The sequence below is a fragment of the Salmo salar genome, chromosome 05 (assembly GCF_965601325.2).
Source record: "Salmo salar chromosome 05, fSalSal1, whole genome shotgun sequence".
Lineage (NCBI taxonomy): Eukaryota > Metazoa > Chordata > Actinopteri > Salmoniformes > Salmonidae > Salmo > Salmo salar.
The window spans coordinates 33,233,500-33,305,588 of NC_138295.1; the positions used below are offsets into that span (position 1 = coordinate 33,233,500).

Genomic DNA, 72,089 nt, shown 5'->3' on the forward strand with positions numbered 1-72,089 from the left:
ATATTAACCTGCTCATTTTTCTTAGATAACTATTCATTTATCAGACATCTCTGGGTTGAAGATGATTCCACACCCAAAGCCCTGCCCCATGATGCACACCTCTCCCCAACCAGCATCTCTCCTCAGGCCTTAGGGATGGGACTGCTCCATGTGGTGCACCCGGGTCTAATGTGTTGAATGCTGATAACTATGATATCAGGCATCATGGCGCTCGCATGGTTATTCTGCATGGGCAATCAATCTCTTGAGGTGTTTTTCTCTGCCATGATCATGTGTTATGGTGATGACTGCTTGTGAAGCCTGAAAAGTACACGTTTATTATTTTATTTTTGACATTAAAAGCGTTTTTTTGTTAGTTTTTTTGAGTGGCGACCCATGGGGTTTCATTTTAAACCAAAATGTGTTTTTCCAAGGATTAATCCCCATTCAATTAAAATAAGTAAATGCAGTCTATTAGAATAGCCGATCGCCTCGGGGATCTCTACTGTAATTGCTTCCTATTTGTTTTCACAAATAGCAACTGTGTTGGCTAGATCAAAACTGAGCGATAGAGACCGGAACCTTCCGCCGCCCGACGGAGAGCGCACCAGACTGGCAAGCGCAAAGTGAGGACGACCGCTTTAATATTTTATCTACAGTAGGCAATGGCTGGACAGTCTACCATCAACGGGATTACCTTATCTCCCGTAACTCGCCATCCATCTTCATAGCCGCCAGATCTTGGGGAAAATAACATTTTAATACTCAAGTGGAATTAGGGACTCAGTTTCTGCACCCCCAGTTTGCCGTGCACTGGCAGTTCCATGACTGGCGGGGATCGGACACGTAGCCCCACTCAGACGCGCTGTGACAGAAACAAGCCTCCTCATCTGGGAAGACTCAACAACCCTCGCCTCGTAACGAGATTTGAAGCCTCCCCCTTTATCAAACTAACGGGATCGTCGGATACCAACGACTTAAAATGACACCTTAAGTTACCCCTAATTACGCGCTGGTGTGTGCTGTCTCTGGTATTATTTTTGATTTGCACAGTGAAAGAGGGGGGAAACAGGAAACTCGTCCATCTCCAAGTTTTTCGGATCTCAGGGGCGCAGTGGAGGGAGCGAGCGGCGATGGCAGCCCGGGTGACAGCAGCGTTCGCTCTCCTGGTTCTCACCGTGGCAAGTGAGTAATCCTATACTTAAACAGGCCCATATAGCAATAGCCTACCATGGCTTCTCGATATTGTAATTCGGCCGCGACACACCCTGCATGCCCATGATGCTTACAGTTGGAGAGTAAATCATACTTTCTTGTGAATTTTAAGATCTAGAGGATACATAATGACAAATATTCTCATTCCTGTCTGGATATAGGCTATGCGTAACAGGGATTATGTGTATAATTGTTTCTATGATACTGTTGGAAGTGATTGTGATGTTGTAATTGTTGCCCTGGTTTGATAACATGATATATTTTCAACGGGACATTATAGTCCAGTGGGGAAAGTAGTTTTCAGTGCGTCAGATTGTGTTGAGCAAGTGATTTTTAACATGCCTCGATTAACTAACGTGCATTATTTTACACAACTAATACACGCTGGCTGTTATGCGCTACGCATAAATGAAGTCTCCGAATTTCACACAGTAGGCCTACAGTAGGCCTAGCCAACTTTATTAGGCTAACGTTTGAAGCTTTTGGCCGAATTTATTCAATTATAAAACTGACTCACATCACGTGTCTTTGAAATCTTGTGACATTATATACATTTTATGACAGCCTTTTAACCGACAGGGAATTTCCATTTTGTGTCTAATTGAATTCACAAAATGCCAATTAAACATGCTTGATTAGGCTATTATGATTTCATTATGGCTAATTGTGCTTAATGGTTTGCGCAAAGCCCACTGCTGCTGATGATTAGGAAGGACATCAAGTTGCCATTCCATCCAGGATTTGGAACAATAGCCTCAGTTGAATTTGGCTCAAACCCAAAGAGTTTTATTTTATTTTGAGTTATCTCTACAGCATAGGTATGTACATATGTGCGTCAGTGTGTCACCTTTTTAGTTTCCTTATTGGCCCTAGTCCTTCTTTATCAAGCCCTTTCAGTCTGCATATGTCAGTCACGAGCTGGTCAGCTACTGTATAGCAACCTAGCGTTGCCAAAAGCCCTGGTCTGCTCTTGACTGACGCTATCCATGGTGCTGAATTAGGGCCCCCTTGACGACACTATCCATGATGCTGAATTATGGCCCCCTTGACTGATGCTGCCCATGCTGCTGAACTAGGGCCCCTTTGATCGACGCTGTCCATGGTGCTGAATTAGGGTCCCTTGACCATGGTGCTGAATTAGGATACATTTCAGTATAGTCACGCTCTTCAGCTCAGTCTACTCTGTGCTGTTGGTGAACATTGGGGTTGGATTGTACCAACATGGTTTAAATTAATCTAGGATTAGAGCTAATCTAGGTTTTGTAAATCTAGGTTTGTAATTAATCAGAGATGTGTTGCACCAATTAATTTTTAATCTGCATCAGTAAATCTATGACTAACGGTTTTAAACTGTGATTAGTGACATGTTACACCAATTTATGAGGTATTTCATGAGTTGAAATGAAGTAGCTAGTCTACTTGACAAATGAGGCCACAAAGTTTCTGTTCCTTCATAAAATAATAACAATTTAACGTTATAACTACTTCAACTCCATCGTGAAAGGTTCTCATGTGTTGCCTGATTTGAAATAAAATCCGTTATTTGCCAGTTACTAGACAGAAAACTAATTTATTAGCTAACATAGCTAGCTAGTTTATAAACCAAGCTAGCTAGCATACAATATTGTTTATTATTGTCGTTACTTAAAGTTATTTAGCAAATGTATTATTTGTCCGCTAGCCACCTGATCATGGCACGTCAAAGAAGTCAACATTTCTCAGTTTATGAAAAAAAATATTCTCGGGGCTGATGGAGAAATTTAGTAACGTACTGGAGGATAAAAAGACAGACAACACGACTGTCAAAAAAGAAGGAAGACACCTGGGCCATTTTATGCGACAAATGTAATAGATCGACACGGATTAAAGAGAAGAGGGACCCAAATCGGATGGGAAAAACTTAAAATCAAAAGCCAAAAAGGATGCGGCAGAGGAGAGGCGGGTGCTATTTCAGACGGGCCTCTGTTCAAGGGAATTCATCCTATCACCCAGAAGATATGCGATATGATTCTCCAGCAGTTTGCCCCTCTTCATAACCCCTATGATGACAATGGACAATTTGACCCACCAATATTTAGTAAGCATAAATAATTGGTAAATATCAATGCCTATAATGTGTTAATGCTAACGTTACTTCACTACAATGTTACCGTTATCAGGCCCGTTACAGCATGTTGCAAAATAATTGTTTTGGTCTCCCCACAGTAGATATGCTGCCATTTTATCAGTTAAACCACCTCAAGTGGCAGTTTAGAATTAATCTCCAATCTAAATTTATATATTTCTTTTAATTCATTGAGCAACAGGATTAACATTAATCTATGTTCAACGTGAAAACTAAATTTAGATTAGTGGAAGGATTTCATTTAACTAGGATTTATTTAAAACTAGGTTTAATATTTGGTGCAACAAGATGAATAGATTAACCTTGATTTAACCCAGTTTCAGAGTTAATCCATGTTGGTGCAACCCACCCTGGGGCTTTTAAAAGATACTATTTCAAATCAAATTTTATTTGATTAGTGTGTTTGGACCATGATAGTTTGTTGGTGATGTGGACATCAAGGAACTTGAAACTCTCAACCTGCTCCACTACAGCCCTGTCGATGAGAATGGGGGCGTGTTCATCCCTCCTTTTCCTGTAGTCCACAATCATCTCCTTAGTCTTGATCACGTTGAGGGAGAGGTTGTTATCCTGGCACCACACTGCCAGGTCTCTGACCCCCTCCCTATAGGCTGTCTCATTGTTGTCGGTGATCAGGCCTACTACTGTTGTGTCATCAGCAAACTTGATGATGATGTTGGAGTCGTGCCTGGCCATGCAGTCATGAGTGAACAGGGAGTACAGAAGGGGACTGAGCACGCACCACTGAGGGGCTCATGTGTTGAGGATCAGCGTGGCGGATGTGATGTTACTTACCCTTACCACCTGGGGGCAGCCCATCAGGAAGTCTAGGATCCAGTTGCAGAGGGAGGTGTTTAGTCCCAGGGTCCTTAGTTTAGTGATGAGCTTTGAGGGCACTATGGTGTTGAATGCTGAGCTGTAGTCAATGAATAGCATTCTCACATAGGTGTTCCTTTTGTCCAGGTGGTAAAGGGCAGTGTTGAGTGCAATAGAGACTGTATCTTTTGTGAATCTGTTGGGGCGGTATGCAAATTGGAGTGGATCTAGGGTTTCTGGGATAATGGTGTTGATGTGAGTCATGACCAGCCTATCAAAGCACTTCATGGCTACAGACCTGAGTGCTACGGGTTGGTAGTCATTTAGGCAGGTTACCTTAGTGTTCTTGGGCACAGGGACTATGGTGGCCTGCTTGAAACATGTTGGTATTACAGAGTCAGTCAGGGACAGGTTGAAAATATCAGTGAAGACAATTGCCAGTTGGTCAGGGCATGCTCGGAGTACACGCCCTGGTAATCCATCTGGGCCTTGTGAATGTTGACCTGTTTAAAGGTCTTACTCACTTCGACTACGAAGAGCATGATCACACATTCGTCCGGAACATCTGATGCACTCATGCATGTTTCAGTGTTACTTGCCTCGAAGCGAGCATAGAAGTAATTTAGCTCATCTGGTAGGCTCGTGTCATTGGGCAGCTCGTGGCTGGTCTTCCCTTTGTAGTCTGTAATAGTTTGCAAGCCCTGCCACATCCGACGAGCGTCGGAGCCGGTGTAGTACGATTCAGTCTTAGTCCTGTATTTATGCTTTACCTCTTTGATGGTTCGTTGTAGGGCATAGCGGGATTTCTTTTAAGCTTCCAGGTTAGAGTCCTGCTCCTTGAAGGAGGCAGCTCTACCCTTTAGCTCAGTGCGGATGTTGCCTGTAATCCATGGCTTCTGGTTGGGAAATGTATGTACGGTCACTGTGGGGGCGACATCATCAATGCGCTTATTGATGAAGCCAGTGACTGATGTGGTGTACTCCTCAATGCCATCAGAAAAATCCCTGAACATATTCCAGTCTGTGCTAGCAAAACAGTCCTGTAGCTTAGCATCTGGTTCATCTGACCACTTTCTTATTGACCGAGTCACTGGTGCTTCCTGCTTTAGTTTTTGCTTGTAAACAGGAATCAGGAGGATGTAATTATGGTCAGATTTGCCAAATGGAGGGCGATGGAGAGCTTTGTGTGTGTGGAGTAAAGGTGGTCTAGAGTTTTTTTCCCCTCTGGTTTCACATTTAACATGCTGGTAGAAATGAAATAAAACAGATTTAAGTTTCTCTGCATTAAAGTCCCCGGCCACTAGGAGCGCCGCCTCTGGATGAGCGTTTTCCTGGCCGTATACAGCTCATTGAGTGTGGTCTTAGTGCCAGCATCGGTTTGTGGTGGTAAATAGACAGCTACGAAGAATATAGATGAAATCTCTCTTGCTAAACAGCTCATCATGAGATACTCTACCTCAGGCGAGCAAAACCTCAAGACTTCTTTAGGGCTAGGCGTCCCGCCAGCGGGACACCTGTCGACAACTTCCGGTGAAATTGGAGGGCGCGCAATTCAAATAAATAATCATAAAAATTATGGATATTAAACATTTATGTACATACAAGTGTCTTATATCGATTAAAAGCTTAAAGTCTTGTTCATCTAACTGCATTGTCCAATTTACAATAGGCTTTACAGCGAAAGCATGCCATGCGATTGTTTGAGGACGGCGCCCCACATCAAAATATTTTTCAACCAGCACAGGCTTCATAAAATCACAAATAGCGATTAAATATTCACTTACTTTTTGAAAATCTTCCTCTGATTTGCAATCCAAAGGGTCCCAGCTAGAACATGCATGGTCATTTTGTTAGATAAAATCCTTCTTTATATCCCAAAAAGTCTGTTTAGTTTGCACCATCGATTTGAGTAATCCACTCGTTCAACATGCAGAGAAAGGAATTCAAAAAGCTACTGCTAAACTTTGTTATAACAAGTCAAAATACCTTCTATTTAATCCTCAGGTACCCTAAAATGTAATTAAACTATAATATTTCATATGGAAAGAAGTATGTTCAATAGAAAAGCAAAATTAGCAGGTGCATGTCCTTTTCGTCGCGAGCGCCCAGACTGATTTCCAACTCTGACTCCCAGTGCTAAAACTCAAAGTTCTTCCTCGTTTGGGAAGAAACAAGCCTGAAACCTTGAACAAAGACTGTTGACATCTAGTGGAAGCCATTGGAACTGCAATCTGGGAGCTGGAATTACATATGCCCCATAGCTTTCCATTGTAAGAACATGGGATCTCAAAAAAACAAAAATCCTGGTTGGTTTTTCTTTCGATTTTCTCCTACCATATCAATTGTGTTATAGTCTCATACATTATTTTAACATTTCTACAAACTTCAACGTTTTCTATCCAATGGTACCAATTATATGCATATCCTGGCTTCTGGACCTGAGTAACAGGCAGTTTACTTTGGGCACATCAGTCAGGCGGAAATTGAGAAAAATAGTCCCTAGCCTGAAGAAGTATCGTGCACCAGCTGTTGTTTACAAATATACATAGACCTTCACCCCTTGTCTTACCAGAGGCCGTTGTTCTATCCTGCCGATAAATCTTAAAACCAGCCAGCTGTATGTTATTCATGTCGGTGAAACATAAGATATTACAGTTTTTAATGTCCTGTTGGTAGGATATACGTGATCGTAGTTCGTCTATTTTTATTTTCCATTGATTGTACGTTGGCTAATAGGACCGATGGTAAAGGGAGATTACCCGCTCGCCATCGGATCCTTACAAGGCACCAAGACCTTCGTCCCTGATATCTCCGTCTCTTTCTCATGCGAATGACGGGGATGAGGGCCTTGTCGGACGTCTGAAGTAAATCCTTCCCGTCCGACATGTTAAAGAAAAAGTTTTTCTCCAGTATGGGGTGAGTGATCGCTGTCCTGATATCTAGAAGCTCTTTTTGGTCATAAGACACGGTGACAGAAACATTATGTACAAAATAACTTACAAATAACGCGAAAAAACACACACAATAGCACAATTGGTTAGTGGATCGTAAAACGGCAGCCATCTCCTCCGGCGCCAGATGGTCACACCAAAAGCATATGTCTAGTCTCCCAAGACTAGATACTTGGATTCTCAGGTAGGCCTAAAGAGTGGTCATCATGTCAGGTCAGGTGAGGTTGCATTGAAAAGTTGGTTTGTAACTCTTACATTCTTTTGATAAAATGACATAAACATAAACTCTCATGACACATGGCATCATTTTAAGGTGGGATGGTAACACATGGTTGATATGAAGATGTAAAATGTCTAACTACCAGTGCAGTAGGCTGCTTAATGTGTTTTTCTAACTTGGCTTATCTTCCTGCTGCGGACGTGTAGTGAGCACCTGTAGACTAGACACTCTGCCTGTCCTCTGAGAGCTGTCTAGGAAGACAACATAGTGTGACTGTGTCACTGTCACCTCTCGTCTCACTCTGTCTGGAAACAGCTAAATCTGACAACTGCCTCACTGGAGTTTAGCTTAATGTTCTCACTGTCTGGCACTCTATCTCAGTCTTTTCTTCTGTCTAGATCTCTTGCTTTTTACCTGGCTGCTCAATGCAGGGCTGCTCAATGCTGGGCTGCTCAATGCTCGGGCTGCTCAATGCTGGGGCTGCTCAATGCTGGGGCTGCTCAATGCCGGGCTGCTCAATGCTGGGGCTGCTCAATGCTGGGCTGCTCAATGCTGGGGCTGCTCAATGCTGGGGCTGCTCAATGCTGGGGCTGCTCAATGCTGGGCTGCTCAATGCTGGGGCTGCTCAATGCTGGGCTGCTCAATGCTGGGGCTGCTCAATGCTGGGGCTGCTCAATGCTGGGGCTGCTCAATGCTGGGCTGCTCAATGCTGGGGCTGCTCAATGCTGGGGCTGCTCAATACTGGGCTGCTCAATGCTGGGCTGCTCAATGCTGGGCTGCTCAATGCTCAGCTGCTCAATGCTCAGCTGCTCAATGCTGGGGCTGCTCAATACTGGGCTGCTCAATGCTGGACTGCTCAATGCTGGGCTGCTCAATGCTGGGCTGCTCAATGCTGGACTGCTCAATGCGCAGGAGTGCAGGAAGGGCAATCACATGCTAGCAGTCTTTAGCTTGCTGCACGCATGCAAATCAAGTCACATTTTATTTGTCACATGCGCCGAATATAAAATAGTAACACAAGAGGAATAAAATAAAATACACAAAAATGGAGCTCTATGCAGGACGTACCAGTACCAGATCACTGTGCAGAGGTACAAGGTATTTGAGGTAGACATGTACTTGAAGGCAGGGTAAAGTGACTAGGCATCAGGATAGAAAATAAGAGTAAAATAAAGAACAGAGTAGCAGCAGCAAATTATGAGTGTAGAAGTGTGCGTCTGTGAGTGTTTGTGTTGTGTCGGTATACGTACAGTATGTGTGTTAAGTGTCTGTGTGCGTATGTAGTGTACAGTATGTGAATGTGTGTGGGTTTTGAGTGGGAGTGTCAATGTAGTGCGTAGGGTAAGCGCAAGATAGAGTCAGCAGAGATACTTTGGGTACCTTTAATTGACTATTTAGCAGTCTGCACCCCCACAACCCCCCACTCTCCCCCACATCCCTGCGGGCTATGGAAATCAGCTCTCTCTTGTGTTAAAAACATCGTTTGTGGGCCTTTGGTGCTGCATAAGGCTTTTACGTTTTGTTGTGTGTTTGTTCTATTACGTGTGGCTATTATTAGGTTAATGTTTTCCACTTGACAAAGTTTACAGTGTAGATGTGCACACTCACTGACAGGCAACGCTAGTGATTCAATGAACATTGTAGGTGTCCTACAGTATCACTTGTTTGAATGTGTTATTTTTTGATTGAGAATCGTTAATGCATCCCTGTGGTCTTAATCCTGTCCATTCCTGAGGTGATATTTGAAATATTTCAGAAACACTGTTTAGGAAAGAATAGGCAGAATACCTCAACGAATAATCTGGAGACCATATTCAGGGAGCAGAAGAAAACGCGATAGAGAGATCAAGAGGGAGAGAAAGGGGAGAAAGAGAGAGAGAGATAGAAAGTGAGAGATTATACCCTTTTCAGACGGAATATTTGGTATATTACTGGTAAGAAATATAATGCAATGTTTATATGACCCCCTTTCAAACAGTGTCACGGTTGTCGTCTGGAATGGAGGACCAAAACGCAGCAGGAATGTGGATGCTCATCTTGATATTTATTTAGACCAAGAAAACACCAAAATAACAAACAACGAAGAACGAACGATCAACAAAACAGTCTTGTAAGGCTCACACACGCAAAACAAGAAACAATCTCCCACGAACACTAAACCAAACAACTACCCATATATAGGACTCTCAATCAGAGGCAACGAGAAAGCACCTGCCTCCAATTGAGAGTCCAATCCCCCATTAACTTAAACATAGAAATACCACTAACTAGACTAAACATAGAAATACATAAACATAGAACAGTGCCCAAAAACCCCGGAATACATAAATCAAATACCCTTCTACAAAAACACCACCCCGAACCACATAAAACAAATACCCTCTGCCACGTCCTGACCAAACTACAATGACAAATAACCCTTATACTGGTCAGGACGTGACAGTACCCCCCCCCCCCCCCCCCCCAAAGGTGCAGACCCTGGATGCACCTCATACATAAACAAAAACCCCAAAACCACAACAACAAAAAATCCCCCTAAACTAAAGGGAGGGAAGGGAGGGTGGCTGCCGTCACCGACAGCACTTGTGCTACACCCCCCCTCCCCAACCTATACAGGTGGTGGTTCAGCTTCCGGCCTACTGTCCTCCAGAATGCAGACCGACCTAATCCGTTTCGGGCCGTAGGCAGACTCCCCTCGTTCCGGATCGTAGGCAGACCTCTTCCATTCCACACTGTCGGCAGACTCATTTGAAACACAGTTACTTAATTTTAGTTCTAGATCATTAATAGACTTACTCAGTTCCGGGTTGCTCCTAGACTCCTTTGGTTCCGGGTCATAGGCAGACTCACCCGGTTCTGGGTCACAGGCAGACCCCTTCGGTTCCGGGTCACAGGCAGACACCCTCGGTTCCGGGTCACAGGCAGACCCCCTCGGTTCCGGGTCACAGGCAGACCCCTTTGGCAGATCCGGCGCGGCGGGCCACTCTGGCAGATCCGGCGCGGCAGGCCACTCTGGCAGATCCGGCGCGGCGGGCCACTCTGGCAGATCCGGGCAGACGGGCCACTCCGGCAGATCCGGGCAGACGGGCCACTCCGGCAGATCCGGGCAGACGGGCCACTCCGGCTGATCCGGGCAGACGGGCCACTCCGGCTGATCCGGGCAGACGGGCCACTCCGGCTGATCCGGGCAGACGGGCCACTCCGGCTGATCCGGGCAGACGGGCCGCTCCGGCATCTCCGGGCAGACGGGCCGCTCCGGCGACTCCGGGCAGACGGGTGGCTCCGGCGACTCCTGACTGGCGGGCAGCTCTGGCGACTCCTGACTGGCGGGCAGCTCTGGCGACTCCTGACTGGCGGGCAGCTCTGGCGACTCCTGACTGGCGGGCAGCTCTGGCGACTCCTGACTGGCGGGCAGCTCTGGCGACTCCTGACTGGCGGGCAGCTCTGGCGACTCCTGACTGGCGGGCAGCTCTGGCGACTCCTGACTGGCGGGCAGCTCTGGCGACTCCTGACTGGCGGGCAGCTCTGGTGACTCCTGACTGGCGGGCAGCCCTGGCGACTCCTGACTGGACACTGTTGCCGGATACTCTGGACTGCACACTGTTGCCGGACTCTCAAGGCTGGGCTGACGCACTGGAAGCCTGATGCGTGGTGCTGGTACTGGAGGTATCCGCCTGGGGACACACACCTCAGGGCTAGTGCGGGGAGCGGGAACAGGCCGAGTCGGACTGGGTTGACGCACTGGAAGCCTGGTGCGTGGTGCTGGTACTGGACGTGCCAGACTGGGGTTTCGCACTTCCTGGTCCGCACGAAAGACAGGAACTGGAAACACCGGGCCATGGAGGCGCACAGGCGGTCTTGATCTCACCTCCTGCACAACCCGTCCTGGCTGGATGGAACTAGTAGCCCTGTACGAGCGGGGTGCTAGTACAGGGCGAACTGGGCTGTGCAGGGGCCTGATGGTTGCTGTGCGTAGAGCGGGCGTAGGGTAGCCTGGTCCTAGGAGGCGCACCGGTGACCAGACGCGCTGCGCAGGCATCCTCCTACCAGGCTGGATGCCCACTCTAGCACGGCATCTGCGAGGGGCTGGAATAACTCGCACTGGAATGGAGGACCAAAACGCAGCAGGAATGTGGATGCTCATCTTGATATTTATTTAGACCAAGAAAACACCAAAATAACAAACAACGAAGAACGAACGATCAACAAAACAGTCTTGTAAGGCTCACACACGCAAAACAAGAAACAATCTCCCACGAACACTAAACCAAACACATACCCATATATAGGACTCTCAATCAGAGGCAACGAGAAAGCACCTGCCTCCAATTGAGAGTCCAACCCCCCATTAACCTAAACATAGAAATAGCACTAACTAGACTAAACATAGAAATACATAAACATAGAACAGTGCCCAAAAACCCCGGAATACATAAATCAAATACCCTTCTACAAAAACACCACCCCGAACCACATAAAACAAATACCCTCTGCCACATCCTGACCAAACTACAAGAACAAATAACCCTTATACTGGTCAGGACGTGACAAACAGCCCCTTATTTACATATCCGTGGGTAACTGGAAAATTGGGAGGGGTTGGGGGGTGTTGTTAAACCATGGGGGCTGTATACATTTAAAATGAGGGAGGTGTTAAACAACGGCAGTATTAATGAAGTTTCCTGCAAAAAAGTAGTGAACCAGTCGCACGGACCCGATACCTGTATTTTGGTTACAGGGTCTGTGAAAATCCAGGAATCATGACCAGGTCTTTAGGTGGCTTTTAATTTACAATGTTTTTTTTACCGCCTACCCCTTTCAAATACACCAAAAAGCTGGTATAAAAAAGCAGGCATGGTAAATGATTGGGATTTTGGTCAGTGTTTGAAAGGGATAGACAGAAAGATAGAAAGAGAGAAAAAGAAAGAGAGAGAGAAGTCGAGGGGTCTCTTATGTAGATGACGTTCTGTGAGAGCCAGCAGCAGGAGTTGAATCAGATGGCTTTAGAAACCAGGCTCCGCTGCCTCTCCTGCTCCAGGCCACATTGGTTGATGTGAGAATGACACACAGGGAGAAGAGAACAGGAGAAAACCAGTCTCCCTCTCCTGCCTTCGACTCCGCTCGACCTGCACTTGTAACCTGTTACTGTCGCTGGAGAGGAGAGCGGAGCAGGGGAGGGAAAGGGAAGAGGAGAGGAAGCGAGAGGAAAGAGAGGGGAGATGAGAACAAGGGAATAAAGGAGATGAGGGATGAGAGAGCAAGGGAAGAGAGGAGAGGAGAGGAGAGGAGAGGAGGGGGGGTGAGGGGAAGAGAGGAGATAAGGAGGCTGGAGGAGGGCATAGTTATGCTCAGCGTGGGAGTGTAATGTCGCCTGCAACACAAGTGCTGCTGTCACAGCTGAGACTGGGAGCAGAGCACACACACACACACACACACACCACCACCACCACCACCACCACCACCACCAACAACAACAACAACACAACCTACCACAGCCTAGGATAGCCAGCGCAGGAAATTTACAAACTGTATAGTTATGGCAATGATCCCAGTCAACACAATTATCACCTTCACAAGAATCATGGTCAGAGCAGACAAATCACACCCACAACACAAGGTTAACAGTCAGATCAGCCAAATCATAATGTTAACATTCAGAGCAGCCAAAACACACCCAAAACACAAGGTTAACGGTTAGATCAGCCAAAACACACCCACAAAACAAGGTTAACAGTCAGAGCAGCCAAATCACACACACAACACAAGGTTAACAGTCAGAGAAGACAAAACACACCCAAAACACAAGGTTAACTGTCAGAGAAGACAAAACACACCCAAAACACAAGATTAACCAACATAGACCACCATAGGCAGCTACAGCTACAGTATCTGAGCTATCATAACCAGACCCACTTACAGTACCAGTCAAAAGTTTGGACACACCTACTCATTCAAGGGTTTTTCTTAATTTTTTACTATTTTCTACATTGTAGAATAATAGTGAATCATCAAAACTATGAAATAACACATATAGAATCCTGTAGTAACCAAAAAAGTGTTAAACAAATCAAAATGTATTTTATATTTGAGATTCTTTAAAGTAGCCACCCTTTACCTTGATGGCAGCTTTGCCCACTCTTGACATTCTCTCAACCAGCTTCATAAGGTAGTCACCTGGAACGCATTTGAATTAACAGGTATGCATTGTTAAAAGTTAATTTGTGGAATTTCTTTCCTTCTTATTTCATTTGAGCCAATCAGTTGTGTTGTGACAAGGTAGGGGTGTTATACAGAACATTGCCCTATTTAGTAAAATACCAAGTCCATATTATGGCAAGAACAGCTCAAATAAGCGAAATGACAGTCCATCATTACTTTAAGACAGAAAGGTGAATCCAGAAAAGTTGCTTAAAGTGCAGTTGCAAAAACCATCAAGCGCTATGTTGAAACTGGCTCTCATGAGCACCGCCACAGGAAAGGAAGACCCAGAGTTACTTCTGCTGCAGAGGACAAGTTCATTAGAGTTAACTGCGACTCAGATTGCAGGCCAAATAAATGCTTCACAGAGTTCAAGCAACAGACACATCTCAACATCAACTGTTCAGAGGAGACTGTGTGAATCAGGCCTTCATTATCACAACTCAGGATATGACCCAGACGCACACACAGGATGTTGATGGTTCAGTTCACAGATAATTTATTATAACATGGGGGGCAGGCAAAGGGCAGGTCGAGGACAGGCAGAGGTTCGTAACCAGGTCAGAGTCCGACAAGTGCAGGACAACAGGCAGGCTCAGGGCAAGCTGGAAACAGGAGACAAAGGGCTGTGAGACAGAGGTTTGATCCTAGAGACATGAAAAGTGGGATGTATACGGAGGGTGTGGGGCAATAGAAGACGAACAGCAGAAGGGCTAAGAATCTTGAAGATGGGGAAAATTTACAGGACTCCACCCGGAGGGGCAGATCCCGAGTGGACAGCCGTACCCTCTGCCCAAGACTATAGCGGGGAGCGGGGGTCCGGTGGGGGCTTGCCTGTTGCCGATAACTGGAGGTGGTCTTGAGAAGTGCGGACTGGGCTCTCTTCCAGGTACGGCGACAGTGGCGGACGAACATCTGGGCCGAGGGTATGCTGACCTCTTCCTCTTGCTCAGGAAAGAGTGGTGGCTGATATCCCATGGAACACTCGAAAGGCGGAGACCAGTGGCCGAGCAGGGATGGGTGTTGCGAGCATATTCCACCCATACGAGTTGCTGGCTCCAGGTGGTGGGGTTGGCGGAAACAAGGGAGCAAAGAGCCATCGCCAAGATTGGCTCGCTCTGACTGGCCGTTTGACTGGGGTTGACGACCCAATGAGGGTGCAGAACACCTTCCAGAACCGGGACGAGAACTGAGGACCGCGATCGGAGACCATGTCTACCGGAAGACGTGCTGCACCATGAGCTGGGCCGTCTCCTTGGCTGAGGGTAACTTGGGAAGGGGAATGAAATGGGCGGCCTTGGAAAACCTATCTACCACCGTAAGGATAGTGGTGTTGCCATCTGATGGAGGGAGAGCAGTGACGAAGTCCAGGGATATATGAGACCAGGGGCGGTGAGGAACAGGGAGTAGTTGAAGGAAGGCAGCCGGAGCTTGCCGCGGGGTCAAATTCTGAGCACACACAGTGCAGGTGGCAACAAAGGCGGAGACGTCAGGAACCAGTTGAGTGCAGCCGCAAGACAAGAGATAGGGAGGATGGTCTCGGGGTCCGACGGTGTGGCAGCGGGGCTATAGAGGCGTGACAGCGCATCAGGCTTCACATTCTTGGACCCCGGGCGGTAGGAGATAGTAAAGTTGAACCGAGTGAATAGCAGGGCCCATCGAGCTTGCCTAGAGTTGAGGCGCTTGGCAGTGCAGACATTCCCGGTTCTTGTGATCAGACCACAATATGAATGGATGTTCCACCCCCTCCAACCAGCGCCTCCACTCCTCCAACGCCATCTTCACTGCGAGTAGTTCTCGATTGCCCATGTCGTAGTTCCTCTCAGCGGGGTTAAGACAATGGGAAAGGAATGCGCAGGGATGCAGCTTTTGGTCCTGGGCAGAACGCTGGGACAGGACGGACCCAACTCAGATGTCCGAGGCGTCGACTTCCACCACAAACTGACGGGACGGGTCCAGATGGATTAAGATGGGAGCTGTAGTGAACCGATGCTTGAGGTTCCAAGAATGCCCGGTCAGCTGCTGGAGACCACGTGAATGGAACCTTGGGAGAGGTGAGTGCTGAGAGGGAGGAAGCTAGGGTGCTGTAACCCCGGATGAAGTGGTGGTAGAAATGAGCAAATCCCAGGAAATGTTGAAGCTGCAACTCTGGATGTGGGTTGAGGCCAATTTACCACCGCTCTCACCTTGTCAGAGTCCATCGGAATATTTCCAGCAGCAATGACGTACCCTAGGAAGGAGATGGTGGAGCGATGGAATTCACACTTTTTTGCTTTAACAAAAAGCTGGTTCTCCAGGAGATGTTGAATGATCTGTCGGACGTGAAGGCCATGTTCTTGAGCTGACCAGGAAAAACGAGGATGTCGTCAAGGTAGACAAACACGAACCGTTTCAACATGTCACAGACCACATCGTTGACCAGGGCCCGGAACACTGCGGGAGTGTTGGTCAGTCCAAATGGCATAACAAGGTACTCGTAGTGCCCGCTAGCCGTGTTAAAAAATGTCTTCTATTTGTCTCCTTCCCATATCCGAACCAGAGGGTAGGCGTTCCAAAGGTCCAACTTTGAGAAGATCGTCACCCCCTGGAGAGTCTCGAAAGCCAAGGAGATGAGTGGTAGAGTGCACATTTTAAAGCGGCCTTTTATTGTCCCATAGGGTGCTGCTGCAGTACATAGCTAAACCAGTTGAATGCTGGGAGATATAGGGGCAGGGCAGAGGCAGACGCAGCGGAAGTAGTTGGCCATGACAAGGCAAGGCCACCATACTGTAGATGGTGGGTCATTAAATAATTTACTGACTGGATACTTCTGCCCGTGAAGAAGTAGAATATGTGTTAGATGGTGTCTTTTCCCATAAGAAACCAAAATATGTTGCTCTGAGCATTTGTCTGAAGTCTAATCAAGTGTGTTTGTGCATTGCGGAAGAGACTGTTGTTGTTTTGCCCGGTTGGAAATAAAAGCGTCAGAGTATAACCTTTGATTGTGTTTCAGGCTTTCTGCATGTGAGATGATGCTGTTTTTATTTGAGTTCAGATTAATTATTGAAGCAGTTAGAGTGCAGTGGGTGGGAGGAAGAGGAGGAAGAGGAGGAGAGGGATATTATGCATTGGTCTGAAACAAAGTACTCATGCTCTTTGTCTGTCTCTGTTTCTGCTTTGCCACGCCTCTGCCTCTCAAAATGAAGACTTACAGTGTAAATCTTACATACTCCCACTTCTGTCAATCATTTTGTAAGCCAGTAGATCTTTGAAGTAGAGTCAAGAGCGCCCATAGGATTATAAGAATGATCAGTGTTAGAGAGCAGTGTGTCCTGTTCTGGGTTAGAGAGCAGTGTGTCCTGTTCTGGGTTACAGGGCTATGTGTCCTGTTCTGGGTTAGAGAGCTGTGTGTCCTGTTCTGGGTTAGAGAGCTGTGTGTCCTGTTCTGGGTTAGAGAGCTGTGTGTCCTGTTCTGGGTTAGAGAGCTGTGTGTCCTGTTCTGGGTTAGAGAGCTGTGTGTCCTGTTCTGGGTTAGAGAGCTGTGTGTCCTGTTCTGGGTTAGAGAGCTGTGTGTCCTGTTCTGGGTTAGAGAGCTGTGTGTCCTGTTCTGGGTTAGAGAGCTGTGTGTCCTGTTCTGGGTTAGAGAGCTGTGTGTCCTGTTTAGAGGTAGACTACAAACCTATATGTGTGTAAGAGTCAAGGATTTGATGTGTGGTCTGGATGAGAGGTGGGCTGCATCACAAATGGCCCCTGATTGATCCCTATAGGCCCTGGTCAAAAGTAGTGCACTATATAGGGAATAGGGTGCCACTTTGGGACATAATAGTGATGCGGGTCTCAGTGAGTGGGGGTTCATCAGTGTGGCATCTGAGGTGCCTGACCTTCAGGTGACATTCTTCCTGAGAATAGCTAACCAGCCAGACAACCTACGTCACTCCTTGAACGTCTATAGTATGTATGTTACTAACCACCACCACTCACTTATCTAAATGGATAAAAGCTTAACATGTTTTTGTCCTGAATGATGTTCCTGCAAATCTACACACAATACCCCAAAATGACAAATCAAAAACAGGTTTTTAGAAGTGTTTGCAAATGTTCTTATTTAAAAAAAAAGATAATGTCACATTTACATAAGTATTCAGACCCTTTACTTTGTTGAAGCACCTTTGAAAGTGATTACAACCTCGAGCCTTCTTGGGTATGACGCTACAAGCTTGGCACACATGTATTTGGGGAGTTTCTTCCATTCTTCCAGGCAGATCTTCTCAAGCTCTGTCAGGTTGGATGGGGAGCTTCGCTGCACAGCTATTTTCAGGTCTCTCCAGAGATGATCGAGCGGGTTCAAGTCCGGGCTCTGGCTAGGCCACTCAAGGACATTCAGAGATTTATCCTGAAGCCACCTCTGCGTTGTCTTGCTTCTGTGCTTAGGGTCGTTGATCTGTTGTAAGGTGAACCTTCACCCCAGTCTGAGGTCCTGAGCCCTCTGGAGCAGGTTTTCATCAAGGATCTCTCTGTACATTGCTCCTTTCATCTTTCCCTCGATCCTGACTAGTCTCCCAGTCCCTGCCGCTGAAAAACATCCCCATAGCATGATGCTGCCACCACCATGCTTTACCGTATGGCGCTGTTTCATCAGACCAGAGAATCTTGTTTCTAATGGTCTGGGAGACTTTAGGTGCCTTTTGGCAAACTCCAAGCGGGCCGTCATGTCCCTTTTACTGAGGAGTGGCTTCTGTCTGGCCACTACCATGAAGGCCTGATTGTTGGAGTGCTGCAGAGATGGTTGTCCTTCTGGAAGGTTCTCCCATCTCCACAGAGGAACTCTGGATTTCTGTCAGAGTGACCATCGGGTTCTTGGTCACCTCCCTGACCAAGGCCCTTCTCTCCCGATTGCTCAGTTTGGCCGGGCAGCCAGCTCTAGGAAAAGTCTTGGTGGTTCCAAACATCTTCCATTTAAGAATGATGGAAGCCACTGTGTTTTTGTGGACCTTCAATGCCGCAGAAATATTCTGGTACCCTTCCCCTGATCTGTGCCTCGACACAATCCTGTCTCTGAGCTCTACGGACAATTCCTTCGACCTCATGGCTTGGTTTTTGCTCTGACACTCACTGTCAACTGTGGGACCTTATATAGAAAGGCGTGTGCCTTTCCAAACCATGTCCATCAATAGAATTTACCAAATTTGTAGAAACATCTCAAGGATGATGAATGGAAACAGGATGCACCTGAGATCAATTTCGAGTCTCATAGCAGAGGGTCTGAATACTTATGTAAATAACGTATTTCTGTTGTTAATTTAACATTTCTAAAAACCTGTTTCGCTTTGTCATTATGGGGTATTGTGTGCAGATTGATGAGGACAGTTCTTTATTTAATCCATTTTAGAATAAGGCTGTAACGTAGCAAAATGTGGAAAAAGTCAAGGGGTCTGAATACTTTCTGATAGCACTGTATAGGCTACTAACACCATTGCCTTTCTTGCACTAACACTCACACTTGTCTTTTCTTAGTAGCACTGACTTTGCTGATAGCTGCTTTATTTGAGGAATAATGTGCTTCCTATGACTGTGATGTGTTTGTCTGTAAGTCACTCTGGATAATAGTGTCTGCTACAGTGGAGGCTCTGAAAGCCATTCAGTTTACCCCTGTTGCCATCGTTTGGAGTGCATTACATGGGTGAGAACATCCTAATGGAAGGGAATGTGTGAGTGGTACAATGAGCTGATCTGAACCATGTGACTAATCCAGTTAACTGGAGATAATCATCACATCAGCTCCCTGTCATACAGTAGCCCCTGGACTGTGGGGCTTTAGACTGCGTGTGTGTGTATGTGAGTAAATGTGTACGGTGTGTGTATACAGTATATACATACAGTATGTTTAAGTGATAAAGCCCTCGAAGCCGGTGTTTGGAGGATATATTGGCACGGGTGTTGTTAATCTCGGGCCGGCAAACCATGCCAATATATCCTCCAAACACCGGTTTCGAGGGCATTATAACTTTTATACAACAGGGTTACCAACATATTCAAATAATGATTTACATGTTTTCATTTAAAACGTTATTTGCATTAATTTATTCAAACAATTTATCCTTCCGCAAGATATAGTCCCGACACAAATCTAGGGTTGCTACCCAAGCCGGCTGGTCGTTCGTTCTATCGGTTCGGTTGCCAGAGACGGCCCAGACGGCCCAGTCGGCCCAGTCGTTTGTTCTTTTTGCTCTAAATCTATGGACGCGACCCAGTCGTTGGTTCTAAATGTTCCGTTGCCATGATGGCTGCAACGTTCTCATCCCTTGCTGTTAGCTAGCCAACTTCGACTAACACAGTCCCTTCAACCAGTGCAGCCAGAATAACAGCAAAGTAGCTGCATTTGCGTTTGTTTAAGCTGTTTTTTTTCGTGATTTTTTGGGGATACATCCATAACAATGAGCTAATGATGCATGATTTCCAGGACACTGTTCAGAGGAGCTAGCCAACTACACAGCTAACACAATAACTTCAAACAGAAGCTGGAATGACAGCAAATGATTCATGATTTCGACTGGTTGAGAAAAGCTGCCAGCGTGTCTGTCTCATCCTGACTCCCCACACGTTCATTATTGGATGTCTGGAGATCAAATTTCAACATTTGAAACAATGTTGCAAATGTCGGAAAGACAGACAGCAAGGTTAATAGAAATCTCCACTGTTGAAAACCAAATGCTAGTCTAAACAAAATGGGATATAACGTCTAAATTATTTTTTTACAGTGGAGATCAAGTTTATAAATTGCCTGGCTTGGTTGATGAGACAGTGGATTGCGCGGTCAGATGGATCACTAAATAGGCATTTCAACATCATAGCCTTAGCTGGTGGTAACTTGTGGAATAACTAATCAGCCTCCAGGATTAGACCCACTCGTTGTATAAGTAAGGGATAATCAACGAGGGGCTATGCGTTCTATGGAAAATAGTGTATGACGTGTAAGGTGTGTTCTGCAACGCGTTAGCAGAGGGGAACAAACCTTCCATTAATTGCTTTATTTTCCAGAGAACACATAGAGCCATGAGTTGGTTATGCCTTTTATACCATGGCTATAACATATTTGCCACTATTTGCCAGTAGAAATGTGACAACATCCACTTTAGTAGCTACTAGCTAGAGATAGCCACAGTAGCTGCCTTGGTAACCAAACAAACAGACGTACTATCTTAGCTAACCAAACCATCATTCTAGCTTGCTATTATGAAAATCAAATTCAACAATGTCAATAATGTTGTCAATTCGACTTTTGCTTTCAAAAGCAAGCTAAAAAATAGAACATATAAGAATGAACTTCATAGCCATTGAATTATACAGTGCAATTATACTGAGCGTTACAGGGAAATAATGCACGCACTAGAATTCCCTTCAAGCCAATCAAAAATGAATATTCAACAATGCCATGATATAAGTATGTAAATACTGTATGTGTGTGTGGATGGGTGTATTGGACCGTCAGTAAAGACACAATCACATCACAACTGTTTGTCAGATCAGAGACTATATAATGTTCATACACACCCACACATACTATCTGGAGAGATGTTGCACATTGCATTCTCATTGCAGCGGCAACAGGCGATGAGAACATCCCACGACCCTGCAGTCCAAATTTGAAGGACCTTCGCTCAGCACGAGATTTAAACCTCGCTCCACTAAACACTGCCCTGTGTGTGTGTGTGTGTGTGTGTATAAATACAAGTGTGTGTGTGTGTCCACTAATCAACCTTTCAATTATGCTAATCAAGAAGCAGTTAGTTCATAATGATCCCCATTAAAAGCAATGCGCTGAGTCAGCTGTGGTCTGAAAGGTTTGATGTGCCTCACTGGCTCTGCTACATGACAGTCCTTTATAATGGATGGCTTACACACGCTCCGTTATGCTGTGTTATGTAAATATATGCACAGTGAGGATGATACCAGGGCATGATGAATACGGCCGTGGTGATATGAAATGGAAGGGTAATTGTAGAGTACAGTGTGTACTAGATAAGAGTGTTTAAAGTTCAATATAAATATAAGTGATGAGTATGAATACGAACTAGAAGGGTTCATTTTAGTTCAATATGAATATATACTGAAACGGTTATGAGACTTTAGTATGAATAGAAGGGTGATTAGTTCTATATGAATATGTACCAGAAGGGTCATATGCACAAATACCCACTGTACTGCGATGATGACATTAGGCCAGTCTGAATATGTACTATCAGGGTGTTTTTGGTTGCTCCTGTTTACGTATTTGGCTTGGAGTCCACTTTGAAAGTTCACACAGTGGTCACAGACTGGTACATTTGAATCGCTGAGGATCAAATGCGGCTGTGGGGCAACATGGCATGTTGTCTTGAAAGTTAGTTTAAAACTCCTTTTGGGGATGTTTTTTGTGTGTGTACGCCTTTTCTGCCAGTTACACAACTGTATCCCTCTCCCTCTGTGTGTGTATGTGTTTGTGCCTATGTGTGTGTGTGTGTGTGTGTGTGTGTGTGTGTGTGTGCGCAGCTGCCTTGGGCGCGGAGATAGAGGAGCGACTGGTGACCTACCTGCTGTCTCCAGAGCGCTACAACAAACTGATCAGACCTGCTGTCAACAAGAGCCAACAGGTCACCATCCATATACAGGTGTCCCTGGCCCAGCTCATTAGTGTGGTGAGTACACACACACACACACACACACACACACACACACACACACACACACACACACACACACACACACACACACACACACACACACACACACACACACACGCACCATGCACGCACACATTCTCTCTCATGCTTCTCTCTGTCTGTCTGTCTGTCTGTCTGTCTGTCTGTCTGTCTGTCTGTCTGTCTGTTGCAGAATGAGAGAGAACAGATCATGACCACCAACTGCTGGCTGACTCAGGTGTGGAATGACTACAGGTTGATGTGGGACCCAGAGGAGTATGAGGGCATTAAGAAGGTCCGCCTCCCGTCTCAACACATCTGGCTGCCTGACATCGTCCTCTACAACAAGTGAGTGAGCTGTGTGTGTTTGTGTGTATGTGTTACGTGTAATTATAAACTGGGTGGTTCAAGCCCTGAATGCTGATTGGCTGAAAGCCGTGGTATGTATTTGTGTGTATACCACAGGTATGACAAAACATGTATTTTACTCTTCTAATTACGTTGGTAACCAGTTTTTAATAGCAATAACGCACCTCTGGGGTTTGTGGTATGTGGAAATACACGATGGCTAAGGGCTGTATCCAGGTGCTCTGTGTTGCGTCGTGCATAAGAACAGCCCTTAGCCGTGGTATATCGGCCACACACCACACACCCTCGAGCCTTATTGCCGAAATATAATCTATATTTATATATCAGACGCTATGTGTTATAAATGTATGCAGTAAAAAGTACATAATTTTCTTTAAGAATGTAGTGAAGTAAAAGTAAAATTAGCTGGCCCATCTAGCGGAAATTGCTAAGTCAAATTCTGGGTATGTGTCAATGTACTTGGCAACTAATAGTAATTCTGGTTCTAATCTGAGCCTCAGCTAACCCAAGGTCTTCACGACAGGAGGGAGGGCTAAAGTCAAGTTGTGATTACTGTAATAATTTGGAGGGAGGGGAACAGGAGACAGAGGTGAGGGCTTAGAGAGAGAGGATAGATGAGCACTATTAAATCTGCAGAGAGGAGATTTGGATTATGGAACTCCTGTGTGATGTGTGTAATCATAGGCCAGGTCAGGTGGCTGTGTGATGTGTGTAATCAGAGGCCAGGTCAGGTGGCTGTGTGTGTGTGTGGTCAGAGGCCAGGTCAGGTGGCTGTGTGATGTGTGTAATCAGAGGCCAGGTCAGGTGGCTGTGTGATGTGTGTAATCAGAGGCCAGGTCAGGTGGCTGTGTGTGTAATCAGAGGCCAGGTCAGGTGGCTGTGTGTGTGTGTAATCAGAGGCCAGGTCACGTGGTTGTGTGATGTGTGTAATCAGAGGCCAGGTCAGGTGGCTGTGTGTGTATGACAGAAAGGCTCTCGCCCTCACCTGTTTCACACTCCTGGTACTCAACACCACCACCATGGGAGTTCTGCCCTGATCTAGTCGTTCTGGACTTTAGCTTTTATAGTGGAAATAAGGCAAATGATTTTAGTTGTGAAGAATCATGTGAAATATGGAAGTGCAATAGAATTTCTATTTGATTATATTGTGTTGACTTGTCAAAGTGTGACATGGTGAGGTTGGAACCAGGTGCAGAGAAGAGACCAGATGAGGAATCAGTGGTTAAGGATTAACATAAATACTTTACTGAGAAACAGTAGCTGCAGAATCACAGTACACTGGGAAAACCAACAAACACAACGTCTCAAAAACTCACTCAGGAAATAACCGCACACGGTAAACAATTCAATCTTCTGCAAAGGACCACAGAAACCACACCTCTTTTAACAGGGACACAATAAAGAAATAATAAGACACACCTGAGTTCAATAAAAGTCTCTAGGGCGTTCTCTGCTGCCCCCTGGTGCCAGGAGGAACCATGACACAAAGTGAAAATAAATTATTTCATTTTTCATGCCTGAATGTGTTTAGTTGACAAATGTTTGATTGACTATGTATAGATGTATAGAGGTAGTTGTTTGGGTATAGAGCTATAGTTGTTTGGGTATGGAGGTAGTTGTTTGGGTATAGAGGTAGTTGTTTGGGTATAGAGCTATAGTTGTTTGTGTATAGAGCTATAGTTGTTTGGTATGGAGGTAGTTGTTTGGGTATAGAGCTATAGTTGTTTGGGTATAGAGCTATAGTTGTTTGGGTATAGAGCTATAGTTGTTTGGGTATAGAGCTATAGTTGTTTGGGTATAGAGGTAGTTGTTTGGGTATGGAGGTAGTTGTTTGTGTATAGAGCTATAGTTGTTTGGGTATAGAGCTATAGTTGTTTGTGTATAGAGCTATAGTTGTTTGGGTATAGAGCTATAGTTGTTTGGGTATAGAGCTATAGTTGTTTGGGTATAGAGCTATAGTTGTTTGGGTATAGAGCTATAGTTGTTTGTGTATAGAGCTATAGCTGTTTGGGTATGGAGGTAGTTGTTTGGGTATAAGGGTAGTTGTTTGGGTATAGAGCTATAGTTGTTTGAGTATAGAGCTATAGTTGTTTGGGTATAGAGCTATAGTTGTTTGGGTATAGAGGTAGTTGTTTGGGTATAGAGCTATAGTTGTTTGGGTATAGAGCTATAGTTGTTTGGGTATAGAGGTAGTTGTTTGGGTATAGAGCTATAGTTGTTTGGGTATAGAGCTATAGTTGTTTGGTATGGAGGTAGTTGTTTGGGTATAGAGCTATAGTTGTTTGGGTATAGACATAGTTGTTTGGGTATAGAGCTATAGCTGTTTGTGTATAGAGCTATAGTTGTTTGGGTATAGAGCTATAGTTGTTTGGGTATAGAGCTATAGTTGTTAGTGTATAGAGCTATAGTTGTTTGGGTATAGAGCTATAGTTGTTTGGGTATGGATGTAGTTGTTTGTGTATAGAGCTATAGTTGTTTGGGTATAGAGCTATAGTTGTTTGGGTATAGAGCTATAGTTGTTTGGGTATAGAGCTATAGTTGTTTGGGTAGGGAGGTAGTTGTTTGGGTATAGAGCTATAGTTGTTTGTGTACAGAGCTATAGTTGTTTGGGTATAGAGCTATAGTTGTTTGGGTATAGAGCTATAGTTGTTTGGGTATGTAGGTAGTTGTTTGGGTATAGAGCTATAGTTGTTTTGGTATGGAGGTAGTTGTTTGGGTATAGAGCTATAGTTGTTTGGGTATAGAGCTATAGTTGTTTGGGTATAGAGCTATAGTTGTTTGGGTATAGAGCTATAGTTGTTTGGGTATAGAGGTAGTTGTTTGTGTATAAAGCTATGGTTGTTTGGGTATAGAGCTATAGTTGTTTGGGTATGGAGCTATAGTTGTTTGGGTATAGAGATAGTTGTTTGGGTATAGAGCTATAGTTGTTTGGGTATAGAGCTATAGTTGTTTGGGTATAGAGCTATAGTTGTTTGGGTATAGAGCTATAGTTGTTTGGGTATAGAGCTATAGTTGTTTGGGTATAGAGGTAGTTGTTTGGGTATAGAGCTATAGTTGTTTGGGTATAGAGTTATAGTTGTTTGGGTATAGAGCTATAGTTGTTTGGGTATAGAGCTATAGTTGTTTGGGTATAGAGCTATAGTTGTTTGGGTATAGAGGTAGTTGTTTGGGTATAGAGCTATAGTTGTTTGGGTATAGAGTTATAGTTGTTTGGGTATAGAGCTATAGTTGTTTGTGTATAGAGCTATAGCTGTTTGGGTATGGAGGTAGTTGTTTGGGTATAGGGCTATAGTTGTTTGAGTATAGAGCTATAGTTGTTTGGGTATAGAGCTATAGTTGTTTGGGTATAGAGGTAGTTGTTTGGGTATAGAGCTATAGTTATTTTTGTATAGAGCTTTAGTTGTTTGGATATAGAGGTAGTTATTCGGGTATAGAGCTATATTTGTTTTGGTATAGAGCTTTCGTTGTTTGGGTATAGAGGTAGTTGTTTGGGTATAGAGCTATAGTTGTTTGGGTATAGAGCTATAGTTGTTTGGGTATAGAGGTAGTTGTTTGGGTATAGAGCTATAGTTGTTTGGGTATAGAGCTATAGTTGTTTGGGTATAGAGGTAGTTGTTTGTGTATAAAGCTATGGTTGTTTGGGTATAGAGCTATAGTTTTTTGGGTATGGAGCTATAGTTGTTTGGGTATAGAGGTAGTTGTTTGGGTATAGAGCTATAGTTGTTTGGGTATAGAGTTATAGTTGTTTGGGTATAGAGCTATAGTTGTTTGGGTATAGAGCTATAGTTGTTTGGGTATAGAGCTATAGTTGTTTGGGTATAGAGGTAGTTGTTTGGGTATAGAGTTATAGTTGTTTGGGTATAGAGCTATAGTTGTTTGTGTATAGAGCTATAGCTGTTTGGGTATAGAGGTAGTTGTTTGGGTATAGGGGTAGTTGTTTGGGTATAGAGCTATAGTTGTTTGAGTATAGAGCTATAGTTGTTTGGGTATAGAGCTATAGTTGTTTGGGTATAGAGGTAGTTGTTTGGGTATAGAGCTATAGTTGTTTGGGTATAGAGCTATAGTTGTTTGGGTATAGAGGTAGTTGTTTGGGTATAGAGCTATAGTTGTTTGGGTATAGAGCTATAGTTGTTTGGGTATAGAGGTAGTTGTTTGTGTATAAAGCTATGGTTGTTTGGGTATAGAGCTATAGTTGTTTGGGTATGGAGCTATAGTTGTTTGGGTATAGAGGTAGTTGTTTGGGTATAGAGCTATAGTTGTTTGGGTATAGAGCTATAGTTGTTTGGGTATAGAGCTATAGTTGTTTGGGTATAGAGCTATAGTTGTTTGGGTATAGAGGTAGTTGTTTGGGTATAGAGCTATAGTTGTTTGGGTATAGAGTTATAGTTGTTTGGGTATAGAGCTATAGTTGTTTGGGTATAGAGCTATAGTTGTTTGGGTATAGAGCTATAGTTGTTTGGGTATAGAGGTAGTTGTTTGGGTATAGAGCTATAGTTGTTTGTGTATAGAGCTATAGCTGTTTGGGTATGGAGGTAGTTGTTTGGGTATAGGGCTATAGTTGTTTGAGTATAGAGCTATAGTTGTTTGGGTATAGAGCTATAGTTGTTTGGGTATAGAGGTAGTTGTTTGGGTATAGAGCTATAGTTGTTTGGGTATAGAGCTATAGTTGTTTGGGTATAGAGGTAGTTGTTTGGGTATAGAGCTATAGTTGTTTGGGTATAGAGCTATAGTTGTTTGGGTATAGAGGTAGTTGTTTGGGTACAGAGCTATAGTTGTTTGGGTATAGAGCTATAGTTGTTTGGGTATAGAGGTAGTTGTTTGGGTATAGAGCTATAGTTGTTTGGGTATAGAGCTATAGTTGTTTGGGTATAGAGGTAGTTGTTTGTGTATAAAGCTATGGTTCTTTGGGTATAGAGCTATAGTTTTTTGGGTATGGAGCTATAGTTGTTTGGGTATAGAGGTAGTTGTTTGGGTATAGAGCTATAGTTGTTTGGGTATAGAGTTATAGTTGTTTGGGTATAGAGTTATAGTTGTTTGGGTATAGAGCTATAGTTGTTTGGGTATAGAGCTATAGTTGTTTGGGTATAGAGGTAGTTGTTTGGGTATAGAGCTATAGTTGTTTGGGTATAGAGTTATAGTTGTTTGGGTATAGAGCTATAGTTGTTTGTGTATACAGCTATAGCTGTTTGGGTATGGAGGTAGTTGTTTGGGTATAGGGGTAGTTGTTTGGGTATAGAGCTATAGTTGTTTGAGTATAGAGCTATAGTTGTTTGGGTATAGAGCTATAGTTGTTTGGGTATAGAGGTAGTTGTTTGGGTATAGAGCTATAGTTGTTTGGGTATAGAGCTATAGTTGTTTGGGTATAGAGGTAGTTGTTTGGGTATAGAGCTATAGTTGTTTGGGTATAGAGCTATAGTTGTTTGGGTATAGAGGTAGTTGTTTGTGTATAAAGCTATGGTTGTTTGGGTATAGAGCTATAGTTGTTTGGGTATGGAGCTATAGTTGTTTGGGTATAGAGGTAGTTGTTTGGGTATAGAGCTATAGTTGTTTGGGTATAAAGCTATAGTTGTTTGGGTATAGAGCTATAGTTGTTTGGGTATAGAGCTATAGTTGTTTGGGTATAGAGGTAGTTGTTTGGGTATAGAGCTATAGTTGTTTCGGTATAGAGTTATAGTTGTTTGGGTATAGAGCTATAGTTGTTTGGGTATAGAGCTATAGTTGTTTGGGTATAGAGCTATAGTTGTTTGGGTATAGAGGTAGTTGTTTGTGTATAGAGCTATAGTTGTTTGGGTATAGAGTTATAGTTGTTTGGGTATAGAGCTATAGTTGTTTGGGTATAGAGGTAGTTGTTTGGGTATAGAGCTATAGTTGTTTGGGTATAGAGGTAGTTGTTTGGGTATAGAGCTATAGTTGTTTGGGTATAGAGCTATAGTTGTTTGGGTTTAGAGCTATAGTTGTTTGGGTATAGAGCTATAGTTGTTTGGGTATAGAGCTATAGTTGTTTGGGTATAGAGGTAGTTGTTTGGGTATAGAGCTATAGTTGTTTGGGTATAGAGTTATAGTTGTTTGGGTATAGAGGTAGTTGTTTGTGTATAGAGCTATAGTTGTTTGGGTATAGAGCTATAGTTGTTTGGGTATAGAGGTAGTTGTTTGGGTATAGAGCTATAGTTGTTTGGGTATAGAGCTATAGTTGTTTGGGTATAGAGCTATAGTTGTTTGGGTATAAAGCTGTAAAGAGACTTTTAACCAGCTGCATATTTAGAACAGGAGTAGATTCATTGCGTAGAGCAGCGTGTCTGTGTGTGTTTGTGCTTAGGAGCAGAGCAGTGTGATGGCTGGATTCCTCCTGACCTGCTCTATAATTAATAACACGTTTATGTATAATGTATAACACCTGCGGCCTGGTGAGAATCTAAAATCGAAATCTCAGCAGATTCAGCCATGTCCTGTGACAGGGGTGTCTGATGTAGTTTCCCCCGTCCCTGTCCCTTGTCCCCAAGCACAACAACCCAAATGCCCAGTCAACAACACCACCTACCATATCTTCCTCTGTCTTCTCTTCACCTAATGCTAACAGCCACCTCTCACCAATTTCTCTCCCCTGTGTGTTTATTTGTATGTATTTATCTTCTTCTTCTTCTATGCATTTCTCTTCTTCTTTTATGCATTTATCTTCTTTTATGCATTTATCTTCTTCATTGTATTGATCTTCTGTGTTTATCTTCTATGTATTTATCTTCTCCTATGTATTTATCATATTCTACGTATTTATCTTCTTCTATGTATTTATCTTCTTCTTCTATGTATTTATCTTCTTCTTCTATGTATTTATCTTCTTCTATGAATTTATCTGTGTGGTATCTCTGACTCCTCCCCTCTATCTCTCTCTCCACCCATGGTGTCCTGTCTCTCAATGCCAATAGGAACTATGAGGTCTCCTTCTAATATGTATCTATCTGTGTATGTGTGCTGGTTCTGACTCCGTTCTGTCTTCTCTTCACCTCAGTGCGGATGGGAACTATGAGGTGTCATTCTACTCCAACACGGTGGTCTCCAACAATGGAGAGGTGAACTGGCTGCCCCCCGCCATCTACAAGTCGGCCTGCAAGATCGAGGTCCGCGACTTTCCCTTCGACCAGCAGAACTGCACACTCAAGTTCCGATCCTGGACCTACGACCACACTGAAATCGACCTGATCCTGCTCAGCGATTTCGCCAGCCGTGACGACTTCAAGCCCAGCGGTGAGTGGGACATCGTGTCTCTGCCGGGACGCAAGAACGAAGACCCCTCTGACATCACCTACCTGGACATCACCTATGACTTCATCATCAAGCGCAAGCCACTGTTCTACACCATCAACCTCATCATCCCCTGTGTCCTCATCACCTCTCTGGCCATCCTGGTGTTCTACCTGCCCTCTGACTGTGGAGAGAAGATGACTCTCTGTATATCAGTCCTCCTGGCCCTCACTGTGTTCCTGCTGCTGATCTCCAAGATCGTCCCACCTACGTCTCTAGCTGTCCCTCTCATAGGGAAGTATCTGATGTTTGCCATGGTGCTGGTCACCTTCTCCATCGTCACCAGTGTCTGTGTGCTCAACGTGCACCACCGCACGCCCTCCACACACACCATGCCCCCCTGGGTCAAACGTCTCTTCCTGCACCGCCTCCCCTCCTTCCTGTTCATGCGTCGGCCGAGCAGCTCCAACATCCGGGAGAGGTTCCGCCAGAAGCACCAGCGGCGCTCCTACTCCGACCTGAAGCTGAGAGACGGGGCGGTGGCCCCAGCCGCGGGGGGTATGGGGGTGGCAGGGGGGTCTGGGATAGGCAGGGCCGACACCTTCTATGTGAACGAGGAGTCGGCCAAGCGGTACGGCTGGAAGATCAGCGACCTGTCGGAGAACACAGAGTTCAGGAAGAGGATGACGGTGAAGTGTCACGCAGACGTTGAGGAGGCTGTGGACGGGGTGCGCTACGTCGCCGAGAAGATGAAGAGTGAGGACAACGATGAGGGGGTGAGTGTGTGTGTTTGTGTGTGGTGGAAGGATAGCCTTGAGATGATATGAGCAGAAACCGCATACACAACAGATACAAACTGTAAGAAACTGAAAATGTGATGTATGTCTTTTCACTCAGAGCCCTTTCAATAGTTTGGAGCCGACAGTATTGTGCTTCTATTGTCAAAATATTATTAATCGTGTATCGCTCTTTTTGTATCCTGCCACAGGTCATCGAGGACTGGAAGTATGTTGCCATGGTGATTGACCGGCTCTTCCTGTGGATATTTGTGTTTGTGTGCATTACTGGGACTTTGGGGCTGTTCATGCAGCCCCTCTTCCAGAGCTACAACACACCCACGGCAGACGACCTGGAGCAGAACTGACCCATGACCTTTGACCCAAAACCTGACCCTGACGCCTCCCAACACCCCCATGAGGAACAACCTCCGCGAGTAAAACAGCTACTTACCAACACCTTGAAACAGAACTGTGTTATTTTGACACACTCACGTACTGTACGCACACAGCACACCGGCCGCCACCACACCAACCAATACCCCTCAACCTCCCCTCTTAACATCTTCTATGGAACAGAGCAGCCCCACCAACCCCACAAAAAGGGTCTGTTGTTTTTCATTTTATTTCTGCATTTAGTTTGAAAAGGGGAACCAATCTTTTCTGCCCAGTTCCAGAATAATTTGCTGAGCCCAAAGATCCACACACACACACCCACACACACCCACACACGACGAGCCCGACCCTGGCCAGAAGACGACGACAGAGCCGCCAGTCTCTGCTACAGAGAAGGACAGCTCCTCCGTGTGTCCTCGTACCAGTGAAGGACAGACAGACACACGGACATAACTCTTGCCTTGAGACGGAGAGGGAGAGACGCATTTCTTTAGAAAGGAATGGCAGCAGGCTTGTTATTTTGCTGTGAAACGGGAAGCCTCGACTGTCTGCCCTCACGCTACAGTGTGTTGACTGAGTACTACTGTACAGTATTTGGGACTGCTTCTGGCCCCAGGTGGTCAGTCACCTGATGGTCTTTCAATGCATTAACATTAGCTTTTTAGCCTACCGGGTTATGTGTGTAAATTTTACGTTCAAAATGGTTGTTCTTATGTGTTCAAAGAGGGTGGGGACCAACGAGAAGCTAGCTGTTAAGTAAATACAAAATGACCATCTAACTGTTGTCACTCGCCTTTGCTTCTCTTAAAGGTACAGTACGCCGGCGTAAGAAGTGTTCATTCTCACAACGGTTTCCAGGTAACCAGCAGCTGTACAGAATTTTATACACACAAACCCCATAAGCAAACCGGTCAAACTGAACAGCGTTTGGCTCTGCACTAGCAATCTTCCAGGCGGTATAAACATTGCTTAGTATTTTTTTCAGAAATATTTAAACCAAGTCTATGTTCAACTTATTTATTGTCACTGTCATATATGCACTCTGTCACTGCTATAAATGCTAGCCAAGGGAAGGCATACTGTACACATTTCAAGTTAAGAGTTTTGTTCTAATCTCATGTATTTATTTTTATCAGTGTAAAGAAGGGGACATGTGTTTTTCTTCCGCTGGCCAGTTATGTGACCTGTTTTGGTTTTGTCTTCCTGGACTGATGTATTCTGGGTAGCGCTCAGAATTACAGGAAGAAACAATGCTTATGTCATGTCAAAGAAGTCAATAAAAGGAAACAACAATGGGATGAGGTTCTGGGATGTGGTCCTGTGTGGCTGAGGAGAGTGGGTTTGATTCCCACCAATACAAAAACATATGCATGCATGATTACGAGTTTGGCTAAAAGCGTCTTCTAAATGGAGGATATTATTCTGTTTTACATAATACATACTCCTGTTGATACTTTTCTCACCAGGGTTTTTTACACAACTTTGTGAATGAAGATATAGGGTTAGCGTGTTAACATGCATCGGACCCTGCATTGTACCCTCATTATAAGAGCTGACTGATCATACGACAAACCGTATCCTCGAGCTCTTTCTTTTTCCCGAAATGAACCTCACAGATTGTTCAGTACGCTTTGTTTCCGGATAATGATGACTCACAGAATGAAGCAGATTCTCCTAGCGGTTGGAGTCTTAGTTACCGTCGGACGGAAGGCAAGGCGTTTCTGGAATGCGTAGCTGTGGGCGGTTTGTGTCTCATCTGAATTGTCTGTCGCTCAGGCTAAATGTTAGTCCGCTGATGAAGAGTTCATTAGAAAGTGCTCTGAAGTCAGAACCCTTCATGTTCGGTTAAGATGGCAGAGATGAGACGCTCTGCCTAGCTCATGCTGACACACACACACTTACGTACACGTGCGTGCCCACAAAACGAAACTGCACACACACTTGTCTGGAAGTTGCAACATGAGGAGAGGCAGCTGGTATAACATCAGCCTTTATCAATTTGCATCTGTCTATGTTTATCTGTTCTGGAGAGGAAGTCTTAAATCATAACTTATTCAGTGTTTAACATTATAGAGGACATTTGTATGTGGGCCTGTACATGTCTCTGTATGAAGTTTGTCTGGTACCATCAACATAAGACTTTAGGGTTGGGTTATGTGGATAAACAGACTGTTTGAGATCCCCCACTCCTCCCCATATGCATATTGGTATGCTCCATAAATTAAATATAGTGACTTCTACATCAATTTCCATTAACAGGGTGGGTTTGGGGGGGGGGGGGGGGGGGGGGGGGGGGGCATTTGGGGGAGGGGGGAGCAACGGCTACGAGAGGCAGCCTATTGATTACATATTTTTATATATCGTTCTCAAATTATTTTGTATCAGTTATTTTGTGCATTAGCTTACAGTAAGTCTGCCATTTTAAACCTGAACCTATTCAAAACTATATATACAGTATATCAGAATTTGATTAATCAATTCAGTTCCTCGTTATCTAGTTATTTAGTGCTAGCAAAAGGATGGGTTACACACACACACACACACACACACACACACACACACACGCATGCACGCAGACACACGCACACACACACACTTTATGGCCTCGAGCCTAGAGATGAGCAGACAGTGTGACGGCTGAGATGAGAGGAGTCATATAGAGTCAGATATGAATGATGAATCTCAGTCATAAAGACTAGACGCCCTTGGCCCACTGCATCTCCAACTAACCTGACTCACTGAACTTCACAGGCCATTTCACTCTGCTCAGAGATCAATAGCCCACATCTCTAGTTTCATAAACACACATGCACACACTTTATCAGGCACACTCTTATTCTATGGTACAGTATTTATTTGGTTCTGTCCGTTCTATTTGTGCAGACAGAGTTCTCTTATTTTGTAGCCAAAGTGCCCTGTCTTGAACTCTGTAAAGAGTAAGTCAGAGCCACCATGATGAGCCCCCATAACCCCAGTTGCACTCCGCATCCTCTGCTAGACATGGTTGGAGAATTTATATCCGCCATTCTGTCTCTCCAGTCGATATTTATGAAGTACATTACTGCATGTGTAACTGCTGAGTGGCTGGGACCATAGCGCATCACTCTACCTCTGCCTTCTTGCCTCCTCCCATCACAGTCAGACCTGGGGAGAGAGGGAGAGAGTGATGGACCCATGGCCTCAGACCCAAAGACCTTTTTATTGCTGGTAAGGCTTGTTCTATTAAATCATACAGCGCTCATAAAATATATATAGGGTGCTCTTTGATTTTGTGTGAGATTGAACATCTACTACTGCCAACTAGTGGTCACATCAGTCATGACATGATCAAGGAGGTGAGACTGGAGGACACTAAGAGGACACACAACACACCATGACAGAAGGAGGGGGAGAGAAGGGAAGAGCCATGAAGGGACAGGTAAACACAGGCTGGAGGAGATGTGGTCCTGTGTGGCTCAGTTGGTAGAAAAAGTGAGAGGCAACCCGAAAGAGGAAGCAGAAAGGAGAAAGGAGCGAGGGAAGTGCAGGAGGGTTGTGTGTGAGAAAGGAGAGAAAAACGCAGTTTAATTAGCAGTGATGGCTTTAATCAGATAACTCTGGTTTGAGCAGCCAGGGACTTTAATTGGTTGCTGGCGGCAACAGGCAGGCCACACGGCAGCATGACTAAGCTTCAAAAGCATTATAACAGGGGAGTAAACATTGGTCTCTGGTCTGCATGTGAGTGACAGGCTGGCTGGGCTGTGGGGTGGCAGGGGAGGCAAGGAGAGGAGGAGGAGGAGAAGGTGGAGGAGGGGGAGAGTGGCTAGGGGAGGTTAAGAAGGTTCTGGAGAAAAGCTGTGTGTGATTGAACCAATATCCATACTATCTTACTACACAATACAAAAATATAAAGAGGAAAATTGCACCATTCGAGAGTTAGCAGTGAGTTATGTGAAGGTTGATACGGTGCAGCCTCTCTTTTAGTCTATTCAGAGAGTAATGTTGTGTGAGGGTTGTTGACTGCGACAAACTGTGCCCCCAAACTGTCCCACTGCCCACAAACATGGGAATGCGCTGTCCTTTCAGCACCGCGGAGTGACTACCACCGTGTACCTGTCAGACTAACGCCGTCCATTCAGTGGTGCTGATGGTTCCTTATGAACACACGCGCTAGAACATCATCTGTACTTCCTCATTTTGCCATTGTTTGGTCGGTTTGCTTTGTTTGCGATGCGTCCTTGTTGAATGTAACCAACACCATACCTGATTTATGCCTTCTATTTCAATGCGTTCTGTTGATTTATCTGTCATCGCTTGCACTTACTGGTCAGCTGTTTAGTGAACCGATTGCTTTCATTTTGAAGTCGGCCTTGTAGTAACAGGATGGCCAGGATACTGTGCAGGATAGTTTACTGTCTTAAATACATGTACACATATGTAGAGTCTTTGGAGTGTAATTAGAGCAGACGCTAGCTGGATCCCAGCAGCACTAGGGTGTGATATTAGCAATGTCCTAGCAGGCTGTAGATAGTTACAACGCTCCAGAGATGGAGGGGTGTTTTTGGAGAGAAGCGACCTGGAAACGTATCTCCGGGCAACTAGCTTTCCCCCTGGTTACCGCCTCATTTAGGGATGAGTCTAAGTTTAGCCGACACTGGGCTTGGAGGTGAGGCAGGACCAGAAGGAAAGTGTGTGTGTATTTGGATGTGCAACTGGAAATAGAAAATAATACCCTTTCAAGATTATAGGAAAACGTTTGAACATTTCAGCTGCAGTGGAATGCTACTCACCTTTCTTCTTACCGTCATCTATCGCTAACATCTTCTCATTTGTATTCTCTGCTCTCCTTCTTTCTATTCTTGTTTGCTCCACTCATCCATCTCTTTGTTGTCCTCTTATTGTGTATATTAAAGTAATGAGTTTTGAGGTTCCCTGTTGTCTCCTTCTGTTTTCTACTTCTAGGGTCGTGACCCCTAGTAGGGTCACGGGGGAACTGCAGTGGGGTCGCCAAAATGTATTTTATATATATACTGTATATACAAAAATGAAGAGTACACATTCATTTATGGGACAATATTCAACGTTTTAGAGAAAGATAATTAGAAATATAAAATGTTATTGAGTAAATGTATTTATTGTTTTGTTTTCATTTTGATAAGAGATGAAAATGTAATGAATTGAAGGTTATTTGTTGTTGTAAAAATCTATATTTACCGATTTTTAGGTTGTGTCGTTAGATTTGTGGTGGGATTGCAAGAAATTCTTGGGGGAAAAAATGTGGGTCCCCAGAAATTGTGACAGAAAAAATACTGGCTGAAAAAATGTGAATAGCACTGTCCTAGAGGATAAACATGGAGACTATTTTCCTGTGTAGGACAGGGATGTCCCAAAACCCCAGACAGAGAGAGGGATAGAGACAAAGAGAGAGAGGGGGATACGAAAAAGCATTCAAATATATGCACTTATTGCTGTGGATAAGAGCGTATGCTAAATGACGAAAATGTAAATGTAAAAAACAGAGAGCCGAGAGAGAGAAAGAGAGAGAACGAAAGAAAGGAGACACAATAGAGAAAGAATAGAGAAAGCAGCACAGAGAGAAGCAAAGAGAGAAAGTAGGGTAGGTAGAGAGAGCGAGACAAAGCTTGTGGAGTGTGCTGCTGATGTGTTTCAGGAAGCAAAGTCCTGTCTGAGTCCCCTTGCTCTAAATGCCATTGCCCTTTTCCTCTCCCTCCGTCTCTGCCTACTCTCGCCCTCGGGGTCCATCTGCTGTGTCTGAGCTGTCTAAGTGGATGCCTGCTGTTTTTAAATAGCAGTGGAGTCTGGGCGCCGGCTGTGTGTGCGAAGGGAGATATGGAGAGTGTGTTTTTCCAGGAGAGTGTTCCCGGCTACACTGTATAAATAATAACAGCATGGGGATGTCCCCTCGCATTGCACAGTGTCCTGGCACCACCTGACCCACATGGACACTGCACTGTAGAAACATACATTCTCTATGGAAGGTCTCACTCCTGCTCTGCTAACCTAACTAACCCATGTCCCTTCATGTGTACTTTTCCAACTCACTAAACTCTCTTTCCTGATCTCTGTGTGTGTCTGTCTCTTTCGCCTGGTCGGAGAGCTGAGTTGTACTTTAGCTGAAGGTTAAACACAGGCTGTCCCTTACCTTAGAAAGACAGAGCAATCTGATGTTGGCACGCAAACACACACACATTTATTCTGTTCATCGCCAATGACCATAAGTTCACGAGGCATTTGGTGGTCAGTGATGCGAGAGGACATTTCTATGTTTGATCAACCCATAATGGAAATTAAACGGTTATAATTCATTAAGCAGAACATGATAGAACAGATTCAGGTCTCAACCTCACCAGACTGGAATACAGGCCCTAAAACCTTAATGTTGGGTTCTAATTGACTGAAATACAGGCCCTAAAACCTTAATGTTGGGTTCTAATTGAGTGAAATACAGGCCCTAAAACCTTAATGTTGGGTTCTAATTGACTGAAATACAGGCCCTAAAACCTTAATGTTTGGTTCTAATTGACTGGAATACAGGCCCTAAAACCTTAATGTTGGGTTCTAATTGACTGAAATACAGGCCCTAAAACCTTAATGTTGGGTTCTAATTGACTGAAATACAGGCCCTAAAACCTTCATGTTGGGTTCTAATTGACTGGAATACAGGCCCTAAAACCTTAATGTTGGGTTCTAATTGACTGAAATACAGGCCCTAAAGCCTTCATGTTGGGTTCTAATTGACTGGAATACAGGCCCTAAAACCTTAATGTTTGGTCCTAATTGACTGGAATACAGGCCCTAAAACCTTCATGTTTGGTTCTAATTGACTGAAATACAGGCCCTAAAACCTTAATGTTGGGGGTTCTAATTGACTGGAATACAGGCCCTAAAACCTTAATGTTTGGTTCTAATTGACTGAAATACAGGCCCTAAAACCTTAATGTTGGGGGTTCTAATTGACTGGAATACAGGCCCTAAAACCTTCATGTTTGGTTCTAATTGACTGAAATACAGGCCCTAAAACCTTAATGTTGGGTTCTAATTGACTGAAATACAGGCCCTAAAACCTTAATGTTTGGTTCTAATTGACTGGAATACAGGCCCTAAAACCTTAATGTTGGGTTCTAATTGACTGAAATACAGGCCCTAAAACCTTCATTTTGGGTTCTAATTGACTGGAATACAGGCCCTAAAACCTTAATGTTTGGTCCTAATTGACTGGAATACAGGCCCTAAAACCTTCATGTTTGGTTCTAATTGACTGGAATACAGGCCCTAAAACCTTAATGTTGGGTTCTAATTGACTGAAATACAGGCCCTGAAACCTTAATGTTGGGTTCTAATTGACTGAAATACAGGCCCTAAAACCTTCATGTTGGGTTCTAATTGACTGGAATACAGGCCCTAAAACCTTAATGTTGGGTTCTAAAACCTTACTTTTGGGTTCTAATTGACTGGAATACAGGCCCTAAAACCTTAATGTTTGGTCCTAATTGACTGGAATACAGGCCCTAAAACCTTCATGTTTGGTTCTAATTGACTGGAATACAGGCCCTAAAACCTTAATGTTGGGTTCTAATTGACTGAAATACAGGCCCTAAAACCTTAATGTTGGGTTCTAATTGACTGGAATACAGGCCCTAAAACCTTAATGTTGGGTTCTAAAACCTTACTTTTGGGTTCTAATTGACTGAAAAACAGGCCCTGAAACCTTAATGTTGGGTCCTAATTGACTGGAATACAGGCCCTAAAACCTTGATGTTTGTCACGTCCTGGCCAGTATAAGGTTAATTGGTATTGTAGTTTGGTCAGGACGTGGCAGAGGGTATTTGTTTTATGTGGTTCGGGGTGGTGTTTTGGAAAGTAGGGTGTTTGATTTAGTATTTCCGGGTTTTTGGTTTATGGTCTGTGTTTATGTATTTCTATGTGTTATCTAGTTAGTTGTATGTCTATATTTGGTTAATTGGGGTGGACTTCCAATTGAAGGCAGCTGTGTGGTGTTGCCTTTGATTGGAAGTCCTATATTAGTTGGGTGTGTTTGTTTGTCTAATTGTGGGAGATTGTCTTTGGATTGCTGTGTTGCCTTCAAGGCTGTCATTTTGTCGGTCATCGTTTTGTTTATTTTTTGTATACGTGTTTGTTTGGTTTTTCCTTCTTTTCCGTTAAATAAAGAAGATGAGTATACACATACCTGCTGCGTTTTGGTCCACCTTTTCAGACGACGATTTCGCATTATCGTCAGAAGACGAAGAAGTGCGTGACAATGTTGGGTTCTAATTGACTGAAATACAGGCCCTGAAACCTTAATGTTAGGTTCCAATTGAAACCTTCCGAGAGATTTTGAAGAAAATAATTGAAGAGATGAGACACTTCCGGTATATTCTGCCTGGTGCCTGTGTTCATCATGGAGATGAAACAGAAATGGGACACCTGTGTGGGATCCCTTAATGACAAGAGTCTACTGACTGACCCGTGCATCAATTTAAATAACATAATAAAGAAATCCCCATCAAAATCCGTCAGTTTAAGATAGAGATATATTTTTTGCATGGGCTGTGTCTCAATCCACCGCATCCGCCTATGTCGGCCATCCGCATCTGTGGTGGAAGGTGACCGAGCTACAGCAGAGTTTTTCAGAACATGAGATATCCCGAAAATCGGTCTTCTCAAGAATACGTTTGTAGATGAGATTCTCATGAACACGATGGTGTTCTCTGTTTTGTTCCACGACCGCCACAAGTGTCAAGGGACCTGTCTGAAGGTAAAAATATTTATGGCAGTTTGGAGGTAGTTTTGTGTCGACAAAAAAAAGAGGTCCAAAAGACTAAAATATTTCCTTTGCTTTCTTATGTCTCCTAGATTGTCATGAGCGTCGTAAGGATTGGACCAAGGCACAACGGGTATAATGTTCATCTTCATTTATTTAAAGAAAACACTTAAACAAAATAAACAAACGACGAAAACAGTTCCATAAGGCTCCCGGGCTATACAGAAAATAACCACCCACAAACCACAAGTGAAACAAACACAACTAAATATGGCCTCCAATTAGAGACAGCGACAACCAGCTGCCTCTAATTGGAGGTCATTGCCAAAACCCCAACATAGAAATAGAAAACTAGATATGAACATAGAAATAGATAACATAGAACATAAACCCAAAAACACCGAAACACACAAAACAAACACCCCCTGCCACGCCCTGACCAAACTACAATGACAAATAACCCCTTTTACTGGTCAGGATGTGACATAGATATAGGACAGACACAAACCTTACTCCTTATGATGTATTTTTTGACTGTCTGTTTTGACATTTATGAATGTGTTATTCAATGTGTTTATATGGGCTATAGGCCAAATTCAATATTTAATCAAATAATTTTTACTAAAATTCTAAATAGATAGCTAAATGCTAAATGATAGCTAAATGATTCATGGTATCACCATCTTAAAATAATTCCATATACACTGCGTGCACAATTATTAGGCAAGTGAGTATTCTGATCTTATCATTGTTTCTATTCACATTTTCGAACTCCAAACCATATAAACTTGAATGCTTATTGGATTTAATCATTTTCAGGTGATATGCATTTGTGTAATGAGGGAGGGTGTGGCGAAAGTAAATAACACCTTATATCAAAGTGTGCATAATTATTAGGCAGCCTCATTACCTCAGGTAAAATGGGCCAAAAAATAAATTTAACTGACACTGAAAAGCCAAAAATATAAAATGCCTTTCAGACGGATGCGACACTCTTTAAATAGCTAAACTATTGAGGTGTGACCACCGGATATTCAAACGTTTTGTTGCGAATAGTCAACTGGGGCGCAAAAAACGCATGGGGAAGAAAAGGCGCAAATTAATTGCAAAAGACTTGAGAAGAATTTAACGTCAAACTACCAGGAACCCATTATCCTCCAGTGCCACCGTATTCCAGAACTGCAACCTACCTGGAGTGTTCAGAAGTACAAGGTGTCAAGTGCTCAGAGACATGGCCAAGGTCAAGAAGACTGAAACAAGACCACCACTGAATAAGATTCACAAGTTGAAGTGTCAAGATTGGGCAAAGAAATACCTGAAGACAGATTTTTCTAAGGTTTTATGGACAGATGAAATGAAAGTGACTCTTGATGGACCAAATGGATGGGCCCGTGGCTGGATCAGTAATGGACACAGGGCACCACTTTGAGTCAGGTGCCAGCAAGGTGAAGGAGGGGTACTGGTATGGGCTGCTATCATTGAGGATGAGGTAGTTGGACCTTTTCGGGTTGAAGATGGACTGAAACTCAACTCCCAAACCTACTGCCAGTTTCTGGAAGATTCTTTCGTCAAACAGTGGTAAAGGTGGAAGTCCTCAGCATTCTAGAAGGCCATGATCTTTATGCAGGACAATGCTCCATCACATGTATCCAAGTACTCCACTGCTTGGCTAGCCAGCAAGGGCCTCAAAGATGCCTGAATAATGACCTGGCCCCCTTCCTCACCTGACTTAAATCCTATTGAGAACTTGTGGGCCCTTCTCAAACGTGAGATATACAGTGATGGAAGACAATACACCTTTTTGAACAGCATTTGGGAGGCTGTGGTTGCTGCTTCAGCGAAAATTGATCGTGAACAGATCAAGAAACTGACAGACTCCATGGATGGAAGGCTCATGGCAGTTATTGAAAATAAGGGTTGCTATATTGGTCACTGAATATTTTTAAAAGGCCAAAAATGTTATATAATTGTCATTTTGTGTTACTTATCTGTTACACTTACTCTAAAAATTGAGAATAAACAAGTGAGTTGAGAGAAATTATTTTTTGTAATTGAGTTGCCTAATAATTCTGCACACTAATAGTTGCCTAATAATTGTGCACACTTATATATTTCCCTGAGAAAGACAAAACTCACTTTTCCTTTGTTAAACATTCAGGTTTGAGGTTCAATAACATTTTGGATTGACTGAGAGCATTGTGTTCGTTCAACAATAAAATGAATCCCGAGGAATACAATTTGCCTAATAATTGTGCACGCAGTGTACAGTAGAACCCTCGTGTGCCAGAATAGTGAGTGGTAGAGAAAGAGAGTGACAGTGTTTATCCTCAGCTAGAGTGCCCATGGGAGAGAGACGCCTCAGTGTTACCCTGAGTCTGCCTGAATACAAGGAAATTCTCCACAAACCAGATGTTTTTATTCTTTGGTTATTTTTCTTCTCTTGTTCTGGAGCTCTAGTCTATTCTGAACCTTTTTAACATTTATGGTGGAGTGGGTGGGGATGTAAGTGATGTCTCTCTCTCTTTCTCATTCACTCTCTTTCTCGCTCTCTCTCTCTCTGACCCCCTCTTTCGCTTTGTTTCTCTCTCTCTCTCTCTCTCTCTCTCTCATATTTAGAACTCCAATCATGAAGGCCAGAGTTGACACAACGCCCAAGAATGAACCTAGTTGAGCTCAAAAGAGTGAACACTTACTTTGTCTTTAAGTCCAGGAGCATGAACTATACATGACTTCTACTCTCTACATTTCTACCTATAGCACCAGTGAGTAAATAAGCATATGTCTCTGATCATTACCTGCCAAAAGCATCAGTCATTCTTCATGTTATTTATGTGACGTCAAACGTGTTTACTCTGAAGTGTGACAGTAAACAACAGCAGACGGCCAGCCAGAGGCGAGCTGACAGAGGCTGACAGAGTGTGCTTGCTAAATGACACACAGGACCCCAGGCCCTCTTCAGACCACAGAGAGATGGAGAGAATGAGGAGGAGGAGGAGAGGGGGATGATAGAGGAGGGGTGCGCCCCTAATGGCAACTTGTTCCCCATGTAGTGCACTACTTCTATAGGAAATAGGTTGTCATTTGGGCTGAAAACATGAGCTATGGAGGCAGTTGTAAGATATTACATCTAACCTCACCGTAAGCGATAAGGAGGGAAGTCTGTGCCCTTACCAGGAGTCAGCTATACTGTTCGTTGAATTTAAAACTGGGTGTATTGACTTGAAGTGCACCTAATGCATTCCAGCATTCCAGCAACGTCTCAACCCTTTTCTCTGGAGCCCCTGACTGACTGGGGTCAATTGGTCAGAGATAGGTCAGAGATAAAGCTCTTTATTAAGGTCAGGGTAAGGACTGATATCCTTGATTGTTATTCTAATTAATAATTATTTCCTTGATGTTTATAAATGAATACCTACAGTACATGTAGTTATATGCAGTGCATTCGCAAAGTATTCAGACCCCTTCCCTTTTCCACAAGTTGTTACATTACATCCTTATTCTAAAATGTATTTAAAAAATGTAATTCTTATCAATCCCCATAATGACAAAGCGAAAATAGTTTTGGGGATTTTTTGGCAAATGTACTAAAAATAAAAAACAGAAATACCTTATTTACATAAGTATTCTGACCCTTTGCTATGAGACTCGAAATTGAGCTCAGGTGCATCCTGTTTCCATTGATCGTCTTTGAGATGTTTCTACAACTTGATTGGAGTCCACCTGTAGTAATTTCAATTGATTAGACATGATTTGGAAAGGCACACACCTGTCTATAGAAGGTCCCACAGTTGACAGTGCATGTCAGAGCAAAAACCAAGCCATGAGGTCGAAGGAATTGTCCGTAAAGCTCCGATACGCGATTGTGTTGAGTCATAAATGTGGGAAAGGGTACCAAAAAATGTCTGCAGAATTGAAGGTCCCCAAGAACACAGTGACCTCCATCATTCTTAAATGGAAAAAGTTTGGAACCACCAAGACTCTTCCTAGAGCAGTTGGGGGAGAAGGGCCTTGGTCAGGGAGGTCACTCTGACAGAGCTCCAGAGTTCCTCTGTGGAGATGGGAGATCCTTCCAGAAGGAACACTATATCTGCAGCACTCCACCAATCAGGCCTTTATGGTAGAGTGGCCAGATGGAAGTCACTCCTCAGTAAAAGGCACATGACAGCCTGCTTGGAGTTTGCCAAAAGGCATCTAAAGAACTCTCAGACTACGAAAAATAAGAATTTATGGTCTGATGAAACCAAGATTGAACTCTCTGGCCTGAATGCCAAGTGTCACATCTGGAGGAAACCTGGCCCAACCGATCGTGTTTTTTGTTTGTTTATCTGCGTTGTTTGTAACTTATTTTTATACTCTTTTTGTACATAATGTTGCCGCTACCGTCTCTTATGACCGAAAAGAAGTTCTAGACATCAGGACTGCGATTACTCACCACGGACTAGCAGAATCCTTTTTCTTCTTTCACGACTCTGACGAGCCCGAGGTCGGAGGATATACGGCTCCCTCGGGAACAGGCCCCAACCCCAGTGATCTGCGTGAAGAGGAGGCGGAGAAAGTGAGGCCGGAGAGTGGGCTGCCTTCTGAGAAGTCGGAGGCGATCCAAAAAAAAAAACACTTCCCTCAATTCTGCTAGCAAACATGCAATCATTGGACACTAAAATGGACGAGTTACTGGGAAGCTTAAAATTCCAACGGGACATTAAAAACTGTGATATCTTATGCTTCACGGAGTCGTGGCTGAACGACGACAATATCAACATACAGCTGGCTGGTTATACGATGTACAGTACAGGCAGGATAGAACAAGGGGCGGCGGTCTATGTATTTTTATAAACAACAGCTGGTGCACAATATCTAAGGAAGTCTCGAGCTATTGCTTGCCTAAGGTAAAGTTTCTCATGATAAACTGCAGACAACACTACCTACCGAGAGAGTTTTCATCTATATTCTTTGAAGCTGTTTACAAACCACCACATTCAGAGGCTGGCACTAAGATAGCATTGAATGAGCTGTATTCCGCCACAAGCAAACAAGAAAACGTTCACCCAGAGGCGGCGCTCATTATAGCCGGGGACTTTAATGAAGGGAAACTTAAATCAGTTTTACCAAATTTCTATCAGCATGTTAAATGTGCAACCAGAGGGAAAATAACTCTGGACCATCTATACTCCACACACAGAGATGCATACAAAGCTCTCCCTCCATTTGGCAAATCTGACCATAATTCCATCCTCCTGATTTCTGCTTACAAGCTAAAATTAAAGCAGGAAGCACCAGTGACTAAATCAATAAAAAAGTGGTCAGATAAAGCAGATGCTAAGCTACAGGACTGTTTTGCTAGCACAGTCCGGGAATATGTTCCGGGATTCCTCCAATGGCATTGATGAGGACATCGCATCTGTCATTGACTTCATCAATAAGTGCATCGATGACATCGTCCCCACAGTGACCGTACGTACAGTTGAAGTCAGAGGTTTACATACACTTAGGTTGGAGTCATTAAAACTCATTTTTCAACCACTCCACAAACTTCTTGTAAACAAACTATAGTTTTGGCAAGTCGGTTAGGACATATACTTTTTGGATGACACAACAATTGTTTACAAACAGATTATTTCACTTATAATTCACTGTGTCACAATTCCAGTGGGACAGAAGTTTACATACACTAAGTTGACTGTGCCTTTAAACAGCTTGGAAAATTCCAGAAAATGATGTCATGGCTTTAGAAGCTTCTGATAGGTTAATTTACATCATTTGAGTCAATTGGAGGTGTACCTGTGGATGTATTTCAAGGCCTACCTTCAAACTCAGTGCCTCTGCTTGACATCATGGGAAAGTCAAAAGAAATCAGCCAAGACCTCAGAAAAAAATGGTAGACCTCCACAAGTCTGGTTCATCCTTGGGAGCAATTTCCAAACGCCTGAAGGTACCACGTTAATCTGTACAAACAAGAGTACGCAAGTATTAACACCATGGGACCACGCAGCCGTCATACCGCTCAGGTAGGAGACGTGTTCCGTCTCCTAGAGATTAACATGCAAATCAATCCCATAACAACAGCAAAGGACCTTGTGAAGATGCTGGAGGAAACAGGTACAAAAGTATATCTATACACAGTAAAACGAGTCCTATATCGACATAACCTGAAAGGCCGCTCAGCAAGGAGGAAGCCACTGCTCCAAAACCACCATAAAGAAGCCAGACTACGGTTTGCAACTGCACATGGGGACAAAGATCTTACTTTTTGGAGAAATGTCCTCTGGTCTGATGAAACAAAAATATAATTGTTTGGCCATAATGACTATTGTTATGTTTGGAGGAAAAAGGGCGAGGCTTGCAAGCCAAAGAACACCATCCCAACCGTGAAGCACGGGGGTGGCAGCATCATGTTGTTGGGGTGCTTTGCTGCAGGATGGACTGGTGCACTTCACAAAATACATGGCATCATGAGGAAGGAAAATTATATGGATATATTGAAGCAACATCTCAAGACATCAGTCAGGAAGTTAAAGCTTGGTAACAAATGTTTCTTCCAAATGGACAATGACCCCAAGCATACTTCCAAAGTTGTGGCAAGATGGCTTAAGGACAACAAAGTCAAGGTATCAGATTGGCCATCACAAAGCCCGGACCTCAATCCTATAGAATATTTGTGGGCAGAACTGAAAAAGCGTGTGAGACCAAGGAGGCGTACAAACCTGACTCAGTTACACCAGCTCTGTCAGGAGGAATGGGCTGAAATTCACCCAACTTAATGTGGGAAGCTTGTGGAAGGTATTTGACCCAAGTTAAACAATGTAAAGGCAATGCTACCAAATACTAATTGAGTGTATGTAAACTTCTGACCCACTGGGGATGTGATGAAAGAAATCAAAGCTGCAATAAATAATTCTCTCTACTATTAATCTCATATTTCACATTCTTAAAATAAAGTGGTGATCCTAACTGACCTAAGACAGGGAATTTTTACTAGGATTAAATGTCAGGAATTGTGAAAAACTGAGTTTGAATGTACAGTGAATGAAAAACATATTTGATCCCCTGCTGATTTTGTACTTTTGCTCACTGACAAAGACATGATCAGTCTATAATTTGAATGGTAAGTTTATTTGAACAGTGAGAGACAGAATAACAACAAAAAATTCAGAAAAACGCATGTCAAAAATTTTATAAATTGATTTGCATTTTAATGAGGGAAATAAGTATTTGACCCCCTCTCAATCAGAAAGATTTCTGGCTCCCAGGTGTCTTTTATACAGGTAACGAGCTGAGATTAGGAGCACACTCTTAAAGGGAGTGCTCCTAATCTAAGCTTGTTACCTGTATAAAAGACACCTGTCCACAGAAGCAATCAATCAATCAGATTCAAGTGTCTTCACTGACATTTTCAACCTCTCCCTGTCCGAATCTGTAATACCAACATGTTTTAAGCATACCACCATAGTGCCTGTGCCCAAGAACACTAAGGTAACCTGCCTAAATGACTACCGACCCGTAGCTCTCAGGTCTGTAGACATGAAGTGCTTTGATAGGCTGGTCATGGCTCACATCAACACCATCATCCCAGAAACCCTAGACCCACTCCAATTTGCATACCGCCCCAACAGATCCACAGATGATGCAATCTCTATTGCACTCAACACTGCCCTTTCCCACCTGGACAAAAGGAACACCTATGTGAGAATGCTATTCATTGATGACAGCTCAGCATTCAACACCATAGTGCCCTCAAAGCTCATCAATAAGCTAAGGACCCTGGGACTAAACACCTTCCTCTGCAACTGGATCCTGGACTTCCTGACGGGCCGCCCCCAGGTGGTAAGGGTAGGTAACAACACATCCGCCACGCTGATCCTCAACACAGGGGCCCCTCATGGGTGCGTGCTCAGCCCCTCCTGTACTCGAAGTTTCACTCATGACTGCATGTCCAGGCACAACTCCAACACCATCATTAAATTTGTCGATGACACAACAGTGGTAGGCCTGATCACCGACGACAACGAGAAAGCCTGTAGGGAGGAGGTCAGAGACCTGGCTGTGTGGTGCCAGGACAACAATCTCTCCCCTCAACGTGATCAAGACAAAGGAGATGATTGTCGACTACAGGAAAAAGAGGACCGAGCACGCCCCCATTCTCATCGATGAGGCTGCAGTGGAGCAGGTTGAGAGCTTCAAGTTCCTTGGTGTCCACATCACCAACAAACTATCATGGGCTAAGCACACCATGACAGTTGTGAAGCGGGCACGACAAAACCTATTCCCTCTCAGGAGAATAGATTTGGCATGGGTCCTCATATCCTCAAAAGGTTCTACAGCTGCACCGTTGAGAGAATCCTGACTGGTTGCATCACTGCCTGGTATGGCAACTGCTCGGCCTCCGACCGCAAGGCACTACAGAGGGTAGTGCGAACGGCCCAGTACATCACTGGGGCCAAACTTCCTGCCATCCAGGACTTCTATACCAGGCGAAGTCAGAGGAAGGCCCTAAAAATTGTCAAAGACTCCAGCCACCCTAGTCATAGACTGTTCTCTCTGCTACCACACGGCAAGCGGTACCGGAGCGCCATGTCTAGATCCAAGAGGCTTCTAAACAGATTCTACCCCCAAGCCATAAGACTCCTGAACATCTAGGCAAATAGCTACCCAGACTATTTGCATTAGGGGCTCGTAAGTGGTAAGGGGCTCGTAAGTAAGCATTTCATTGTAAGGTCTACACCTGTTGTATTCGGCGCATGTGACTAATAACATTTGATTTGATTTGATTTGGTAGCATCTTGCTGTGGGGAAATTTTTCAGTGGCAGGGACTGAGAGACCAGTCAGGATTAAGAGAAAGATGAACGGAGCAAAGTACAGAGAGATCCTTGATGAAAACATGCTTCAGAGCGCTCAGGACCTCAGACTGTGGTGAAGGTTCATCTTCCAGGACAACGACCCTAAGCACACAGCCAAGACAACGCAGGAGTTGCTTTGGGACAAGTCTCTGAATGTCCTTGAGTGGCCCAGCCAGAGCCTGGACTTGAACCTGATCGAACATCTCTGGAGAGACTTGAAAATAGCTTTGCAGCGATGCTCCCCAGCCAACCTGACAGAGCTTGAAAAGCTCTGCAGAGAAGAATGGGAGAAACTCCCCAAATACATGTGTGCCAAGTTTCTAGCGTCATGCCCAAGAAGACTCGAGGCTGTAATCGCTGCCAAAGGTGCTTCAACAAAGTACTGAGTAAAGGGTCTGAATACTTATGTAAATGTGATATTTCATTATTATTATTTTTTTATACATTTGCAAAAAAATCGAAAAACCTGTTTTTGCTTTGTCATTATGGGGTATTGTGTGTAGTTTAATGAGGGGAAAAAAACAATGTGCTCAATTTTAGAACAAGGCTGTAACGGAACAAAATGTGGAAAAAGTGAATGGGTCTGAATATGAACATATTTTTGGAAATATGAACAGTAGAAATGCTGTGTGTACTGTGTTTATTCATGAACTCAGAGTTAATAGCTGGGGTACATAACCATACTGTATATGCAAGGTAAGCCGATTAGAAAGGAGAGCATGGTGGTGGAGAGAGACTCACACAAACCTCCTCCTTTACACAAACTCTCTCTGCTCTCCCAGCTGCTGCTCGCTGCTGCAACACATAGATACTGCCTCCAACAGTACAGCTCAGTACAGCACAGCCACACATGCCACACTACTCAACCACCTGCAATACTACACTATATCCAAAATGTCTGGCTTAAAGTCTGGATAAATACACCAGAATGAAAGGATTATGTATCAAATATTAGATGGTAGCTGTCAAGTACTGTTTAAAGTGGAGCTTATATTCAGCAAATACTCTAACTTCCCTGTCTAAGTAGTGTGATAGAGCCGTGAAGTGATGCCTTAGCCTCCAGGATTCTGTTAGTCAGAAGTTCTAAAGTAAGATATTTAGCTGGCTGATCATTGTTATGCGTGCAAAATCAATTAAGTGTCTAAATAGGTCATTTACAGCCCAGCAGTAAATTGTGTGTGTGTGTGTGAGGGTGTTTATGTGTGTGTGAGTGTGTGTGGGGGGGGGGGGGTGTTTATGTGTGTGAGTGTGTGTGTGTGTGAGTGTGTGTGCACATGCATGTGTGGTTGTGTGTGTGTGGGTGGGTGTGTGTGTGTATGTAAAGTGCAGTATGTGGTATGTGGGTGGTGGGCGGGACGGAAGGTTACCTGATTTAACCTACCTGGGCTGTGACCTTCCATGTATCGGCTGTTCTGATTAGGAGAAACAGCCAGGTACAGCAGTGAGCCCCCCCGCTGGGCAATATGTGGGTATTATTTCATTGAGAGGTTGATCAGTGAGATTTCAACATTTATTCACTCTCTCAAAAAGACAGCCAGAAGTTTGTTGAATTTCCAACGTGTTATCACTATGCTTCAACCAACTAAAAGCACAACTAAATTCCAACGGAAAAACAATGTCTGATTTTTGGTTTAATTGTCATCTGTGTTATCACTGCACTTTCAACCATTTCAAAGCACAACAAAGTTAATATCGGAATACAATGTCAGATATGTTGTATTCATGCATCAGGTTAATGTGCTTAGCAGAACCAAATGATCTGGAATGCAGTTGAGATTACATTAAAAGTATATAGTCCAAGGTAATCAATGCTTTGAGGTTCTGCACAATTATTATAGCAATTTCGTGATGATTTCCACAGACCTGCAACCTTTGCAAGCTATCTTGAACATGCACTCTTTCTATGATTACATAACAAGACATTTATAGTTACAGTAAGCTCAACATGTAACCATGGATACATTCCTCATTTTAAGGTTGATTAAATACTGTTACATTAGTTTGTAAGATGACCTTAACTTCAGGCTATTTACTGTATCACAAAAGTAATATTAAATTGTGCTTCATTGACAACACAACCAAATATAAACATTTAAAATATATCTAATGCTTGGATTGTTTCATCTGAGCCACTGTATTTCAATGCATTTGATTTAGTCATATTCTTTAACTTAGCTTTTTGGTTGAGATGGAGAACTGCATCCAACATATACATTATTCATTTGTAGACAAACTGGAATTAATAAAGCCAGACTAAGTCAATGGCACAGATGGAACTATCCAAGCAGAATATACAAGTAACTGCCAAAATAAAGGAAACACTTGAGTAAATGAGGGATAGAAAGTATATTGAAAGCAGGCGTTTCCACACAGGTGTGGTTCCTGGGTTAATTAAGCACCATGGGATGTTTTAGGGTCATGTATAAAATTGCCCAGTTGCCCTTTATTTTGGCTACCATGGCTAGAAGAAGAGATCTCAGTGACTTTGAAAGAGGTTTCTTTCAAAAGAGCATAAGGGGTTTAAATGGTGTATGTGTGTTTGCCAGTCACCACATCTCAACCTAATCAAATACTTATGGGAGATTCTGGAGAGGGGCTTGAGACAGCGTTTTCCACCACCATCAACAAAAAAACAAATCATGGAATTTCTTATCAAAGAATGGTGTCGCATCCCTCCAATAGAAGTCCACACACTTGTAGAATCTATGCCAAGGTGCATTGAAGCTGTTCTGGTGGCTTGTGGTGGCCCAACAAACTATTGAGAAACTTTATGTTGGTGTTTCTTCTATTTTGGCAGTTACCTGTACATCTCCTTCAAATGTTGATATTTCATTGTCTTGACAAACAAACACATTTCACATTCCTGATTGTCTACATGATATGATGTCTTGAATTCACGTCTGCATCTCAACCAAAGTGAAAGAATATAACTTAATCTAATCAAACTTTGAATGCACTTTAAATAACGTTTCATTTGATTAAGTCCTATTCATTGACTTTGTTATTAACGTGAATCCAGCATATTAACTTGAAGATTACATTTGAAATCAACCAAAGCTTGAAACCCTAACGTTAGGCCTATATGTATTGTTTATTTTTTTGTTGAATTCTGGGTCGAATTGAAACAATAGCTGTTGATTACTTTGTAAATGCTATATAGGCCTAAATAATATCATTTATTATATATGTAATAAAGTATGGTTACATTTCATTTACTCTGTTAAACCCACCCCCGAGAAAAGACTTCGATAGCAACTGTGAATCGATTTAGTTACTAAGAGATCTCTCAATAATCAATCTCACGATAGCACATTGGTAGTAGTCAGTGACAAATATAAACGCTAAACAGGGCTGGGCTTGGTTAAAAATTCGGGAGTGGCAATGCGCGCAACCATCCTGTCTGAACGCAGGTCTCGACACCAATACCGTAGCCTATGGGTTGACGTGTTGTAACAATTCTTAGGGCTATCCTGGGCTAACACTAGGCTATATTGGTCATGTTTGGTTAACATGCTTATATATCTAAAATTACATTGTGAGAAAAAAAACACGCGTGAGGTTGTGCCCGAGGGGGGCGGGACAAGCCGAGGTTCTCAATGTCGGAGAGCGCGCGCTGACATCAATCTCCCAATGCGCGGCGCCCAGAAAAATGTCTCTCTAAATTTTACCCATCGACTCCTTCTGTGTGTTTACCAAATACTCCCAGTTCTTATCTAAAAGGCATCCCCAGAGCGCCGAGGTGTAGATGAGTTCCTCCAGGAAAGTCACCGTGCTGCTTATGCTGGTGGTCCTGACAGTGCAAGGTAAGAGAAGCGTTTTGAAGAAGTGGGGATGTCGGAGAGTTTGGGGAGCGCAGAACCAACTTACAATATGAGAGATTTGAGCACTACTGCAAACTTCACATAGTATAATATATGCTAGGTTATTCATCTCACAGATACATTAATTATGTATATTCTGTCTTATTGTAAGCAGTTCGCGTTGTTGTTGGGTTGATTTTTCTGATTGTGCGACGCACTAGAAACCCCGTTTTTCAATCCGCAGCATGTACGGTCAGAAATGTAGCCAACATCTCCCGACAGAAATTCACAAATTAAGTGTAATGATTTCTATGTTTGCGCGTTGAAGCTTTTCAACAAAGTAGGCTAATTGTCTTTTGAGTGTGGTTTTGCGATAACTTGGACAGATAAACTAAACCACATAAATATACGCTAATCAGTTTTTTTTAAAGGCAACTAAAGTTGGTTAAAATCACAGATTCTGAGATAATGTAATAGAAAATGTCATGTCATAGGACCTTGCAGCGCTATCTATTCAGATTAATATAATATAACGGGATGGCAGTGGTGGCTGGTGGCACTTTAAATTGGGAGGACGGGCACATAGTAATGGCTGGAATAAAATGAAAGAAATGGTAGAAAACACAACAAACACCTTGTTTTCCAAGTGTCTGATAACATTCCATTTACTCCATACCATCCATTATTATGATCCTTCCTCCCCTCACAAGACTCCTCTGCGGTATGGGTAGTACTGTAGGCTATGGTTTGTTATCCCAGGGGATGAACTGTGGTCGTGACATGTCACATCATTAGTCGTAGAGTTCCTATTCAATTCGAATTCCTAATTTTACCGTAGACAACCGATCCGCACTACGTGCCTTCAAGCACCCGGAACCTATGTTTTCAGTTTTCACTGCATGCAGGTCCATTGATTCGTACACTATGCATGCTGAGTGTGTTATTGATGTATCATTTCAGCTGTGCCTCTTCAAAACAGATGTAACGTGTTAAAATAAATGTATACCTCCAAGCCAAACTAAAGTGCACCTGACCTAACTTCCTGTGCCATGCATTATGTACCATGACCGTGCACGTTGTGCATCACACACGTGGTTTATGTACACCTGAGTTAAATAGAACTGTCCATTCCAGAGCTGTGAGTTGACTCACATGTGCCTGTGATCTGGACAGTCTGGGGTGAGGAGCACAGAGTACATCACATCCTGTCTCTGCATTCTACTCTATAAGTCTGTTCTGTTCCCATCTACATTACTGTTCCATTCTGTTCTGTTGTTCTGTTTAGTCATTCTGCAGTTCCACTCTGGTCTTTTCTGTTCTGTGTCACAGCTTTCTGTTCTTTGTTCTCATCTCGTTGCCCAGGGATGGTTCAGGTTCTATCTCTCTCGTGTGTGTGTGTGTGTGTGTGTGTGTGTGTGTGTGTGTGTGTGTGTGTGTGTGTGTGTGTGTGTGTGTGTGTGTGTGAGTGTGAGACCCTTCCTGTAACACCGACACCATTCTGTATACATCTGGCCCTTCTTTGGACACAGTGCTAACAAACCTCGAAACGAGCTTCAATGCCATACAACACTCCTTCCGTGGCCTCCAACTGCTTTTAAATGCTAGTAAAGCTAAGTGCATGCTCTTCAACCGATTGCTGCCCGCACCATCGCGCCCGACCAGCATCACTACTCTGGATGGTTCTGACCTAGAATATGTGCACAACTACAAATACCTAGGTGTCTGGTTAGACTGTAAACTCTCCTTCCAGACTCACATTAAGCATCTCCAATCTAAAATTAAATCTAGAATCGGCTTCCTATTTCGCAACAAAGCCTCCTTCACTCATGCTTCCAAACATACCCTCGTAAAACTGACTATCCTACCGATCCTTGACTTCGGCGATGTCATCTACAAAATAGCCTCCAACACTCTACTCAGCAAACTGGATGTAGTCTATCATAGTGCCATCCGTTTTGTCACCAAAGCCCCATATATTACCCACCACTGCGACCTGTATGCTCTCGTTGGCTGGCCCTCACTACATATTCGTTGCCAAACCCACTGGCTCCAGGTCATCTATAAGTCTTTGCTATGTAAAGCCCCGCCTTATCTCAGCTCACTAGTCACGATAACAACACCCACCCGTAGCACACGCTCCAGCAGGTATATTTCACTGGTCATCCCCAAAGCCAACACTTCCTTTGGTCGCCTTTCCTTCCAGTTCTCTGCTGCCAATGACAGGAACAAATTGCAAAAATCACTGAAGCTGGAGACTTATATCTCCCTCTCTAACTTTAAGCATCAGCTGTCAGAGCAGCTTACCGATCACTGTACCTGTAGACAGCCAATCTGTAAATGCTATTTTGCACCCCAGTATCTCTACTTGCACGTCATCATCTGCACATCTATCACTCCAGTGTTAATGCTAAATTGTAATTTTCACCCCATGGCCTATTTATTGCCTACCTCTCTACCCTTCTACATTTGCACACACTGTACATAGATTTTTTTTCTATTGTGTTATTGACTTTACGTTTGTTTATGTGTAACTCTGTGTTGTTGTTTTTGTCTCACTGCTTTGCTTTATCTTGGCCAGGTCGCAGTTGTAAATGAGCACTTGTTCTCAACTGGCCTACCCGGTTAAATGAAGGTGAAATAAAATCAAATCCATGTGGGTTGGTAAATTGCATTCTGTGTGTGTGCGTGTGTGTGTGTGTGTTCCAAACCTGCTACCTGCAGACTGTGCCATACAGTCCCACTGTAGCAGCCAGTGAGAGACTGGGACACAACTCTCTCTAATGGTGTTAGTGGGAGTCAGAAGGAAGTGTGTTTATGAGGAGGTCTCTGTAAATCCACCAGGATTCACTTCACCCATTGCCCTTTACCTGTTCTGGACAGGTGCAAGACAGATATGGTGTTTCTACTGTACTATACTGTATACAGGCCATTAAACTGGGATTAGATTATCAAAACGTAAAAGTAGGAGAAAATCGTAATAATCCTTCCTGAGGTTCTCATCTCGGACACATTCAATTTCATTCAATTGTTTAATTCTATTGACCTATTTGTGTTATGGTGAGGGCACAGAGCCCTCTCTCCCCTCTCTCTCTTCCTCTCCTCACACTCTTCCTTTCCTCTCCCCTCCTCTCTCTCTTCCTCCCCCCTCTGCCCACCTCTCTCATCCTCTCTCTCTTCCTCCCCTCTCTCTCTGCCTCCCCTCTCCCTTCCTCTCTCTCTCTCTCTCCTTCCCCTCTTTCTCTGCCTACCTCTCCCCTCCTCACTCTATCCCTCCCCACTCTCTCCGCCTCCCCCCTCCCCCTATGCCTCCCTCTCCTCCCCTCCACTCAGGTGCCATGGTGAATGTGTGGGCTTTGTCTCAGTCAGGGCTGTATCCTGGTCAGTGTGTAGATTAGAGTACACAGTACAGTGCACTCTTAGAGGAGGTCCATTCAGCCTCCCATACTGAGGCATTAGAACAGGTATTGTCTCCACCCTGTGGATTGGTGGTTTGTCTCTGTAACAGAGGAATTGCTGATCCTGCAGTCCTAGGATTTGGGGTATTTATAGTGAGGGACAGAGACTGGATTAGGGAATTTGGAGGTAAGGAAGGACAAATAGGTACACTAGAAAGAGGCTGTCAGAGTAATGTATATTCATAATATTTAAAGAGTGCTTAAGAGTCCACTCCCAAAGTCCTAATTCTACTTCTGGCCCTAATAAACATAAACCTAAGCCTAAACTGAAACCTAAGCCTATAGCTTCATCTCCACCAACCCTTTCCAAACCCTTACATCCAGGCCCAGTCTAATGACGGAACCTTTCCCAAACCCAAATGGTCGCAGAGCAGTGCTGCATTTCTCAGTGGTGCCTCTCCCACAACCCTTATAGTAAAACTACAGCCCAATTTGCCTTTTCATGGTGAGTGTTTATTTTTGTTCATGTTTTTGTGGGTGTGTATTGGTGTCTCAGAGGTTCACGGATCCCCTTAACATGATTGCTGTGCAATTATTGCTCGGCACTTCGGTCTTAGACAGACACACACACACACACACACACACACACACACAGTGGGAGCCTCATTTCACCCCGATACCCCCCACAGATTGGCAAAACCCACCTTACCTCCCCCTGCCTCCCTCCTCCTTCCCATGGATGTCCGTTGAAACATCCCAGTCTTCTGAACTGCGGACAGACTGAGTCACGTCTGAGGATAGAAAGAGAAGAGGATGGAGCCTTGCCCGGAGGAGAGGATGGAGGGAGGGATGGAGCCTTGCCCGGAGGAGAGGATGGAGGGAGGGATGGAGCCTTGCCTGGATGAGAGGATGGAGGGAGGGATGGAGCCTTGCCCGGAAGAGAGGATGGAGGGAGGGATGGAGCCTTGCCCGGAGGAGAGGATGGAGGGAGGGATGGAGCCTTGCTGGAGGAGAGAAAGAGGAGAGGATGGAGGGATGGAGCCTTGCTGGAGGAGAGGAGGATGGAGGGATGGAGCCTTGCTGGAGGAGAGGATGGAGGGATGGAGCCTTGCAGGAGGAGAAAAAGAACACTAGAGCAGGAAGAGAAGGGTGTCTCCTTCCATCTTGATGTCTCCCTCTCTTCCTCCCTCTCTATTTCCTTTGGTTCTTACCCTCATCTCCCTGAAGAACTCTTGCTGTGCTGCCTCTAGTTGTACTGTGACAGTAGAGTGGCCAACATTACCAACCATGCATTTAGCTAAGTGGCCAATACTGGCCTTGCTACATATAGAGACAGCATGCCTGTATGAAGATGATCCCTTTTTAATACCTTGCTCCATATTCAGAATGTTTAGAATGTTCTGAATGTTCCTCGACATCCACTCCTGTCTGCATGACTGCTGCCTGACTGCATACGTACATTTATGAATCATGACGCAAACACCACTGAGCATTCAACTCAACAATACTGGCTGCCTACCTTCGTGTCACACACATTTGTGAAGCCTGTAGATTCTGTTGTGCGCTGCAGTCCAGGGCCACTACGTCTCCTGTGGAATTCCATCCTCGTAAAGCGCCGTGCACGTGTCTCTGAGTGTGTGTGTGTGTGTGTCATCTGCGTCTGTGTGTGTGTGTCAGTGGTGTGGGGCAGTTGGAGTGTGAGAGGTTCAGAGCAAGGTTGTTTTGAGTAAAAGGGAATGGTGTTTGTTGATGGAGATGCACCATCAGCTCCTGATGACCTCAGGTAGCAGGGTTACTACACAGTAGTCTGGCAGACGTTCGCATAAGCTCCTCACTGTGGACATTCTGCATGCAAGAGGGCAGCAGATCGGAGCAATATGGGGAGTATGGTAATCAAGGGTGGATGGATAGAGAGGCAACACGCATGTGCGCACACGCGCCCACACACACACACACACTGCTTCGTGGTCAAACGTTCAGTGATCACATTCATTTCTCTAGTGAATCATAAAGCATGTGACAAACACCCTCCATCTTACTCTCTCGGACACACACACAAACACACACACACACACACACACACACACACACACACACACACACACACACACACACACTCAGACCAATCAGAGCCATCAGCTTATTTTTGGTCGTAATTAGTTCCTTGGGAGCGAGCGACCCGCATCCTCACGCCTCGTGGTCGATCACGTCAAGCACACGCCTGATCAAAGGGCTCTCAGCCAATGAGGTTTCAGGTCTCTAGGGCTCTCCATTTCCACAGAAAGGGACACTCTGCTTGGCTTCTTAACTCCTAATCAATGTGGCCGTTGAAAAGACTTCCATGTGTCTGCTTAGTGCTTTCTAAGAGCTGTCTCTGAGAGTCAGGCCTAGATTCAGTCAGATCACCTGTTAACAGGTGATAGCCGACACCCGCATAGCTGATGTTTTGGCGGTGTCGGAGATGGAACTGCGTTGGATCTGTCAAATCGGTGAGCAGCTGCTCTTGATCATTGTCATGAAGCCACACCCATCCCACATGTTAGAAGTTCAGAATGAGAAAGTGTAGGCTACATAGAAATAATGACGCTCAAAAAAATTAAATCATTAAACTAAATAATGTGGATTTCTATCAGCTTAATGGAGGTGTAGATCACACCTCACATTCCAGTGTCTGAACTTGTAAACAAGGCTGCATGGGATTTCTCTTAATGTGACTGCATGCAGCCAATGGCAATGTGTGGCTCAGTTGGTAGAGCTTGGTGTTTGCAATGCCAGGGTTGTGGGTTCGATTCCCACGGGGGACCAGTATGGAGAAATAATGTATGAAATATATGCATTCACTACTGTAAGTCGCTCTGGATAAGAGTGTCTGTTAAATGACTAAAATGTAGATGTAATGTCCGCTTTAGGTATAACCCAGAAGCAGCTTGTGGATTTGAAAGATCTAACACAGTTCCACCTCCGACTTCGCCAAAACAACTGCTATGCAGATGTCGGCTGAAGTGGATCTGATTGAATAAAGCCCCTAGTCTTAGTTTGGACTGAGATTTGGGATAAAGAGTTGATGGATCAGGAGGAGGACATATACATACGTCTGGTTCTCTGTGTTTCTTGTTCTCTCTCCATAGTTGCATACAACACACAAACACATATCCTTGCGTCTTGACTGAGCCATGTTCAATGGGACAGCTGGCAGTTTCTGTCACAATGATGTCACCAGTGGTTGAAAAGTGAGAGGGTATTGTTAAGTCTCTATGATGTAAGGAACCTTCCAATCTACACAGAGAAAAAGAAAGAAAGGATGAAGAAGGGGGAAGGAAGCAACAGAGGAAATGCATTTCTTTTATTTTTCAGTGCGAACAAAAGGACCAATTAATGAACAGATTATAATTGCCCTCATTTCCCCTACCCAATTAGGGGTTTAAACGAGGTTCTCAGAGTGCAGCCAATCAGGGACCAGTGCTGTGTTTTAATGTCGGCAGGTAGCGAAGATAGAAATTACAGCCATCCACTGGGCTCTCTCTGGAGAGGAGATTTTTCATTAAGCTGTAAGACTCAGCAGCGCTCGGCGATGCTTTAAGTGACCTCAGAAATCTTGTGGAAAGTTTGTCTGGGATCTTACTAACTTCTTCAGAATGTATTACTGTAACATGGAACATTAGGGACTGGCTGGCTGTGGGAAACTGTAAGAAGGTTCTGACATGTACCCCTGGCCAAGATGTCAGACATTTACCCCAGGCCAGTTCAGGAGACTGATGGGAAATGTTATTTTCCAGAAAAACACTCACATTAATTGTATAGGACTTGAGTGACGTTTGAGACACATTTAGCCACATTTGACATCTACATTTATACTTTGGTCAGTTAGCAGATGCTCTTATCCAAATCAAATCAAATCACATTTTATTTGTCACATACACATGGTTAGCAGATGTTAATGCGAGTGTAGCAAAATGCTTGTGCTTCTGGTTCCGACAGTGCAGTAATATCTAACAAGTAATCTAACAATTCCCCAACAACTACCTAATTCACACAAATCTAAAGGGGTGAATGAGAATATGTACATGTAACTATATGGATGAGCAATGGCCAAGCGGCATAGGCAAGGTGCAATAGATGGTATAAAATACAGTATATTCATGTGATATGAGTAATGTAAACATTATTTTTTTTACATTTTAGTCATTTAGCAGATGCTCTTATCCAGAGCGACTTACAGTAGTGAATGCATACATTTTCATTTCATACATTTATTATTATTTTTTTTTTCTTTTTCGCACTGGCCCCCCGTGGGAATCGAACCCACAACCCTGGCGTTGCAAACACCATGCTGGCGTTGCAAACACCATGCTCTACCAACTGAGCCACAGGGAAGACCATTGTATAAAGTGACTAGTGATCCATTTATTAAAGTGGCTAGTGATTGGGTCTCAATGTAGGCAGCAGCCTCTCTGAGTTGTTTAGCAGTCTGATGGCCTTGAGATAAAAGCTGTTTTTCAGTCTCTCGGTCCCAGGTTTGATGCACCTGTACTGACCTCGCCTTCTGGATGGTAGCGGTGTGAACAGGCAGTGGCTCGGGTGGTTGATGTCCTTGATTTTTTTGGCCTTCTTGTGACATCGGGTGCTGTAGGTGTCATGGAGGGCAGGTAGTTTGCCCCCGGTGATGCGTTGTGCAGACTGCACCACCTTCTGGAGAGCCTTGCAGTTGAGGGCAGTGCAGTTGCCGTACCAGGCTTTGATACAGCCCGACGGGATGCTCTCGATTGTGCATCTGTAAAAGTTTGTCAGGGTTTTAAGTGACAAGACAAATTTCTTCAGCCTCCTGAGGTTGAAGAGGCGCTGCTGCGCCTTCTTCACCACGCTGCCTGTGTGGGTGGACCATTTCAGTTTGTCCGTGATGTGTATGCCGAGGAACTTAAAACTTTCCACCTTCTCTACTGCTGTCCCTTCAATGTGGATAGGGGGTGCTCCCTCTGTTTCCTGAAGTCCATTATCATCTCCTTTGTTTTGTTGACGTTGAGTGAGACGTTGTTTTCCTGACACCACACTCCGAGTGCCCTCACCTCCTCCCTGTAGACTGTCTCGTCATTGTTGGTAATCAAGCCCACTACTGTTGTGTCGTCTGCAAACTTGATGATTGAGTTGGAGGCGTACATGGCCACGCAGTCGTGGGTGAACAGGGAGTACAGGAAGGGGCTGAGCACACACCCTTGTGGGGCCCCAGTGTTGAGGGTCAGCGAAGTGGAGATGTTGTTTCCTACCTTAACCACCTGGGGGCAGCCCGTCAGGAATTCCAGGACCCAATTTCACAGGGCGGGGTTGAGACCCAAGGACTCCAGCTTGATGATGAGCTTGGAGGTTACTATGGTGTTGAATGCTGAGCTGTAGTCAATGAACAGCATTCTTACATAGGTATTCCTTTTCTCCAGATGGGATAGGGCAGTGTGCAGTGTGATGGCGATTGCGTCGTCTGTGGATCTGTTGGGGCGGTATGCAAACTGAAGTGGGTCTAAGGTAACTGGTAGGGTGGCAGTGATATGATCCTTGACTTGTCTCTCAAACACTTCATGATGACAGAAGTGAGTGCTACGGGGTGGTAGTCATGTAGTTCAGTTATCTTTGCCTTCTTGGGTACAGGAACAATGGTAGCCATCTTGAAGCATGTGGGGACAACAGACTGGGATAGGGAGCGATTTAATATGTCCGTAAACACACCAGCTAGCTGGTCTGCGCATGCTTTGAGGACGCGACTAGGGATGCTGTCTGGGCCAGCAGCCTTGCGAGGGTTAACACGATTAAATGTTTTACTCACGTCAGCCACAGAGAATGAGAGGGGGGGGTGCAGTCCTTGTTAGTGGGCCGCGATGGTTGCACTGTATTATCCTCAAAGCGGGCAAAGAAGGTGTTTAGTTTGTCTGGAAGCGTGACGTCAGTGTCCGTGATGTGGTTGGATTTCTTTTTGTAGTCCGTGATTTCCTGTAGACCCTGCCACATACAACTCGTGTCTGAGCGAAGAATTGCGACTCCACCTTGTTCCTGTCCTGGCATTTCGCTTGTTTGATTGCCTTGCAGAAGGAATAGCTACACTGTTTATATTCAGACATATTCCCAGACTTCTTTCCATGGTTAAATGCAGTGGATTGAGCTTTCAGGTTTGCGCAAATATCGCCATCCATCCATGGTTTCTGGTTAGGGTAGGTTTTAATAGTCACAGTGGGTACAACATCTCCAATGCACTTCTTTATAAACGCACTCACCGAGTAAGCGTGTAGGTCGATGTTGTTCTCTGAGGCTGACCGGAACATATTCCAGTCCGCGTGATCAAAACAATTTTGAAGCGTGGCTTCCGATTGGTCGGACCAGCGTTGAATGGTTCTTGTCACCGGTACATCCTGTTTGAGTTTCTGCCTATAAGATGGAAGGAGCAAGATGGCGTCATGGTCGGATTTGCCAAAGGGAGGACGGGGGAGGGCTTTGTATGCATCTCAGAAGTTAGAGTAGCAGTGGTCGAGGGTATTGTGCATGCGCATAGCGCAATCAATGCTGGAAGAAAAAAAAAATGTATGAAATGAAAATGAAATGTATGCATTCACTACTGTAAGTCGCTCTGGATAAGAGCGTCTGCTAAATGACTATAAATGTAAATGTAAATGTACATTTTGGTAGACTTGTTCTCAAATTTGCTTCGTTAAAATCCCCATTTACAATAAATGCATCCTCTGGATGTATGGTTATTGTAAATGGGGATTAGCAAGACACCCCCAATAAAGGAGTGGTTCTGCAGGTGGACCACAGACCACTTATCAGTTCCTATGCTTCCTGGCTGATGTTTTGGTCACTTTTGAATGCTGCCGGTGCTTTCACTCTAGTGGTAGCATGAGACGGAGTCTACAACCCACACAAGTGGCTCAGGTAGTGCAGCTCATCCAAGATGGCACATCAATGCGAGCTGTGGCAAGAAGGTTTGCTGTGTCTGTCAAGGTAGTGTCCAGAGCATGGAGGTGCTACCAGGAGACAGGCCAGTACATCAGGAGACGTGGAGGAGGCAGTAGGAGGGCAACAACCCAGCAGCAGGACCGCTACCTCCGCCTTTGTGCAAGGAGGAGCAGGAGGAGCACTGCCAGAGCCCTGCAAAATGACCTCCAGCAGGCCACAAATGTCCATGTGTCTGCTCAAACGGTCAGAAACAGACTCCATGAGGGTGGTATGAGGGCCGACGTCCACAGGTGGGGGTTGTGCTTACAGCCCAACACCGTGCAGGACGTTTGGCATTTGCCAGAGAACACCAAGATTAGCAAATTCGCCACTGGCGCACTGTGCTCTTCACAGATGAAAACAGGTTCACACTGAGCACATGTGACAGACGTGAAAGAATCTGGAGACGCCGTGGAGAACGTTCTGCTGCCTGCAACATCCTCCAGCATGACCGTTTTGGCGGTGGGTCAGTCATGGTGTGGGGTGGCATTTCTTTGGGGGGCCGCACAACCCTCCATGTGCTCGCCAGAGGTAGCCTGACTGCCATTAGGTACCGAGATGAGATCCTCAGACCCCTTGTGAGACCATATGCTGGTGCGGTTGGCCCTGGGTTCCTCCTAATGCAAGACAATGCTAGACCTCATGTGGCTGGAGTGTGTCAGCAGTTCTTGCAAGAGGAAGGCATTGATGCTATGGACTGGCCCGCCCGTTCCCCAGACCTGAATCCAATTGAGCACATCTGGGACATCATGTCTCGCTCCATCCACCAACGCCACGTTGCACCACAGACTGTCCAGGAGTTGGCGGATGCTTTAGTCCAGGTCTGGGAGGAGATCCCTCAGGAGACCATCCGCCACCTCATCAGGAGCATGCCCAGGCACTGTAGGGAGGTCATACAGGCACGTGGAGGCCACACACACTACTGAGCCTCATTTTGACTTGTTTTAAGGACATTACATCAAAGTTGGATCAGCCTGTAGTGTGGTTTTCCACTTTAATTTTGAGTGTGACTCCAAATCCAGACCTCCATGGGTTGATAAATTCGATTTCTATTGATTATTTTTGTGTGATTTTTGTTGTCAGCACATTCAACTATGTAAAGAAAAAAGTATTTAATAAGATTATTTCATTCATTCAGATCTAGGATGTGTTATTTTAGTGTTCCCTTTATGTTTTTGAGCAGTGTATTTTTCTACCAGCACAGACTTCCTAAAATCACAAATAGCGATTAAATAAATCACTCACTTTTGAAGATCTTCCTCTGTTTGCAATCCCAAGGGTCCCAGCTACAACATGAATGGTCGTTTTGTTAGATAAAATCCTTCTTTATATCCCAAAAGGTCTGTTTAGTTGGCGCCATCGATTTCAGTAATCCACTCGTTCAACATGCAGACAAAGGAAACCAAAAAGCTACTGCTAACCTTTGTCCAAGCAAGTCAAACGACATTTCTATTTAATCCTCAGGTATTCTAAAATGTAAATAAACTATAATATTTCATACGGAAAGTAGTATGTTCAATAGGAAAGCAAAATTAGTAAGCGTGTGCCCTCTCCCTCGCACGCCGAAAGACTGATATTGTTCTGGTGATCTCCTCACCAAAACTCAAAATTCTTGCTTGTTTTTCAAAAAACAAGCCTGAAACCTTGAATAAAGACTGCTGACATCTATTTACATAGGAACAATAGGTTTTCATTATGAGAGCCTGGGACCTCAATTTCTTTTTATTATGGTTGGTTTTCCTTTGGATTTTCGACTGCCATATCAATGATGTTATAGTCTCAGACATTATTTTAACAGTTTTAGAAACTTCAAAGTGTTTTCTATCCAATGCTATCAATTATATGCATATCCTGGCTTCTGGGCCTAAGTAACAGGCAGTTTACTTTGGGCACGTCAGTCAGGTGGAAATTTAGGAAACTAGACCCTATCCCTAACAAGACCAAGAGACTGGACATAGCAGTATACTCGGGAGCGGTGTGCATGTCTATGGAGCCTGGCCAGGAGGCCGCTTCGTCTGCCCCTTCTGCGGCGTTGTTGTTTTGCATCGCCTACTGGAATTAGCTACATTGTCCTGGGTGGTGGTTCGAACAGAGGGCACGCTTCGGGAAAGTCGTATTCCTGGTCGTAATGTTGGTAAGTTTACGTTGCTCTTATATCCAATAGTTCTTCCTGGCTGTATGTAATAAGACTTAAGATTTTCTGGGGTAACAATGTAAGAAATAATACATAAAAAAACAAAATGCTGCATAGTTTCCTAAGAACTTGAAGCGAGACGACCATCTCTGTCGGCGCCATGCTACATGCCAGAGCCACTTAGAGTTTGTGTATTCAGCTAAGGTAGATTAAACAACTACATATCACAGTCATTGAAAGTAAGAACTTTCCGCAATATAGCAACATATTAGCCTGGACCCAAATCAGTTTGTACTTTTGCCTACTCCGTTGACATTTTCAAGCCAAACATGTTTTGTGTGAGAATTCCATAAGGAGTTGGCAAGAGAGCAGCAACAGACTGGCACACAGCATTACCATACACACTGAGTAGACAAAACATTGTAACACAAATGCTACATTGGTTAGGTCAGCGCCATCTTTTGTGTGTGTTTTTAATGTAGAGGAAGACTGAGAGTGCCAGATCCCTCTGAAATACAGTATCTAAACAGAGACATAAATATACACTGAACGTACAAACCATTATGAACGCCTGCTTTTTCAATGACATAAATTAACCAGGTGAATCCAGGTGAAAGCTATGATCCCTTTATAGATGTCACTTGTTAAATCCACTTTAATAAGTGTAGATGAAGGGGAGGACTTCTTAAGGATAGGAGTCACCCTAGCGGGACATCTTCCGTTGAAACTGGAGGGCGTGCAATTCAAATAAATAATCATAAAAATTATGGTTATTAAACATTTAGCTACTTATTAGTGTCTTATATCAGCTGAAAGCTTAACTTCTTGTTAATCTAACGGCATTGTCTGATTTACAGTAGCTATTACAGTGAAAACATGCCATGCAATTGTTTGAGGTCGGCGCCCCACATCAAAATATTTTTCCACCGGCACAGGTTTCATACATTCACAAATGATTATAAAATATTCACTTACTTTTTGAAAATCTTCCTCTGATTTGTCATCCAAAGGGTCCCAGCTATAACATGTAGTGTCGTTTTGTTAGATAAAATCCTTCTTTATATCCCAAAACGTCTGTTTAGTTGGCGCCATCGATTTGAGTAATCCACTCGTTCAACATGCAGAGAAAGGAATCCGAAAATCTACCCCTAAACTTTGTTTCAACAAGTCAAAATACATTTCTCTTTACTCTTCAGATAGCCTAAAATGTAATCAAACTATAATATTTCTTACGGAAAGAAGTATGTTCAATAGGAAACTGATTCTAGCAGGTGCATCCTGTCTTCATGGCGCGCGCAAACACGAATTTCCAAGACTGTGTCCCTGTACTAAAACTGATATTTCTTATACATTTCTGAAGTTACAAGCCTGAAACCTTGAACATAGACTGCTGACACCCTGTGGAAGCCATAGGAATTGCATCCAGGGAGCTAATTTTCAATATGGCCTTATACTTGCCATTCTAAGAGGATGGTCTCTCTCTCAAAACAGTTCCGGTTGGTTTTTCTTTGGATTTTCTCCTACCATATGTATTGTGTTATATTCTCCTACATTATTTTCACATTTCTACAAACTTCAGTGTTTTCTTTCCAATGGTACCAATTATATGCATATCCTGGCTTCAGGGCTTGAGTAACAGGCAGTTTACTTGGGGCATATCATTCAGGCGGAAATGGAGAAAAAAGGGTCCGAGCCCTAAGAAGTTTTAAAGACGGATTTTTAAGCCTTGAGGCAACTGAGACATGGATTGTGTAGATGTGCCATTCAGAGCGTGAATGGGCAAGACAAAAAATGTAAGTTCATTTGAACAGGGTATGGTAGTAGCCTGGCACGGTCGTCTCGCGCCGAACTGTGCATGTGCAGGTCGTCAAATCAAAGGCACTCCTTCAATTAAAGGGGCGGGAGGTAGCCTAGTGGTTAGAGCATTGGGCCAGTAACCAAAAGGTTGCTAGATCAAATCCCCGAGCTGACAAGGTAAAAATCTGTTGTTCTGCCCCTGAACAAGGCAATTAACCCACTGTTCCTAGGCCGTCATTGTAAATAAAAATTTGTTCTTAACTGACTTGCCTCGTTAAATAAAAAAATTAAGTTATTTTTGATGAAGATGAAAATGTGTCAGTTTGTCTCTTTCACGAGGTTGGAGTAATGACATGTTCAACTTCTTAAGACATTGGTTCAGATCTAGGTTGTGCCTTTTTAGATTAAGAGAAAATGAACAATGTTGGGTAACAGAATGACGGTTTGTGCTGTTAGTGTCTTTATTCTGTTACCAGTTAGGAGAGTACAGGACGGTGTGTGTGTGTGTGTGTGTGTGTTTGAGGGTGTATGTGTTGGTTATCTAGCAGTTCTCTTCCTGACCTCACCTCTCAAACCAATTGTATTGAGTGGAAATTTGCACTGAGTTCTTAGTCAACACGTTAAATAGGATCCATGTTTTTCAAGAGTAATCTAAACATCCAACTGGTATGGATAACATATATGCATGGTTCAATTTGGTTGGAATGTGGTACTGGCAGGGTTGTTGATTCAATACCTGTCTGGACCACATATAATCTACAGAACACACATGATTTATTGTTAACTGTAAGTCACTTGGATAAAAGAGTCCCCAAAAATAACATATTTTATTCATTCATTATTACCAGGAAATGTTTTTGTGTTGTTTTGGCCCTGTTTGCACTTTTAGTCACTAAATGCTTTCAGCTACTCTACTCTCTGGTCACAGAATGGAGGGGTGATGCACTGATGCTCAAATCCACTGGTCCCAGTATCTAGGCTGTACTGGTGTTAGTTGTCTACTGGTGTAGAGGCAGACAGACAGACAGAAAGACCGCTGACAGACAAACAGACTGCTGACAGACATACTGACAAACAGACGGCTGGCAGACAGACAGACAGACAGACGGACAGACAGACGGCTTATAGACGGACGGACAGACAGACGATGGACAGACAGACGGCTGACAGACAGACAGACGGCTGACAGACAGACAGACAGACGGCTGACAGACAGACAGACAGACGGCTGATAGACAGACAGACAGACAGACAGACAGACAGACAGACAGACAGACAGACAGACAGACAGACAGACAGACAGACAGACAGCTGACGGACAGACGGCTGACGGACAGACGGCTGACGGACAGACGGCTGACGGACAGACAGCTGACTTTGGAGCGTGCAGGCTGGGGAGAGAGACGAGAGACTGGTGGTCTTTTAAAGGCTGTGTTCAATTAACCATGAGAGAGATGGAGGGAGGGGAAAATGATGAAGGAAGAAAGGGAGAGTGAAGGTTAGAGGGAGAGGAGGGGAATTAAGAGATTGGTGTCCTTTGAAGCCATGGCCGAGGCGGGGGTGGAGAGGGGGTGGAGGGATGTCCCAAGTGAGGCACGATTTTCTGCTCGGACAGGCGTGGGTTTCACACGTTGTCCCCGGCAACCAAGTCACCAGCGGGGTAGGTTTTTGCAAGTCACAAAATGACCTTCATACCTACTATGCCAGGTATACTCAGAATTTAACAGGTTCGGGCACACACACACACACACACACACACACACACACACAACTGACATTGTGTTCCAGTCTGTGGGGATTTACTAAAAGCTTCCACTTGGCTTCCTCTGTAGAAACAGCTCCTATGTGTTACTCCTCACACACCGTACTTCGATGAGACACAACTTTCCATCCATCCACAGCAAAGAACTATTGATTAAAACCTTAATGTGGATGAAGTGATAAAATGCTAAAGGTTGAATCATGAGAAAAGCTTAACTTCTCTAAGTCCCCTTCATTTAAAGCCTGACATGGTAATAATTTAAAAAGCCACCCAACTATTTTGTAAAAGCACCCCCCCAAGTGAAGATTCTCTCTCTCTCTTCTCTCAGGCTGTTTGTCATCTAAGGGGGAGGACAGGCTGTTCAGGAAGTTATTCAGGAGATACAACCAGTTCATCAGACCAGTGGAGAATGTCTCTGACCCTGTTACTGTGGAGTTTGAGGTCTCCATATCCCAACTGGTCAAAGTGGTGAGACTCACCTGCATCATTACTGGAGCAAATAAGGATATACCTTTGAACTAATTACATGATTATGTACATGCTATGACGTCATGTTCATTTTATTTCCATCTCTTCTCAGGATGAAGTCAATCAGATTATGGAGACCAATCTTTGGCTGAGACATGTAAGTCAAGTTATCATCTGATCTAAGAACTGAAGTCCAAACCGTAGTACAGCAGTTAGTATAGTATGCACTGCTAAAATCTTGTCTAAGATCTGTTTTCTCCTCTCTTTGTTGCAGGTCTGGAATGACTACAAGCTGAAATGGTTTCCCGTTGAGTATGACGGACTTGAGTTCATTCGTGTGCCCTCCAATAAGATATGGAGGCCGGACATCGTCCTCTACAACAAGTGAGCTCAATATCTTAACTATGTACATTATATCGATGTTCTCTTGTTGCTTTTTAGCCATCAGTGCTAAATGCTATGCTAACCATCACCCATTGTCTCTTCTCCAGTTCTGTGGGTGTTTTTTTGTTGCCATCAGTGATAAATGATATGCTGATCTATCATATCTCCCCTCTCTTCAGTGCTGTGGGAGATTTCCTGGTTGAGGACAAAACCAAAGCTCTGCTGAAGTTTGACGGCACCATCACCTGGATCCCCCCCGCCATCTTTAAATCCTCCTGCCCCATGGACATCACCTACTTCCCCTTCGACTACCAGAACTGCTCCATGAAGTTTGGCTCCTGGACCTACGACAAGGCCAAGATCGACCTGGTGCTCATAGGGTCAAAGGTCAGTAATCACACTGGTTAACTAGTTTACTAACTCATTTGCTAGCTAGTTAGCTAACTCCACATTAAGAAAATGGGCTGTGTTTTTTGGCTAATTCAATGTGGCTGGGTTTATTGTTTACTTAGTACATTTCAACAGAAACTACTTCCTGGTCTTTTTTATGATGTAATCTCAGTCGAAACCCTCTTTATATCCTTCTAGGAGAGAACTCCCTAGGCTCTGCTTCACTGCTAACATACTACTGTCTCTCCATAGGTGAATCTCAAAGACTTCTGGGAGAGCGGCGAGTGGGAGATCATCGACGCACCGGGCTACAAACACGACATCAAGTACAACTGCTGTGAGGAGATCTACCCAGACATCACCTACTCCTTCTACATCAGACGCCTGCCTCTCTTCTACACCATCAACCTCATCATCCCCTGTCTCCTCATCTCCTTCCTCACCGTCCTCGTCTTCTACCTCCCCTCTGACTGTGGAGAGAAGGTGACCCTCTGTATCTCTGTTCTCCTGTCCCTCACTGTGTTCCTCCTGGTCATCACTGAGACCATCCCTTCTACGTCTCTGGTCATCCCCCTCATCGGGGAGTACCTCCTCTTCACCATGATCTTCGTCACCCTCTCCATCGTCATCACCGTGTTCGTGCTGAACGTCCACTACCGTACGCCTATGACTCACACCATGCCGGCCTGGGTCAGGTCTGTGTTCCTGGGGTTGCTGCCCAAGGTGATGCTCATGAGGAGGCCTGTAGACCAGGGCTGCCCCTCCTCTGTGGGGAGTGGGAGAGGAGATGGAACAGGAAGGGGGAGTATTGCAGGTGGAGGTGTGGGAGGAGGAGCGAGGGGAACGGGGAAGAGGAGGAAAAACAGCATTGGAGGACGAATAGGGGGAGGGTGTGTGCAAGTGGACGGGGGTGCGGTCGCAGCCGAAAGGGGGCAGGTGGGGGCGATGAACTGTGTTGAGTACGGTGAAGTGCAAAACAAGCCGAAGTTCCCCTGTAAGGGGAAAGAGGTGCCCATCCCCACCGTACCCCCAGTGGTTCCCCCTCCTGCCCCTTCTGAGCCGGACCTACCCAAACTGCCCCGAGCACTCAACGCCCCGCCCAACGTCAATGCAGTGGTGGCCTTCTCCGTGGTGTCACCAGAGATCAAACAGGCCATCGAGAGTGTCAAGTACATCGCTGAGAATATGAGGACACGTAACAAGGCCAAAGAGGTAGGACACTTTGAGTTATTACATAGTTATTTGTCAGTAACCACAGATAAATGCTCTGCAGTGTAGTTCTCTGTGAGGTGAGGTTTTGGATCACATCTCTAATAGTGAACTGAAGAGAGCAGAAGCATTCCCTGGTCATTCTCCCTCTTTCAGCTTGTCCAGTGGAAGTGGTATATAAAATACAAGCTGTAATTGTACTTCAGAAAAATGGAATTGGCAAATGTGCTGGGCCATCACACCACACACACACACACACACACACACGGTACATCCTTACACACACAGATTCACATTAATTCTTGCAAACACAATTTCATACACACATTCCCACACACAAATATTGTTACACAGCCAGACCCAAACAGACCAAACTGAGGCAGGGTGTTCTCCGATAGATAGCCTAACTCCATGGGGTTTCATTCCTGCTTTCTACCTGGTTTAATCTGCAAAGCTGTTTGTGAGAGAGCTTTAGTAAGCTTCACTCTCCCTCTCTCTCTCTCTTCCTCTCTGCATCTGGCTGATACGCTTGTTGTTGCTCTGGCTTTTCGTAGTCTTTTCTTAGCAAGGCCTGATCTCAGGAGACAATGACATTACTTCACCCTGAAGTAGTGGATCACAGCAGGCTGCTTCAGGAAAACACACACCTGGCTTGACCCAATCCTCATATACGCTATAGGGCTCAAGGAAAACTGGTATTTTATTCTCTCTGTGTCTCTTTTGGTCTGTCTTGTTCTCTTGCTGTTTCTTACGGCAGTCCAAGAGAGAGAGAGAGAGAGCGGGAGAGAGAGAGAGGGAGGGAGAGAGAGATTTATATTACTTCCCTTTTGAACTTTTAAATCCCTGCTTAACCCTCCCCTCACATCCCTTTCCTTCTTTGTCTTACAGTATTTCCAATTGCCTTTAATGATCTGTGATTCCCTGTCCTCTGACGAGCTCTGTCATCCCCCCTCCCCCCTCCCCCAGGTGGAGGATGACTGGAAGTACGTAGCCATGGTGATTGACAGGATCTTCCTGTGGGTGTTTGTGACGGTGTGTATCACTGGAACTCTGGGACTGTTCCTACAGCCTCTCATCGGCTTCTTCACATGAACCATGACACTACTCTTTCCTCCTTTCTTTGTTGTCTTTCTGTTTCCGTTATCCTCTCATTCTCTCCAATCTTAAATTTTTCAATTCTCTCTCTCACACTCCCATTATTTATTTCCTCTTCTACTGGCATCTATTATCTTCCT

General features: G+C 44.2%; 2 protein-coding genes across 2 annotated transcripts in view; both read left to right on the forward strand.

Annotated features, from left to right (window-relative positions):
- The first annotated feature begins 418 nt into the window (after positions 1–418).
- On the forward strand, positions 419–32,239 carry LOC106604679 (neuronal acetylcholine receptor subunit beta-2). Its single transcript, XM_014199578.3, has 5 exons — positions 419–1,164; positions 22,013–22,158; positions 22,355–22,509; positions 29,537–30,545; positions 30,758–32,239. The coding sequence occupies exons 1-5, from the start codon at positions 1,113–1,115 to the stop codon at positions 30,911–30,913; spliced, it is 1,518 nt and encodes a 505-aa protein (XP_014055053.1). The 5' UTR covers positions 419–1,112; the 3' UTR covers positions 30,914–32,239.
- Positions 32,240–51,956: 19,717 nt separating this feature from the next.
- LOC106604680 (neuronal acetylcholine receptor subunit alpha-3) overlaps positions 51,957–72,089 on the forward strand; it is a 21,070-nt gene continuing 937 nt past the window's right edge. Inside the window, exons 1-7 of the mRNA XM_014199579.3 lie at positions 51,957–52,343; positions 68,732–68,871; positions 68,984–69,028; positions 69,146–69,255; positions 69,435–69,642; positions 69,898–70,857; positions 71,821–72,089. The exon at positions 71,821–72,089 is cut by the window's right edge and continues 937 nt beyond it. Of these exons, the coding sequence (XP_014055054.1) occupies positions 52,286–52,343; positions 68,732–68,871; positions 68,984–69,028; positions 69,146–69,255; positions 69,435–69,642; positions 69,898–70,857; positions 71,821–71,946 (1,647 nt within the window). The 5' untranslated portion in view covers positions 51,957–52,285 and the 3' untranslated portion in view covers positions 71,947–72,089. The remainder of the gene's footprint in view (positions 52,344–68,731; positions 68,872–68,983; positions 69,029–69,145; positions 69,256–69,434; positions 69,643–69,897; positions 70,858–71,820) is intronic.

Excerpts from the sequence above, each read along its gene's own strand:
- LOC106604679 (XM_014199578.3), top strand. The coding sequence starts at position 1,113 with ATGGCAGCCCGGGTGACAGCAGCGTTCGCTCTCCTGGTTCTCACCGTG. Across the intron at positions 1,165-22,012 it reads CCTGGTTCTCACCGTGGCAA|CTGCCTTGGGCGCGGAGATA; the intron begins GTGAGTAATCCT and ends GTGTGTGCGCAG. Across the intron at positions 22,159-22,354 it reads TGGCCCAGCTCATTAGTGTG|AATGAGAGAGAACAGATCAT; the intron begins GTGAGTACACAC and ends TGTCTGTTGCAG.